Source organism: Capricornis sumatraensis, chromosome 12 (assembly GCF_032405125.1).
Source record: "Capricornis sumatraensis isolate serow.1 chromosome 12, serow.2, whole genome shotgun sequence".
Classification (NCBI taxonomy): domain Eukaryota; kingdom Metazoa; phylum Chordata; class Mammalia; order Artiodactyla; family Bovidae; genus Capricornis; species Capricornis sumatraensis.
The window spans coordinates 57,609,468-57,681,556 of record NC_091080.1 but is presented as its reverse complement, the minus strand read 5'-3'; positions in this window follow the sequence as shown (position 1 = coordinate 57,681,556).

Sequence of the window (72,089 nt, the reverse complement as noted above, 5' to 3'; positions counted from 1 at the left end):
CCCAGCATCAGAGTCTTTTCCAATGAGTCAACTCTTTGCATGAGGTGGCCAAAGTACTGGAGTTTCAGCTTTAGCATCATTCCTTCCAAAGAAATCCCAGGGTTGATCTCCTTCAGAATGGACTGGCTGGATCTCCTTGCAGTCCACAGATTAGAAATTCTCTAATATAAACAACCTTAGCCTAACGTCTCTTAACATGTGGCTGTCCACTGAAGAATTTAAGCAAACTCCAAGTCTTAGTTTTTAATATCTTCTTACAGGTAAATCAAACAAGAACTTCTTTTCACTACAACTTTCTATGCTTTTAAAGAAGAATTTTTCAATGCCATTTAGATGAGTAAGATAAAACTGGTAAACATTTTTGCTAAAAACTCTATTTTCTCAAAACATATAGTACAATGAAAAAAACATCATTATAGTTAGACCCCATAATATTTTTATTAGCATAATTTCCTAAAACCTAGCTGTAATGAGAAAGAAATAATTATCAAGTTTGGTTCTCTTTGGCCATTTTACCAAAATCCTTGTTTCCTTTTCGTCATTTGAAAATGTCATGGGAGGAAGGTGAGGGAGCAGGGAGGCAGGGGAGCAATTCCTCCAGCGTTTATCTGATTCCATGCCTGCCCCTGGGTGAGGATGGATGACATTCTTTGCATTACATTTGTACATAACTGTAAAGGCTGTTCCTAATTGTTTTTATGATCTTCTATATCTGGTTTGTATTTTAAGCAGATGACCAGGAAGATTTGAGTCACCTGAAAAAAGTAATCGTTTGTATGTCTTTGATTCACCCCCAGAATTTTACACGGCAAAAATCTACTGTTATTTTTCTCTCCCAGAGTGTGTTTTAACCATGTACAGGGTTTATGCCTAATACCCAAAGAAAGGTTAGACTGTCATAAACTATATCAATTAATTTCAGGGGGCTCAGGGCTGTATTGAGTAGAAAAAGTTGTATTAGACAGGCTTGACTCATCAAAATATGTTCTTTCCCCACCCAGAAAATTCTCCCAACAATACATAAGATCTTAGTACTATATTCAGAATCAAAACATGCAATTGGGGGGTGATATTATTAAAAATAATTAGTCTAGCATGGAAGCAACCTAGTGTCCATTGACAGATGAATAGATAAAGGAAATGTGGAATATTACTCAGCCATACCAAAGAATTAAGTAATGCCATTTGCAGCAACACGGAGGGACCTGGAGAATATCATACTAATTCAAGTAAGCCAGACAGAGAAAGACAAATATCATGGGATATCATTTAAATGTGGAATCTAAAAATATTACAGAAGTTAACTTACAAATATCATGTGATATCGTATATATGTGGAATCTAAAAATATTATACAAATGAACGTTTTGTTTTGAGACATAGAAAGTAAACTTATGGTTACTAAAGTGGATGGAGGGGGTAAATTAGGAGTTTAGGAGTAATATATACACACAGCTGCTGCCGCTGCTAAGTCGCTTCAGTCATGTCCGACTCTGTACAACCCCAGAGATGGCAGCTCACTAGGCTCCTCTGTCTCTGAGATTCTCCAGGCAAGAATACTAGAGTGGGTTGCCATTTCCTTCTCCAATGCATGAAAGTGAAAAGCAAAAGTGAAGTCACTCAGTCGTGCCCGACTCTTAGCGACCCCATGGACTGCAGCCTACCAGGCTCCTCTATGGGATTTTCCAGGCAAGAGTACTGGAGTGGGGTGCCATTGCCTTCTCCGATATGTACACTACTAAGTATAAAATAGATAACCAATAAGGACCTACTGTATAGCACAGGGAATTATACTCAGCATTTTGCAATAACTTAAAAGGGAAAAGAATCTGAAAAAGAATAGATATGTTGGGTTGACCAAAAACTTCATTTGGATTTTCCTTAAGATATTAAGATATTACGGAAAACTCAAATGAACTTTTTGTCCCACCCAACATCACTTCAGTTCAGTCACTCAGTCGTCTCCAACTTTTTGCATCCCCATGGATTGCAGCATGCCATGCTTCATTGTCCATCACCAACTCCCAGAGCTTACTCAAACTCAGGTCCATCGAGCTGATGATGCCATCTAACCATATCATCCTCTGCTGTCCTGTTCTCCTCCTGCCTTCAATCTTTCCCAGCATCAGGGTCTTTTCAAATGAGTCAGTTCATATCAGGTGGCCAAGGTATGGGCGTTTCAGCTTCAGCATCACGCCTTCCAATAAATATTCAGGACTGATTTCCTTTAGGATTGACTGTTTTGATCTCCTTGCAGTCCATGGGATTCTCAAGGGTCTTCTCCAACACCAAAGTTCAAAAGCATCAGTTCTTCAGTGCTCAACTTTCATTATAGTCCAACTCCCACATCCATACATAACTACTGGAAAAATCATAGCTTTGACTAGCAGACCTTTGTTGGCAAAGTAATGTCTCTGCTTTTTAATATGCTGTTTAGGTTGGTCATAGCTATCTTCCAAGGAGCAGGCATCTTTTAATTTCATGGCTGCAGTCATCATCTTCAGTGATTTTGGAGCCCCCAAAAATAGTTTTTCACTGTTTCCATTGTTTCCCCATTTATTTGCCATGAAGTGATGGAACTGGATGCCGTGATCTTAGTTTTCTGAATGTTGAGTTTTAAGTCAACTCTTTCACTCTCTTCTTTCACTTTCATCAAGATGCTCTTTAGTTCTTTGTTTTCTGTCATAAGGGTGGTGTCATCTGCATATCTGAGGTTACTGACATTTCTCCCGGCAATCTTGATTCCAGCTTGTGCTTCTTCCAGTCCACCATTTCACATGATGTACTGTCCATATAAGTTAAATAAGCAAGGTGACAATATACAGGCTTGATGTGTACTCCTTTCCTGATTTGGAGCCAGTCTGTTGTTCCATGTCCAGTTCTAACTGTTGCTTCTTGACCTGCTCACAGATTTCTCAGGATACAAATAAGGCGGTCTAGTAAACCCATCTCTTTAAGAATTTACGGTAAAGCGTCTGTCTATGGTGTGGGAGACTCGGGTTCGATCCCTGGGTCAGGAAGATCCCCTGGAGAAGGAAATGGCAATCCACTCCAGTACTATTGCCTGGAAAATCCCATGGACAGAGGAGCCTGGTAGGCTACAGTCCATGGGGTCGCCAAGAGTCAGACACGACTGAGCGACTTCACGACTTCACATTAAGAATTTACCACAGTTTGTATGTATGTATCTATCTGTCTATATAGATATAGGTATAAAACTAAATCACTTTACTTTACACCTAAAACTAACACAATATTGTAAATCAACTACATTTCAATTTTTTAAAAAAGAAAAAGTTGGTTTATAAATATATGGGTATATTTTTTTAATAATTCAAGGAACATGCTATATTAAAAATTTAAAGACACATTTATTAGAATGGCTGCTGTTTTTTTGAAACCACAGAGATAACAAATGTTGGCAAGGATATGGAGAAATTCGACCCTTTGTCCACTGTTGGTGGAAATTTAAATGGTGCAGCAGCTGTGGAAACATTTTGGTGGCTTCTCAGAAAGTTAAAGGTGGAATTATCACACGCTCCAACAATTTCACTCCTGGGTATATACCCCAAAATATTGAAAGCAAGGACTCGAATAAATACTTGTAAACCAATGTTCATAACAACACTATTCATTATAGCCCCAAAGTGGAAATAACCCAAATATCTGTCAATAGATTAATGATGAATAAATAAATAAAATGTTGTATCTACATGTAATGATATATTATTCAACTTTATAAAGTAATGGAATTCCGATACATGCCATAACCAGGATGAATCTTGAAAACATATACTAAGAGAAACAAGCCATACACAAAAAGACAAATATTATATGACTGCACTTATCTGAGGTACTTAGAATAGTCTAATTCATAAAGACAGAAAGCAGACTAGAGGTTACGAGATATTGCTGGGGAGGGAACATGGGCAGTTATTGTTTAACAGATATGGAGTTTCTGTTCTGCATGATGAAAAGTTTTGGAACTAGATGGCAGTAATGATTACACAACATTGTGAATGTACTTGATGCCACTGGGTTGCACACTTAAAAATGGTTAATGTGGTAAATTTTATTTTATGTATATTTTACCACAATAAAGGAAATTAAATGGTTTTTTAAAAATTTGAAGAAATGCAATGCAATATATTCAAAATTAAATAAGATGCCATATACAGAGCTATTCTTTTCACCTGTGGCAGGCAGAAAGAATGTAGGAAGGAAGGCCAAGACTTTCAGGGCTGGAGACAGGCTAGCTTATAGCAACAGACACTGTTGGGCCAAAACACCCCTTCAGATCAGTCAAAGCTACAAAAACTTTATGTAGGAAAGAAATATATTTGCATTAATTAAATGTTTCAGTTTCCAGGTAACTGTTACATTGTCTTGAATATGCAGCCTAGGAATTAAGAAATTTATGTTCTTACTCTAAGGCAGCAAATTATTTCACCATGAGTTTTCCCTCAGAGTCATTTAGTAAATGAACATTGTAATTAATTTATTAAACCATTTTATTCCCATCAGATAAATGCACAAATACAGCCACCTCAATTGATAAACAAATACATTTTGTAGAAAATGATCAGATCATAGAATCATACTTACTAGCTAAGTAATCCTTGGATAAGTCCACATGTTTAGAGCCTTGGTTTTCTAAACTGAAAATGGGAATAAATACATAGCTACCACAGAATAAACATAAGAATGAAATGAGATAATGTGAAAGTACCACCTCTGGCACATGATGAGGATTCAAATAGTTTTAGATTATGTAAATAAGTGAATAGAAATGAAACAACTGGAAGAAAATAAGGAAAGAGGAAAATTAGAATTTGCTTTAAGTAACCATACACATGCAAGCTGTCAACACATGATTTCATCTGATCTGTGGAAGCTTTTATGCAAAATGGGTGTGGAGATTTACAAGATTGGACCTGAAATTGATGCATTCAGGCCTACTATATGTTGTACTAATTCTAAAATAATCAAAGCAAAAATAAACAAAATGACACCCATAAAATACACAGACAAGATGATACAGGAGAAACCACATATAATTGGATAATAACCACCATCACTATGAATAGCATGCAACTGTGAATCACAAAACATTTGTTTGCTATGGTTTCTTTCTTTCTTTTCTTTCTTTTTTTCCTGTCCCTTTCAAGAAAAAAAAAGAAAAAGTTTGTTTTTCTTCAAAATAAAAACACTGGTTTGTGGGTTTGGATTGATTTTTTTCTTTCTTTTTTTCGTTCTTTGTGTAAAAAGGTCAGTAACTATCAACTCGAGTATGAAAGGGTAATAGTTTCCGGCTCTGCAAATTTGATTATTGAACAAAAGAAAAAAAGAGACCACCTTGTATCACTGAAGACAAAAAAGAAAGAAAACATTACATGTTTCCAACTTGCATGTCATAAGGAATTTTGATCACTTTGGCATTAGCGTTGGAGAAAACATTATGTTAATGTTTGTTTTCCTGATACTTCAAAAGTTATTTCTTATATCCAAATAAGAAAAGAACATATCTCCCCTGACAAGAATGTTTAATACCAAAGTAAACAACCTGTTGGATTGTTTTACTGTAACTTGACTAAACTCCGATGGTTCTCTGGTTTAAACTATATGAAAATGAAGGTTGCATAATGGTAATGACAACATGAGCTGTGCCGAAGAAACAATATTTTGCTCGGATCCATGGCAATGTCACAGTCGTCACACGTATGGAGCAAACCTCTAGAACATTAGGTCATATTTACCTCATCAGGTAAAAGTCAGAAAGGATAACTGTGGATTATTACAGTATTGGAGTTAACGAATTGATTTGTAACTCACTTCTCACTCATCTAAATAATTAATCAAGTCCTGACCACTAAATTGCATTTTCTTAATAATCTGCATATGGGGGTTTTAAAAAATATATTTGCCGTGATACATCATGTCAGTTCATTCTGAAGTGATGAAACAGCTTCATTTTCTTTGTGTAAATGCCATCTACCTTAGATTAGACTCTGTGGAGGAAATAAATAATTCTTACTTGATGGCCGCAAGATTTTTCACAGAACCAATTCACCCATATCTACTCAAGATAAATATTAAAAGATAATATCTAGTTTGATCAGAAAGTACACATGCCATCAGATTCAACAATATTATTTTGATGACTAAAACTATAATCCTGTTTACCTATATAAAAATCAATACGAAAATGTATTTTTTGATGTCAGCTTTTAAGAGAAAATACTTAAAGAAAGTTAATTTCTCTTCTAAGACACTTCGTTTTGAAACATGGAAGAAATAGTCAAGATTTATATACATATAAGACTTTGCCATTAAATAAATGAAGATTAGATGTGAAAAGGAAAATACTTATATTGTTAAGGCAATACTTAAAAATAAAATCAGCTAATTGAAAAGAAACAGATTCACGATCTCAGACAGTGGTAATCTGATTGGAATACTTGCTATAAATCTTTCTTATTCACTAAATTTCTTAGTGGAGAAAGCTTCATACATTGGCCTCAAGCTAAGTCATAGCAGAAACGAATAACGAAACCAGTAACAGTGATAATAGCTTACATTTACACAACTTCTACTTTTTCTATGGTAGAAAATCAAATTGTTACACTTATTTGGGCTTGAAGTGATGGTAGCACTTGATAATAATAAGGAGGGAAGGGGTGATTTCTTAACAAGTAAAAGTTTTTTGAAGATATTTTTAGGCGAGAGATAGAGATCAGTAGTATTCTGCTTCTCTGAAAAACTGAGAAAGAGAAGCTCTTAACAATAAAACAGCAGAAGAGATCCTCTGCTTGAAAAAGAAAAAGAATGTTCTAGTGGAGAGTTTCCTAATGGGAGAGAACCTTCAGTCAAGGAATAGGTTTCGGAATCCTTTTCCCTCTTGGAGAAGGAAGTGGCAACCCACTCCAGTATTCTTGCCTGGAGAATCCCATGGACGGAGGAGCCTGGCAGGCTACAGTCCATGGGGTTGCAAGAGTCGACACAACTTAGCAACTAAACCATCACCTCTCCCCTCTAAGCAAGAAGAAAGAATCCATCTACTTAGAATACTGGTTCTCAACCAGGACCCTGAATATCTTTTTGACCATCACCACTGTGGGAGGCTGGAGTAGGAAATGGCAGTCCACTCTAGTATTCTTGCTTGGAAAATCCCGTGAACAGAGGAGCCTGGTGGGCTACAGTTCATAAGGTTGCAAAGAGTCAGACTCAACTGAGCCACTCACACACACACTATGGGAGGCAGGAAAGGTCTCTTGACATCTAGTGGGTAAGGGAGGACAGAGCATGCGTGAGGGCAAAGTTGCTTCAGTCATGTCTGACTCTTTGCAATCCTATGGACTCTAGCCCACCAGGTTTCTCTGTCCATGGGATTCTCCAGGCAAGAATACTGAAGTGAGTGTGTTGCCATGCCCTCATCCAGGGAATCTTTCTGACCCAGGGATCAAACCCGCATCTCTTATGTCTCTTGCATTGGCAGGTGGGTTCTTTACCACTAGCACCTCATGGGAAGCCCCAGAGGAGGACTCTGGGAAGCTGCTAAACACTCTACAATGCAAAAGACAGTCCCCCACAAGAAAGAGTATCCAGTCTGAAATGTCAATAGCACTGAGGCTGAGACAAGTTTAATTAGAATGATACAGGGCAGAAGTAGGTAAATTTTTCCTCAAAGGGTCTGATGACAAATATTTTAGACTTTGCCATTTCTGTAGTCTCTACAGAAATTCAGGAATTCTGCTCCTGTAACACAGCAGCCATTGGCAATAACAAATTTTATTTCTAAAAACAGGTAGCAAGACCCATTTGGTCCCCTTGCTTTATTTTGCTGACTCTGGATCTAGGTCATTTCTCCCCTTAAAAATTGCTCTAGTTATTTCTGGAATTGGAAGGAATTCCAATTATTATGATGACTCTTTGGTAGTAGGGGTCTACATTTAGGAATCACATCCAATATCATGTGTTTTTTTAAAGATGAGTTAAAAAAAAAATCTAACAGGAAAATTAAACCTGTTCAATGGCAGTCACAAATTTTTTTAATTTATTCTCTATTTTGAAAGGAAATCATTTTTCCACTAAGATTTCATAAAACATATATCTAAATTAGACAACTTGGCACCTCCATCCTCCCCCCACAAAACAATTTGGCAAATGAATCAACCAGAGTAGGTTCACAAACTGCTTCTCTAAACCAGAGATTCTTATTCTGTCTTGGTGCCGTGAGAAGTCCTCAGACAGATCCAGGGGGTTATAAGCTTGTTGAAATTATATGTAGAATACAGCGGGTATGCATGTATGCGCATTTTCATGATGTCTTAGACTTCCTGAAAATTTAAGGTCCACTGAGAGTCTGTTTTCAAGAATGGACTACTTCTCGGAGGCTGCCAGAATAATTGAAAAGCACGACACAATGGCAGATTTGATTCTGTGTCTCTGATAGACTAAACTCGTTGTTATAGATTACTCCATAGTTTCTGATCAGCTTCATCAAACTTGGCCTCCAATTTGTGTTATCCTCAATATTGAGAAGGAAATGGCAACCCACTCCAGTATTCTTGCCTGGAGAATCCCGGGGACAGAGGAGCCTGGTGGGCTGCCGTCTATGGGGTCACACAGAGTCGAACACGACTGAAGTGACTTAGCAGCAGCAGCAATATGGTTTAGACAGCAAAGGTACATTTCTGAATCTAAAGCCTTGGTATCAATTTTTTTTTACTGCCTTGTTACAAAAGTCAACTAAAAAGATTTTCAAAGATAAATATATATAGTGACATAATGTACATTTTTAAAAGATGAGAAAGATAGAGGTGAAAGGAAAACATGCAAAGATAAAAACAGAGCCAATAATAGAAATGTTTCTACTACAAACTCACTACACACATCAAGTATGTCATTTGATTGCTTGCTGCTTCTGTTTCCTAATCTTTAGAACTGAAATAGGTGATTTCTACATGACATTTTCCTTATACTCAGGATTTATCAGTGGCATAGTAATCAGACAACAAACATTTACTAAATCTCTACTGTGAATATATCGCTGCATTAGGCGGTACGGTGAGTCAGATGTAAGTTTCGCCTACTGAATCATTAACCTCACTTCCTGTATTAAGTGTGCTCTTTTGGAAGTTTCTTCTGTCATCTGGTCCCACAATAATCGACTTATGAAATCAAACTTAAATTATACTTTGACTAAAGAAAATTTGTGTGAGTCTCCTCAGAATGAGAAAGCAAATAATGGAGGAAAGAATGATAAATGAGAGAAAGAATGGGAGAAATGGTGGAAATTAGATTTTTAAAAAAAAAGCGCTATAACTTGCATCACTGTTTCTTTTAGCTGTTACAAAACATCAGATTTGGAAAATAATATGAGAAATAGATCTAAAATGGGAATGAAATTCTGTACATATTCAGCACTGGTTATTGGAATCATCAACATGAGGGTAAATAAACATGATCCTTTCCTATGGGAATGAGTATAAAGGATATCAGGCAAAAATAAAAAGTAAAGAGTTTCTCCTTTAAGACTTAAATTGTCGAGATGAAACAGAGCTGATGGTGGCAAAACATGTTCTTCCAATATTATACAGATATTTATTAAGGTGACATTGACTTTAAAGCATCAGTTTGCTTGGTTGGGGAGTCCATCCATTCACATCATACTAAGTCAGAAGCTAGAAACTCTACTTTTCTTCTTTTTGCTTTCGTTGCATAAGGGTATATTGCTGACTCATTCTGATGCTCGTGGGCGATGTATGCATTCTTTAAGTTACGGAACATAGCCGCATCTTACTGCTGTACAACAGGAAAGTAGAACTGCTCCAAGCAATGAATACTGAGTCTCTATTTTCATGGTTGTTACCATGTAGTCACAAACAAAAATTGATGATGAAAGAATTAAGTTAATCTATCTCATGCAATATCATTAGTCACTTCCTGGTTCTGGAGCTCCCTAAAGCAAAGAGAGAATAAAATTTCAAAATATTACATTGCTAGTCAGTTTTATAGATATCAAGTTTGTACAGGCACATAAATCAAAATCTATTCAAAGTAAGGAGCAGATGTTTGAATTATTTCAACAAAATAAAATCATCTCTCTCTCTTACACGCTACAAATCCACAGTCTTTTCATAAGTATGAAAGCTGTAAAAAAAGATTTGGATTCATCATTTAGGTGATTTACATTCCCTTTGAATTTTTCACACCAAGTGGTGGGACCTCAGGACATCTTGTTATTTCCATTACCATGGCCATTTGTGGTGAACAGTCCCATTGTATACTGAGGCAGAAGTAGGCACAAACCAACTGCTGAACTTTTAAAAATAATAATAATCTTTCTTGTTGGCATTTTAGTCTAAATTATCCTTCCAACCAACATTAAAAATGTGGCATAAAGAAAAAGAATAATAATGGGAAAGAATTCACAGAAGCCTCATAAGAATACATTTAGATTATTTTTCAGCAGACCGCTGCTGCTGCTGCTGCTAAGTCGCTTCAGTCGTGTCCGACTCTGTGCGACCTCATAGACGGTAGCCCACCAGACTCCCCCATCCCTGGGATTCTCCAGGCAAGAACACTGGAGTGGGTTGCCATCTCCTTCTCCAATGCATGAAAGTGAGAAGTGAAAGTGAAGTCACTCAGTCATGTCCGACTCTTAGAGACCCCATGGACTGCAGCCCACCAGGCTCCTCCGCCCATGGGATTTTCCAGGCAAGAGTACTGGAGTGGGGTGCAGACTACATATTTAAAAATATATATGAATATGGGAGGGAGTCTGGGGGAGAATGAATACATGTGTATGTATGACTGAATCCCTTTGCTGTTCACCTGAAACTGACAACATTGCTAATCAGCTATACTCCAATCCAAAATAAAAAGTTTAGTTAATGTATACATGAATATGTATATAATGTATATGCATATATATACATATAAAATATATATATATATGTATATGTTTTACACTCTGCTTTCCTACAAAAGTTGACTTATAAGACTAACACCTAGATAGAGCACATTAAGACAAATGATTGTAAGATTAAACTGAGTCTGTCTGAAAGATACAGAATTAACAAAAGTGACACTACTGCTGAAGAGGTAGTTCCCAATCCTTCTTAGAACATAAATATTTATCTATTTTATATATCTCCTATAATGAGATATCAGAGAGAACAGAGCTTGTTTGTTGTTTCTGCATGGACACAACCCCCAATACATTTTATATATAGCAGAGCTTTAGCAATTATTAAACTTAGGCTTTCCTACCATGCAGTCTGCAGGTACATGTCACAGAAACACTACATCAATGAGAATCACTTATTTGGATTTACTTTCATACTTAAGGAAATTATCACCCTTGTATAGAATTCTAGATGAATCTTTACACTGAATCACTATGGAAAAAATCTTGTTAAAAAAAATCTCTAACATCAAAAAACAATAATAACATAAATTGTTCTAACTTTTGTGTTCTAATAAAATGTTTTAATTAGGCTCCAGTTGAATCTCAAATGTAAATAAAATACATAATAATGCAGAATTTAAAATCTAATAAGGATAGTTTGGAAACTAACTCACATATTTATCTTAGGATAAAATATTACCAAAATAATAAATCACATATCTTGAACAGTAGAACAGATTTTCTGTCCTTTGTTAAGTCATTGTTTCAGTAACACTATTAAAAGTATGAGTGGGAAAAATTGCATTATTTTATCTGTAACACCAAGAAAAAAATATGACTCTGAAAATATTGTTTAGGCATATAAGGAAATTACAAAATGTCAAAGTCCTTATCACCTGGAATAGCTTCATAGATAAACATTAACTCTCCCACTAACTATATATGCATCACGAGAATTTGAATTACCTTTTTAAAGTCTTTGTATCCCAGCTCAATACTAGCTCTTCAGAATTATTTAATGAACAAAAAAATAAATGAATGAATGATTTGGGGGTAAGCTAACATAATATCCTTCACTGCAGTAGCCATAGAATGTACACTTCGACTTTCTCTTTCAACCTCTGTTATAATAGGTAATTTAGTTAGATTATCCAGCCATATTCTTCTACCACGGTTGTCCTTGTTAAATTAATCAGATAAGCCTGGGATGTAATGTTACCCAAGCTAATGAGACCAGCTCCCCTGGAGCTTCATTTAGGGGTATGGATTGGCTTTGTTAGGACAGACCTAGAGTTGGTCTTATTCTAGGTGGTGTCTTTTCTGGGTTCTAAAAGAAATGTTGTGATCTCCTTCTCTGGCAGGGCTGAAAACACCAATATCTTTCTACATACCCTCGCCTCAACATGCTTAGCCCTGATCTATTCTGCTTTCAATTGTGTAGTAGCTGTTCTCTAATAATTTTCAGGTGGTCTTACCCGGCACTGATGAATAGCCCAGCCTTCAGCCATAGACTCATCAGTGACCCCAACATGCTCTCCTGGGTCCCCTTCACTCCCTCATTTCTGTTGTCCTGGTTCCAGCCATTTCAGTATTCCGACTCTGATCTCATCTCCTCAGCTCAGTGGAATCACCATGTTCAACTCATACTCTTAACTCTCTGTAACACAGTAAGGAAATTATCTCCAAGCAGAAAGGGTGTTTGTAAGGTTCATCTCAAAAAAGTTTTCTTCCCTGAGTTAACTGCCTAAAAACGAATGTAATGGACCGAAATGAATAGAGTAGGATAAAATAGATGGCAGCATATCTCTAATAAAGCTAAATACTGTGTGAAACTTTGATTTAAGTTAAATATATCTATATGTACACTGGATATCAAAGAAAAAAATATTGCTTACTGTGATTCACATTCCAAAGAAATTTTTGAAGTCATTGAATCATATCAACCCCCATGAACTTGATTTGTTTAAATACAGAATTGAAAAAATCTCGGATTGCCATTTCCTTCTCCAATGCATGAAAGTGAAAAGTGAAAGTGACGTCCCTCAGTCGTGTCCAACTCTTGGCGACCCCATGGACTGCAGCCTACCAGGCTCCTCCATCCATGGGATTTTCCAGGCAAGAGTACTGGAGTGGGGTGCCATTGCCTTCTCCAGAAAAAATCTCAGACACTGTCAATTCAGAATATTTTTTGAAGATTAATATTTTAAAAATCAAATATTTATCCATCCTTTCAACAAAAATATTACAAAGTACTTAAATAATTTGACTTATTGTATTCTAAGGGTAAAAGAAAGGATTATTGTGTAAGAAAATAAACCTTCCACTTTCTTCCTTTAACATCTTTCAGTGATTCTCTAGCATTTACCCTTGTGCCTCTTCAATTTTAATTTGTGTCTGAATCACCTGGGGATCTTATTAAAACACAGATTCCGATTCTGTGAATCTAGAGTTAGAGTTTGAGGTTCCACCTTTCTCATAAGCTCCTGGTTGGTGCCAATACATCACTCAGAACCTAGAGCGGAGGCCAGGACACTTTTTTGGTGAAGAGCGAAATAGTAAATACTTGAGATTTTAAGTCACATGCAGCTCTTGTCTCTCTTCCTCCTCTTTCCACAGCAATTTTTTGAAAATGTAAGACCTTTCTTAGCTCATTGACCATACAGAGTATGGTGCTGGCCTACAGACACTGATCTAGAGCAGCCTGGCTGATAGAAATTAAATGCAAGCCACCTATGTCATTTTAAAGTTTCAAGTAGCCATGTTTTTTTTAAGTAAAAAGAAATAGGTGAAGCTAATTTTAATCTTTCTTCTTTAATTCAAAATGTCCAAAATAATAGGTTTTAACATATAATCATATAATAATAACATACAATACTATAAAAATTATTGATTAGAGGTTTTTTCAGACTGAAAATTAATGAGGATTTTATACTTAGGGCATTTTCATTTGGCCTCATCACATTTCCACTTCTCAGTATAACCACCTGTGGCTACTGGCTACTGTATTGGACAGTGAGGTTCTAGAAGAAAAAGTTCAAAATTCTTCTTCCTTTGGTACATGATGCCCTTTTCTAAAATTGAAGTACAGTTGATTTCTAGTATCAGGTTAGTTTCAGGTATACAGTGCAGCAATTCAGTTATACATGTACATAAAATGATACCCTTTTTGAGCCTCCGCGGTTTACCTTTCTAGCTTCATGTGCTGCCTCTCAGCCACATATACTGGACATTCTAGTCACACTGTACTAGTTCCTTCCCTTGAATATATTGCTCCCTCTATTTGGAATGCCTTCATCTCACCTGTCTCCTACCTGAAAACTTTGCTCACCCTTCCCCTGCTGCTGCTGCTGCTGCTGCTAAGTCGCGTCAGTCGTGTCCGACTCTGTGCAACCCCATAGACGGCAGCCCACCAGGCTCCCCTGTCCCTGGGATTCTCCAGGCAAGAACACTGGAGTGGATTGCCGTTTCCTTCTCCAATGCTTGAAAGTGAAAAGTGAAAGGGAAGTTGCTCTGTTGTGTTTGACTCTTCGGGACCCCACGGACTGCAGCCCACCAGGCTAAACTGATGCAATTACAGTAGGATTACATGCTTGAAGAAGGCAGTAGAAACTTATGAAAAACAATTGTATAATGCTACATCAATGAATACTGATGTTATTATTTCATAGATCATTTTTAAATAAAATTTAAATAAAATTGAAAATTTGGTAGGCCAAATATTACATATCTTACTACTAACATTAAGGTATTACTATAATATTAATATTGAGGTTCTATATGGAGGCAAAAAGATGGATTTTCTTCCTTTAATAAAATAGAATCTTTTTTCAAAAAGCATGTAAAATGTATTAATTTATCACCTTGGCATCTTTAGATATGCTTGATGAGACTTTCAGAAGGTTAAATGACTTTGTGATGGGCTCAAATATATATATATATTGAAGATTTAATAAGAAAGTCTTTGAAAACAGATAATTCTTAACTCTCTGAGGGGGAAGATCCCCTGGAAAAGGAAATGGCACCCCACTCCAACGTTCCTGCCTGGAAAATCCTATGGACAGAGGAGCCCAGCAGGCTACAGTTCATGTGGTCACAAAAGAGTTGGACCCAACTTAGCAACTAAACAACAAAACTCTGAGATAGTCAAACTGTGCTTACTCAGTAGATGAAGACAAGTCAACTAACTTGTAAGGTATGAAGTATGGTATATTTCAAACAAATTTCAAACAAGTCTTCTCCAAAGACTCTACTATTCTGAGTTTAATAATATTTTTTTGTCCCTGAGTGGGTAAGAAAGTTACAAACAGCACAGACTCCAGTTTCTTCATCTATAAAGAGGATCATAACAATAGCAGTGACATCCCATGATCATGGTAATAACCAAATAATGTTATCTTACTCAAAATTTCCCCCTAAGATTTTGTTTCTATGATCTGAGTACATTTTTAACAAAGATCTTCATGAACAGTCTTACCTCAGAGGTTCAGGCCTGAACAGAGAATTGTGTCCAGAATAGATCAAAGGGCTTTCCAGGAGGCGCTAGTGGTAAAGAATCCTCCTGCCAATGCAGGAGACATAGGTGACATAAATTCAATCTCTGGATTGGGAGGATCCCCTACAGTAAATAATGGCAGCCGTTCTAGTATTCTTGACTGGAGAATTCCAAGGACAGAGAAGGCCGGTGAGCTACAGTCCACAGGGACACAGAAAGTCAGACACAACTGAGCACACACATCCATAGATCAAAGGAGGCGCATTGTGAGTGATGGTTTGGAAATCCTTTTAATCCTGTAGCTTTGGCTAATATCAGTGATGCTGACCCCTGGCTGGACATTAGTATCTCCAGGGCACTTATAAAAGGTATCAATGCCCAGCCAATGATATCAAAATCACTGGGGGTGTAAACTAGACATAGGTAGTTTTTCAAAGATCCTGCCTCCCCCAACCTCAAGTGATTCTAATGTGCAGTTGGGTTGAAAATTACTGGGTCCATCAGCGTCGGGTTTTTCATTTGCAAAATAGCACTATCTTTGCTCACAAATATAAGAATTAAAAGAGACAATGTATATAAAGCACTGGGCACATTTTAGATATTTGATAAAAATTCTTTCTTATCCTCATGCTCCTTCAGTTAATTCCCTTGCATTCCACTAATTTCTTGGGCATTAAAACTGTTTTCTTCTCTAATAGTATCTTTTCAGTGGGTTTATTTATTTGTTGCTTATAGTTGAAATGGACCCACAGCTTTTAGCAGTGATTCAGCCTCGACTCATGTGAGGAATACTTTATATTTCTCCACCAGCAACATCAGAACTTTCCTAAGCAGAGACAGGCTGTTAAGAGTTCCCTCCCTCTCCTGTAGCTGGTCAACCTACCCTCAAACTCCCAGAAAGATTCCCCTTAAAAATACTGTGATTTGTAGTGATTCCAGCACCAGTATCTCTCTCTCTCTCTCTCTCTCTTTTTTTTTTTAGTATCTCTTTAAAAGTGCAGATCCCTGGGTCCTGCCCTTAACCTACTGAAATAATCTCAGGAGTTACAGCTGCCTTTTTAACAGCCTATCAGGTGGTTCTTACGTGTACTAATGTTTGGGAAACGTTGGCAAGGAGAAAAGCGACAACTGTAAACACAGCCATCAGATAATTCAGGTTAATCTCCTACATACTACAGTTTACTCCAAGACCAGGGAGGAATGTAACGCCATGCTTTTTTTTTTTTTTTTAACATCCAACTTCTCTCTACTTTCTAAAAGATTTTTTTGAACTTTAAATTGTTTTTTGCTCCCATAATGTCTCTTAAAGTGAAAGTAAAAGCTGCTCAGTCGTGTCCAACTCTTTGTGACCCCTATACAGTCCATGGAATTCTCCAGGCCAGAATACTGGAGTGGATGGATAGCCGTTCCCTTCTCCAGTAGATCTTCCCAACCCAGGAATCGAACCAGGGTCTCCTGCATTTCAAGCAGATTCTTTACTGAGCTATCAGGGAATCCCACAATGTATCTTAAATATCATCCAATTCAGTAGTTTGTTTTATAAGAAAAGTTGTGACTTTCCCAAAGTTACCAACCTGGTCGCACCATATGCCATAAAGGGAATAGCTGCCAACAAGTCTTTCAAAAGACAAAGACCTTTGTGTTGGTGGCTCCGTGAAGGTACAGCTCTACATTGGCCAGAATTTGTGCACACACAGTTCTGCCACCTCTCCCAGCCCTGCCCCTTTAGCAGTTTCTCCTCCTTTTCTCTAAAGTCTGGAAGCATATCCCATTGCACAAAGTCAAGGCATGGTCAGTAGTCAAGGACAGCATCACATGAACAGCAGATTTTAAGTACATAATTGAGCAAAAAAGATTTCTACCTGGGCTGTAACAGATTTAGAAATGATTTACTTAGAGAGACCTGAGATTGTTAGGGCAAAAGCACCTTGCACACAGGTAAATGATTGTCAGAGGCTTGGGGACTGCTAAATCCCAGTCCTACCTTAGTGACACATCGTCCCAGCTACTGACTTCGAAATGCATGAGAAAAGTCAGCACAGAACCTTATTGTGCACAAATTCAGAAGAACCAACTCAACAAGTGATGGAAACCAAGAGCAGAGCTATCATTAGAATAATCCCCTTCGCACTCATGGCTTTGGTATTTGTAAATGTACAGATGCAAGGAGCATTACCCATATTTACTTGACTTGGCTTCCTACTATTATTGCTTTCGTTTTTATTATGAAGTGTTTTTACATTTCTGAAGCTTGATTCATTAAGTAATTGCCATCTTTCTATCTGGGTCATTGGTCATATTTATTGCAAAAGAAAAATACAAATCATTATTCAAGAACAAATTCCACATATTTTCCACGTCCTAAACTTTTCAACCTCTCTTATTTTGTGCAGGGTTGATTCGTTCCAAGGAATAGCACATTCCCCAGAGGTAATCAGACTGAAGCAGGAGAGGAAAGGGTTGGTCTTTAATAGAGAGGAACACAGAGTTTTTGCCTGTCCTTAATATTAGGCTTTGTTTCTGAACATTATTAAGAGGTTTTCAAAAGAAGCCTGTGGTTAGATTGGTTAAAATTACTCTAACTCCCAAATTCTGGGGAGCATTCACACACACACACACACACACACACACACACACACACACACACACACACACTCTTCTCTTTCCTCTTCTTATTCACAGAATAAGGGCATTGTTTTCCTCAATTCATTTCACTGTTGAAGAAAATATAAATGAAACATTGCAGGATGAATGGATCACATCATTAACTTAAACTGCCCCATACATGAGAAGAATACACAGTTTGCAAAATAATGGGATGTTTGGAGCATGTGTGTAGAAAGTGTTCTTGTTTACAATGTATATAGCACTATCCCAGTTTCTTCAGCCTTCTCATTGTTTTTTCATTCCATTCTTTTTCCACTACAGTCATTGTAGAGTCTAGATAACCCTTTTTTAGTTGAGTTCCCTTGATTGCCCTCTAAGCTATTTTTAAAAGCCCATACAACATAAACAATTTAATATTTTTAAAAGCCAAAAGCTACAGGAGGCCCCTAAATGAATGCACGGGAAAGGCCCTTTCACCTTCTTAACAACCTTTTCCTAGGAAAGCCAGTGCATCTGGGGAGGAAGAGCAGAAGCAGGCAGCGTTTACCAAGGGTTTGCTGCCATGCACTGTGTTAGGTGCTTTACTAGAGACCTTGATTTCCCCCATGACAACCTTGTAAAATCAAAATTATTATCCCCACTTAACAGATAAAGAGCAGAGAATCAGAGAGGTGAAATGACTTGTTTGAGATTATAAAACAATAAATGGAAAGGCTCAATCCAAAGCTAGGCTGGTTTAACTGACTTTAAAGACTATGTTTGTTCTTCCTGTACTGTTCAAAGATGAATATCTGTTTCTTTGCAAAGATACCATAGATTGTTTCCATGGAATACAGGATTTTTGTTTCTTTGCTTGTTTGGATTTGAGGCAGGGGCGGGTGGGGGGATTAAATCCTGTGGGTTATCTGAGTTGCTGTCAGGAGAGAGAGTTAGAACCTATGAGACTATGGTGTCCTCAAGCCCAGAATGATCTCCATCTAAAAGTTATTTGTGATTATCAGTTAACTATCGAGTCCCTGATACTGGGAAAGATTGAGGGCAGGAGGAGAAGGGGGCAACAGAGGATGAGATAGTTGGATGGCATCACCGACTCAATGGATATGAGTTTGCGCCAACTCCGGGTGATAGTGAAGAGCAGGAAAGCCTGGGGTGCTGCAGCTTGCAAAGACTTGGACATGACTTAATGACTGTATCCTTATCAAGTCCAACTGCTCCCATCTGTTAAGCAGAAAACAAGGCAAACCCAACTAAGACATGTAGAGTCGATGAGACGTTTGGACGTATATGATTGGCAAAGAGGGTGTGGCTTGAGCCCCTGAGAGACAGTACAGAGTGTGCTGCCTGAACTCTTCTCTGAAGGTACTGTGGTCTCTTTGTTTTCCTCAGGGACCCACTAACATGCAGACTTTTCACTGCAAAATTGGATGTTTCCTCACCTTGTTAAGTGCTTCCCTGGTGGCTCAGATGCTAAAGCTCTGCCTGCAGTGCAAGAGACCCGGGTTCGATCCCTGGGTCAGGAAGATCCCCTAGAGAAAGAAATGGCAATCCACTCCAGTACTCTTGCCTGGAAAATTCCATGGACGGAGGAGCCTGGTGGGCTATAGTCCATGGGGTCGCAAAGAGTTGGACACGACTGACTGACTTCACTTTCACTTTCACCTTGTTGCCTTTCAGAAAGCCAGTGGCACCAGATAGTAGAATATCATCATCCTGACAAACAGGAGCCTCATTGGATCGTGGGGCCAAAAGAGGAAGCATGGGAGCCACTTCTGAGTGAGAAGCAAGGACATCCTTAGTCACAGGCTGTTCTTGCTTTTCGCTTTAACCATGTGATAAACCCGTGTCATAAAAGAGAACAACAAAATAAGGGAACACTATGGACTTTCACACCACGGTGGTTTCCCAGAATCCTTACAACACCCAAGGCAAGTACAATGGAAAGAGCATGAACTCTGGAATTGGAGTGATCTGGTTTTGCATTTCAGATAAACAATTAGCTAGTTAAATTAACCTCTCTGAGTCCCTGTGTCCTCACCTATAGAACAGGGATAATAGTACCAATCTTAACACATTGTTTTGAGGAGTAGAGACAATAGTAGCGAAATGTCTAGATGAAACTCAGGAAAGGGTCCTGCCATTATAGGGTGGTTATTTTAGCCTAAAAATGGCCGAGGCATAAAATGGCAGAGTTTGAAGGAGTCTTGGAGGTCTATTCCAACAACTTTCCAGCATAGAAATATCTTCTCTCTCACATCTTTGAGAGATAACAATTTGAATACTTTCTGCCCTGGTAGGTAATCTGGGCCCACTGTTGGGTCTATAGAGCAAAAATGGTGGATTACTGATCACATATTTGTAGAACTGGAAAACTATGAAATGAGGTTATTCAAGTGGATTTTTTTTTCATTCAAGAAGCATAGATGAGTTTTGAACAAGGTAGAATATATGAATTAGTAAAGTTCAGGGATGATCACTTAGGGCATGAAATGCATTAACTAACTCAGAAGGAAAATGCTTTTACATTCACAAAGTAGCACATTAATACCACAATTAAACTCTTGTGTTTAACTGTCCTGATGAAGCTTTTGTTTATGGTTTGGGGTAATAAACTTATAATTTCCCTCTTATAGTTATTGAAGAAATGAGTTCTAAATATGGAAAGATTTGATTAAAGATTGTCTTTGCTATTTAATTTATAATTATGTTGTACCATTCTTGTTCTCAAATTCTACTCAGCATACCCATTCAAAACTAGAAAATGTGTGTGGAAAAAAGGGAAACTTCCTACATTGTTGGTAGGATTGTAAATTGGTATAGTCATTATGGAAAACAGTATGGAAGATACTTTAAGAACTAAAAATAGAGGCACCATGCTGTGCTGTGCTTAGTTGCTCAGTCATGTCCTATTCTTTGGAACTCCATGGACTGTAGCTTTCCAAGCTCTTCTGTCCTTGGGGATTCTCCAGGCAAGAATACTGGAGTGGGTTGCCATGCCCCTCCTCTAGGTGATTTTCCCAACCCAGGGATCGAATCCAGGTCTCCCGCATTACAGGTGGATACTGTATTGACCAAGTCACCAGCCCACGTGACCCTGCAACCCTACTCCGGGGCTTATATTTAGAGGAAATAATAATTTGAAAGGATACATGCACCCTAATGTTCATTGCAGCACTATTTACAACAGCCAGGACATGGAAGCAACTTATATGTCCACTGATGGATAAATCAATAAAGAAGGTATGACGCACATTTACAATAGAATATTACTCAGCCATAAAAAAGAACAAAATAATGCCATTTGCTACAACATGGATGGACCTAGAGATTGTCATACTGAGTGAAGTAAGTAAGACACAGAAAGACAAATATCATACTGCCTACATGTTGAATCTAAAAAAAAAAGTTCAAATAAGCTTATTTACAAAACAAATTAGGGTCACAGATATGGAAAACAAACATGGCTATGAGGGGCTGGGGAGAAGGGATAAATTGGGAAATTGGAACTGCAAGTATATATTACTATATATAAAGAAGACAATAAAAATCTGCTGTACAGAACAGGTACTTCCCTCATAGCTCAGTTTGTAAAGAATCTACCTGCAATGCAGGAGACCCCGGTTCAATTCCTGGGTCAGGAAGATCTGCTGGAGAAGGGATAGGCTACCCACTCCAGTACTCTTGGGCTTCCCTGTGGCTCAGCTGGTAAAGAATCTGCCTGGAATGTAGGAGACCTGGGTTCGATCCCTGGGTTGGGAAGATCCCCTGGAGAATGGAAAGGCTACCCACCCCAGGATTCTGGCCTGGAGAATTCCATAGACTACATAGTCCATGGAGTCACAAAGAACAGGGAACTCTACTCATTACTCTGCAATGGCCTATATGGGAAAAGAATCTTGAAAAAAAGAGTGGATATATGCATAGATATAACAGATTCACTTTGCCATATACCTGAAACTAACACAACATAGTAAATCAACTATGTGATTGCTATTTAGTTGCTAAGTTTTGTCCAACTCTCTTGCAACCCCGTGGACTGTCCCCTACCAGTTTTCTCTGTCCATGGGATTTTCCAGGCAAGAATACTGGAATGGGTTGCCTTTTCCTTTTCTAAGGGATCTTCCTGACCTGAGGATTGAACCTGCATCTCCTATATTGGCAGGCAGATTCTTTACCATTCAGCCACCAGGGAATCAACCATACTCCAAAAACAAATTTTTTTTAGAAAATTACCTTTCAGCACCACCTGGCCTATAGTCAAAAACAAACCTCAGTAGACATTCAGGGCTAGTACAACTCAATCAGATTCCTGTGTTCAAATGAAAACACCATGCCAGAGAGCTGAGTGAAGAGTAGACAGTCACACGCATCCCACAACCAAAATGGGTCAGTTTCCAAACTTAATAAATGTGATCTCTGAAACCCAACTTACCATAGGAAAAATGTTTTTGAATTTACATGAAAGCCACCAAATGATAAAATGTTAGTCCTTCAGTTGTGCCTGACTCTTTACAACTCCATGGACTGTAGCCCACCAGGCTCATCTGTCCATGGATTCTCCAGGCAAGAATACTGGAGTGGGTTGCCATGCCCTTCTCCAACCAAATGATAACTGGACTACATATGTCAGAAACAGGTGGAAACTGGACCACCTGTAGATAAACTGTGGATCAATTACAATTTGGGGGAAATAATGAATTTAACTTTAGGTGTGTCCAACTAAGTTTAGCTGAGATCCTTTGCTGAGATCTTCTCTATTCACCTGAAACTACCACAACATTGTTAATCACCCGTACTAAGATACAAAATAAAAAGATTATAGTTTGGGGGAGGAAAAAAGAAACTTAGGGACTTCCCTGGTGGTCTAGTGGTTAAGAATCTGCCTTGCAATGCAGGGAACATTGTTTCAATACCTGGTTGGGGAACTAAGATCTGACACAACAAAACAACTAACCCCAAGGGCCACAACTACTGAGCCTACAGGCCACAGCTAGAGTCCATGCTCTACAACGAAAGATCTCACCTGCGGGAACTAAGACCCATGCAGCCAGAAAAATAAATATTTTAGAAACTGAAAGTCGCTCAGTCATGTCCAACTCTTTTGTGACCAGGTGGACTGTAGCCAACCAGGCTCCTCTGTCCATGGGATTTCCCAGGCAAGAATACTGGAATAGGTTGCCATTTTCTTCTCCTATTTTAGAAAAGAAACTTAAAAAAGTTTAGGTGTATCCATACTTGAGAAAGAGACTGAAGTAGCCATCCTTAGAGGGAAAAAAGAATGATCACTCCTCAAGTCACTGCAACAACCTTAATTTGTGCTTTGCTTGCAAATATGACCGAGAAGTGTCTAGGAAGTTAACTAGATAAATTTTCTATTCTCAATTGGTCCAGGGAATAACTTATCAGTTGACAAAGTGAACATAGCTTTGAAAATTTACCCTTTACTTACTATCAAAACTCTGGTAACAGTTATGTACTCTTTGGCAACAGACAATATGCTAACAAATTTCACACAGGATATGTGTCTATTCTCCACCAAAACTAAATCAAATATGTCTCTCCATACATCTCATGGAAACTTACATTACCATATGTAAAATAGATAGGCAACGGGAATTTGCTATATGGCTCAGGAAACTCAAACAGGGGTGCTGTATCAACCTAAAGGGGTGGGGTGGGGAGGGAGATGGGAGGGAATTTCAAAAGGGAGGGGATATATGTATACCTATGGCTGATTCATGTTGCGGTTTGACAGGAAACAGCAAAATTCTGTAAAGCAATTATCCTTCAATAAAAAAATAAATTAATTTAAAAATTTAAATCTCTTTGCTTAATAAGAGAAAAAAAACATGGTACAGAATTTGGTCAAAAGTTCCAAATACTCAGCTTTTTCTCAAACGTTCAGCTTTACTCATTAGTTTGATTTTAATTTTGGTTTGGGGGTATAATTTATACACAGTAAAGTATATAAACCTTTAGTGGGCAGTTTAAGAAATTTTTACTTATATATATACACATTCAGTAACCATCAGCCAGATCAAGATATGAAAACTTTCATCACCTCAGAAAGATCATTCATGTCCCTCCCCAGTTAAAGAAGTTCTGCCCAGTTCTATAATGTAACTTGGTTTTTCTCCTCTCTTTTCATATATTATTTTGTTTGAAAAATAAATCAATAAATATATGCTGATGAGAACTTCATTCAATAATTCATTATCAGCTCAAATTCAGTGCTGATCACTAGGAATATAAACATGAAAACTGATATACTCTTGCCTTCAAGTTTTTTCAGTCTTTTTGACTTTAGAAGTCCCATGCAGGGTATTTTCAATATTTAAAGCACATCTTTTCAAGGTGTTCAAAATCATTAATCATCATGAAATGCAAATCAAAGCCACCATGAGATATCACCTCATATTTGCTAGAATAACTATTATCAAAAAGACCAAAGATAACAAATATTAGTGAGAACGTAGAGAGAAGAGAACACTTACACACTGTTGATGGGCATATGGAATGGTGCAGTCACTATGGAAAACAAGGCACAGGTTCCTCAAAAACTTAAAAATAAAACGTTTATATAATATAGCAAGTTCATTTCTTGGTATGCAGCCAAAGGAAACAAAATCAGTATCTTGAAGAGTTATCCACACTCGAGTTCATTGCAGCATCATTCAAAATAGCCAAGACATGGAAACAATCTAGATGTCCATTGGCAAATGAATGGGTAAAGAAAATGTGTTAGGGACTTCCCTGGTGGCGCAGTGGATAAGAATCTACCTGCCAGTTCAGGGGACACAGGTTCGATCCCTGATCCGGGAGGATCCCATATGCCTTGGAGCAACTAGACAGGTGCTCCAAAGTAAGACAAGCCACCAAAACTAGAGAGCAGCCCTTGATCACTGCAACTAGAGAAAGCCTGCACAAAGCAACAAACACCCAGCACAGCCAAAAAAAAAATTAATTAATTAAAAAAAAGAGGAAAATGTGTTAGATATATATTACAAAGTAATATTATTCAGCCATAACAAAAGAAAGATACACTGCCATTTGTAATAACATGGATGAAACTGGAGGGCATTATGCTAAGTGAAATAAGCCAGGCTGAGAAAGACAAGTGACAAATGGTGTATAGTATCACTTCTATATGAAATGTTTTAAAAAAAATTGTTGAACTCATAAAAACAAAGTAGAATGGTGGCTGCCAAGAACTGGAGTTTGGGAGAAACAGGGAAACGTTGGTTAAGAGATAAAAATTTTTTTATTGTAGGATGAATAAGTTCTGAGGATCCAAGGTACAGTATAGTGACTATAGTTAATAATACTATACTGGGTATTTTAAAGTTGCTAGTCTACTATTCAGTATAATAATCACAGTTAACAATATTGTATTATATACTTGAAATTTGCTAACAGTAAAGCTTCAGTATTATCCCTACACACAAAAATGGTAAATAACAATGTGAGGTGATGGATGTGATAGTTAACTTGATTGTAGTGTTTCTCAATGTATGCGTATGTCAAATCATCATGGTGTTGACTTCAAATATATACAAGTTTATTTGTCAGTTATATCTCAGTAAAGCTGGGGGTAGGGTAAGGTAATATTTTTCAGTAATGCAAAAAAAGTCCTGGATCAGGTACCCCATTGTAGATAACTAACTAGATTAACCACTGGAAATGTTGCTATCTACCCCACAAACCACTGTATCTACCCAAAACAGTAGCTAACTTTCTAAAAAAAAAATTTAGACATTTTTATTGAGGTAACACTGGTGTATAAAGTTTCATGTGTACAACATGTTCATTTCTGTACACCCTATAGCATGCTCAGCACCAAAAATTTTGTCTCCATCCATCAACATGGGGTTGATCGCCTTAACCCATTTCACCAGCCCTAGCACACCTTACCCCTCTCCCTCTGGTAACCACTACTCTCTCCTCTGTATCTATATGTTTGTTTTTGTTTAGTTTGCTTTGCTCACTTTGTTGTCTTTTGTTTGCTTTTATATTCCACATAGGAATGATATCATATGGCATTTGTCTTTCTCCATCTAACTTATTTCCCTTAGCATAAAACCCTCAAGGTCCATCCATATTGTCTCAAATGGCAAGAATTCTCTTTTGTAGATGAGTAATATTCCATTCAGTTCAGTTCAGTCGCTCAGTCGTGTCCGACTCTGCGAACCCATGAACTGCAGCATACCAGGCCTCCCTGTTTATCACCAACTCCCGGAATTCACTCAAACTCACATCCATCAAGTTGGTGATGCCATCCAGCCATCTCATCCTCAGTCGTCCCCTTCTGCTCCTGCCCCCAATCCCTCCCAGCATCAGAGTCTTTTCCAATGAATCAACTCTTCTCATGAGGTGGCCAACGTACTGGAGCTTCAGCTTTAGCATCATTCCTTCCAAAGAACACCCAGGACTGATCTCCTTCAGAATGGACTGGATGGATCTCCTTGCAGTCCAAGGGACTCTCAAGAGTCTTCTCCAACACCACAGTTCAAAAGCATCAATTCTTTGGCGCTCAGCTTTCTTCACGGTCCAACTCTCACATCCACACATGACCACTGGAAAAACCATAGCCTTAACTAGATGGACCTTTGTTGGCAAAGTAATGTCTCTGCTTTTGAATATGCTATCTAGGTTGGTCATAACTTTCCTTCCAAGGAGTAAGCGTCTTTTAATTTCATGGCTGCAATCACCATCTGCAATGATTTTGGAGCCCAAAAAGTTAAAGTCTGACACTGTTTCCACTGTTTCCCCATCTATTTGCCATGAAGTGATGGGACCAGATGCCATAATCTTTATTTTCTGAATGTTGAGCTTTAAGCCAACTTTTTCACTCTCCTCTTTCACTTTCCTCAAGAGGCTTTTTAGTTCCTCTTCACTTTCTGCCATAAGGGTGGTGTCAATGCATATCTGAGGTTATTGATATTTCTCCCGGCAATCTTGATTCCAGCTTGTGCTTCTTCCAGCCCAGCATTTCTCATGATGTACCCTGCATAGAAGTTAAATAAGCAGGGTCACAATATACAGCCTTGACGTACTCCTTTTCCTATTAGTATTCCATTACATATACATATATATATATATACACACACACACACACACACACACACACACACCAGCTTCCCCAGGTGGCCCAGTGGTAAAGAATCTGCCTGCCAATGCAGGAGACGCAAGAAATGTGGGTTCAACCCCTGGGTCGGGAAGGTCCCCTGGAGTAAGAAATGGCAGTCCACTCCAGTATTCTTGCCTGAAAAATTCCATGGGCAGAGGAGCCTAGTGGGCTACAGTTCATGGGGTCACAAAGAATCAAACATGATTGAGCACACACATACTTGCACTCATATATATATGTATATATATATATACACCATACCCGCTTTATCTGTTTATTCATTAATGAGCCCTTCCTTTGGTTGTCTCCATATCTTGGCTTAGGTAAATAATGTCACAACAAACTCAGATGAGCATATATCTTTTGAATTAGTGTTTTCACATACTTTGGATAAATATACAGAATTAGGATAGCTGGGACATATGGTAACCCTATTCTTAATTTTTGGAGAAATCTCCATACTGTTTTCTGTAGTGACTGCACTGATTTATATTCCCACCAACAGTCTGTGAATGTTCTCTATTCTCTATATCCTTGCCAAAACTTGTTATCTCTTGCCCTTTTTGACAATAGTCATTCTAATAGGTGTGACATGATATCTCACTGTGCTCTGACTTGAGTTTCCCTAATAACTAGTATTCTTGAACATCTGTCATGTGTCTGTAAGCCATCTATATGTCTTCTTCAGAAAAATGTCTCTTCAACTCTTCTGCTCATTGTTTAATGAAGCTAAAATGAGTTATTGAGTTTGTTGCTGTTGTTGTTGAGTTGTATGAGTTCTTTATATAGTTTTTATATTAACCTTTTATCAGATATAATACATTTTAATATGTTTTGAGTTAATCTTTGTGTATGGTGACAATATACAGCCTTGACATACTCCTTTTCCTATTTGGAACCAGTCTGTTGTTCCATGTCCAGTTCTAACTGTTGCTTTGTGACTTGCATATAGGTTTCTTAAGAGGCAGGTCACGTGGTCTGGTATTCCCATCTTTTTCAGAATTTTCCACAGTTTATTGTGATCCATACAGTCAAAGGCTTTGGCATAGTCAAGAAAGCAGAAATAGATGCTTTTTGGAACTCTCTTGCTTTTTCGATGATCCAGCGGATGTTGGCAATTTGATCTCTGGTTCCTCTGCCTTTTCTCAAACCAGCTTGAACATCTGGAAGTTCATGGTTCACATATTGCTGAAGCCTGGCTTGGAGAATTTTGAGCATTACTTTACTAGCGTGTGAGATGACTGAAATTGTGCAGTAGTTTGAGCATTCTTTGGCATTGCCTTTCTTTGGGATTGGAATGAAAATGGCCCTTTTCTAGTCCTGTGGCCACTGCTGAGTTTTCCAAATTTGCTGGCATATTGAGTACAGGACTTTCACAGCATCATCTTTCAGGATTTGAAATAGCTCAAGTGGAATTCCATCACCTCCACTCTTATATGCAGAGTACATTATGAGAAACGCTGGGCTGGAAGAAGCACAAGCTAGAATCAAGATTACTGTGAGAAATATCAATAACCTCAAATATGCAGATGACACCACCCTTATGACAGAAACTGAAGAGGAACTAAAAAGCCTCTTGAGGAAAGTGAAAGAGGAGAGTGAAAAAGTTGGCTTAAAGCTCAACATTCAGAAAACGAAGATCATGGCATCTGGTCCCATCACTTCATGGGAAATAGATGGGGAACCAGAGGAAACAGTGTCAGACTTTAATTTGGGGGGCTCCAAAATAACTACAGATGGTGATTGCAGCCTTAAAATTAAAAGCCGCTTACTCCTTGGAAGGAAAGTTATGACCAACCTGCTGCTGCTGCTGCTAAGTCTCTTCAGTCGTGTCTGACTCTCTGCGAGCCCATAGATGGCAGCCCATTAGGCTCCTCTATCCCTGAGATTCTCCAAGCAAGAATACTGGAGTGGGTTGCCATTTCCTTCTCCAATGCATGAAAGTGAAAAGCGAAATTGAAGTCGCTCAGTCGAGCCCGACTCTTAGCGACCCCATGGACTGCAGCCTACCAGGCTCCTCCATCCATGGGATTTTCCAGGCAAGAGTACTGGAGCGGGGATGACCAACCTAGATAGCATATTAAAAAGCAGAGACATTACTTTGTCAACAAAGATCCGTCTAGTCAAGGCTATGGTTTTTCCAGTGGTCATGTATGGATGTGAGAGTTGGACTGTGAAGAAAGCTGAGTACCAAAGAATTGATGCTTTTGAACTGTGGTATTGGAGAAGACTCTTGAGAGTCCCTTGGACTTCAAGAAGATCCAACCATTCCATTCTAAAGGAGATCAGTACTGGGTCTTCATTGGAAGGACTGATGCTGAAGCTGAAGCTCCAATACTTTGGCCACCTCATACGAAGAGTTGACTCAATGGAAAAGACCCTGATGCTGGGAGGGTTGGGGGCAGGAGGAACAGGGGACGACAGAGGATGAGATGGCTGGATGGCATCACTGACTCGATGGACTTGAGTCTGAGTAAACTTTGGAAGTTGTTGATGGACAGGGAGACCTGGTGTGCTGTGATTCATGGGGTCGCAAAGAGTTGGACACGACTGAGCGACTGAACTGAACTGAACTTGTGTGTGGTATACACATTCCATACAGTAGGTATGAGATAGTGACTGATTTTCTTGCATGTGGCCATCTATTTTTCCTACCACTGCTGTTTGAAGATAGTATCCTACCTCCATTGTATGTTTTCTGCTCTTTTGTTGCAAATTAATTGTCCATATATGTGTGGGTTTATTTCTAGCTTTCAATTGTGTTCCATTGATCTATGCATCTGTTTTTCTTTCAATACTATGCTTTTTTTATTGTTATGGCTTTATAATACAATTTGAAATTGAGGTGTGTTACCTCCAGGTTTCTTCTTTTTTCTCAGGATTGCTTTGTCTTTTCAGAGTCTTTTGTGGAGCTCTAAGAATTCAAGAATTTGGTGTTTTATTTCTGTGAAAAGTGTCCTTGAGATTTTCATAGGGATTGCATTGAATCTGTAGGTTTCTTTAGGTAATATAGATATTTTAATAATGAAAATTCTCTTAATAAATTGGAAAATTGGGATTGACATATACACACTACTATACATAAAATAGGGGCTTCTCTGGTGGTTCAGATGGTTAAAAAAATCTGCCAGTGATACAGCAGACCTGGGTACAATCCCTGGGTTGGGAAGACCCCCTGGAAAAGGGAATAGCTACCCACTCCAGTACTCTATAGTCTGGATAATTCTATGGACAGGGAAGCCTGGCCTCCTGTAGTCCATGGGGTCACAAAGAGTCAGACATGATATAGCAACTGAACAACAAATAGTACCATTTTTGCTGCATCCCACACATCTCCATATTTGGTATTTTCATTTTTATTTGTCTTCAGGTAATTTTTGAGTCCTCCTTAGATTTCCTCACTGACATGAAAATTGTTGAGTACCATGTTGCTAGTCTCTACATATTTGTGATTTTTTTAAATTTTATTTTTGTTTTTTTTAGCTTTCTTCTTGTAATTCGTTTCTAGTTTCATGCCACTGCAATTGGGAAAGATGCTTGATATGATTTCAAACTTCTTAAATTTACTGAGACTTGTTTTCTGAGCAAACACATAGTCTATCCTTGAGAAAGTTGCATGTGCCCTTGAGAAGAATGTGTATTCTGCTGCATTAAGATGGAATGCTCTCTACAAATTTATAAATCCATCTGGTCTAATGTTTCATTTAAGGCCTTTGTTTCCTTGTTGACATTCTGTCTGGATGATCTAGCCACCGAAGTGGAGTGTTAACATTCTCCACTCTGATTGTGTTGCTGTCTATTTCTCCCTTTAGGTCTGTTAATAATTGTCTTATATATTTTTGTTCTCTTATGTTAACCTTTTCGCTTTCTTTTTTCACCCATATGTAGAGTTTGGCATCTATAAGGCCTAAACTGGTGGCTTCCCTGGTGGCTCAGCAGTAAAGAATCTGCTTGCAATGCAGGAGACACACAGGAGACAGGATTTGATCCCTGAGTCAGGAACATCCTCTGGAATGGGGAAGTGGCAATCTGCTCCACTATTCTTGCTTGGGAAACCCCATGGACAGAGAAACCTGGTGGGCTACAGTCCATAGTGTGACAAAGAGTCAGACAAGACTGAACATGCACAAGGCCTAAACTATTACCCAGAATTTGCACTGGCCTTCCCGTATTTATCTTTTTACTGACTTCTTCTTTTGCCCTTTCTTAAATTAGTCATTGTTCTTTCGATTACTCAGGAATTTATTTTCTGACTAGGTGAATATACCTTCTTAATTCAAACAGAATCTTGTAAATTAGTAGCAAATAAAGAGCAGTAGTTAATAAAATGGCTTGTCAATCCAACTGTCTCAGGCTCATATATAGTAACTAGATATGTTTGCCTAGAATTATTTTCATGATTCTATCACTTTCAGTGTTAGAACAATCTTCTTCAGAATGGCTTGATTTTATTTGTCACTTTAGATTTTGTTCGTAGTTCTTTCTCTCCTACATTTAGCTGAATGTTTAATTAATTGACTTCCTTCCATTCTGCATGTAGGACTATAGATTTCCTTCAAAGTAGGAATTGGCACCACACATTTTTCTAAATAGATTAGTATTCATTATTTTTAACTCAGACTATAATAATTCAAGTAAGCAGTGATTTGAGAAGTATTTTTAATTTTAAAATATTTTTAAAGGGTTTAGTTTTGTTTTAAATAGTAGTATTTATTCCTGGTTTACTATGTGGTTCAGTTTTCAGGCTTTTTATATATTCATATGAAAACAAATAGATGACCAACTTTTGGAAATATTCCATAGACACCTGAGAAGAATTATAGTTCATTTTATTATTGAATTATTATCAATCCATCCCCATTACTTACATTATCTAGATTCTGTACACCTTTATTTTGGAGTAGGGAGCAGGAAGGAAACTCTGGGAAGACTGACAGATTGAATTATTGCTTCTGTCAATTTTTCCTCTCATTTGTAAGGTTTCTTTCCATATATGTTCTCTATTGTCATTCAGTAGTATAAATTTAATCTTGTTAATGATTTTGTTGTATAAAATATTATTATCCCTATTTTCTTTTCAGTTATTCTTATTGATAAACCTTGGCTCCAATTGTTTTGCAGGTTAATCAACTGAATATCTAGGACACCTAATGGAATCTTTAAATGATATATATTTACTGATAAAACAAATATGTTTAATCTTTTAAAGTCTTGTTTGTGAATGCTTTTTATGCTCCTTTATTGTGTCCTGGATATTTTGTTATTCTATAACCTACAATACCCCCAAGGAGTAAGAGTTCTTCTCTGCTCCCCATGCCAAAAGTTTTAGTTGATGTGAAGAATCCCATCTCAGAAGAGAGTGCCATGACCAGACAAGTAAATCTGTCCAAATTTGAGTTTCAGTAGCTTGTCCATTTGGCTCTCTTAAGTTCTTAATATGGGTCAAACTACATTCCAAAATGATATTTGAAGTCCTAACCCTCAGTACCTCTCAGTGTGACCTCATTTATACATAGAGTCTTTGCAGACCTCAAGTTGAGGTCATTAGGGTGGTCTCAAAGCCAGTACAGAATCTTTCCCAGTGGCTCAGTGGTTAAGAATATGCCTACAATGCAGGAGACTGCCTGCAATGCAGGAGCTGCAAGTTTAATCCCTAGGTCAGGAAGATCCCTTGGAGAAGGAAACAGCAACCTACTTCAGTAATTTTGCCTGGGAAATCCCATGGCCAGAAGAGGGCTACAGTCTATGGGATTACAAGAGTCAGATATGGCTTAGTGACTAAACCACCACCACCACCACCAAAGCCAGTGCAACTGGTTATCTGTATAAGAAGAGTAGAGACACAGGAACAGGACAGCCATGTGATAATGGAGGCAGAAATGGGAGCAACGTATCTACAAGCCAAGGAATGCCCCAAGTTGCTGGCAAACACCAGAAACTAAAGGAGGCAAGGAAGGATTCTCCGATATGGGTTTCAGAAGTAGCGTGGCATGGCTGACAGCTTGATTTCAGACCTTCAACCCTAGGAACTGTGGGACAATACATTGCTTGTAAGCTACTCAGTTTATGATTCTTTGTTTCTACAGCCTTATGAAACTAGTACAGCTATGTTCACCAGTTTAGACTTTTTCAGTAATAAAGGTAATTTTGGTGTCCCTCCCCCTCCTATCCCAGTTGTCTTACTTCTTATTTGGTTCAGAACTTAGGCAAGAAAATCTCTCAACATTTTAGTGCAGTGGCTGGAAATTTTGAAGAACAAAACAAAAAACCAGGAAAGGTGTTGAGTAGACTGATCTTCAAATTCGACAAAATCTTTCTGGATGGAACCAAAGAGAGCATAAGGAAAAAAAAAAAAAAAACAGAGGCTTAGCGTACATTGCAGGAAACGACACAAAAGAAAGGTATGCCACATGTGGCCTGCGATATTCAAACTCAGAAAAAAAGAGAGTATTTTGCAGCAGAAGTACTTTTCCTCCACAGATCCAAGGACAGAAGTTTCTGAAACAGTGGCAGCAGCTGCAGTTCAAGAATCTGGGAAGGGGAGACTGTCAGATGGAAACAAACATGGGAACTGAGGAGGTAAACTGACCTTTTATGAGAAGAGTGTCCCAGATATCTCTCACTGACAGAGGAGGGGCTAGGCAGAATAGCCTTTCCCTGAGATCCGCCAAAGTCAGCTTCTTTCTGGGAAATCTCTCTCAACTGATTGTAACTTTTAGGTTATCATTCCAGATAATTAACATAAATTAACTGACCTGCTTATTTAACTTATATGCAGAGTACATCATGAGAAACGCTGGGCTGGAGGAAGCACAAGCCGGAATCAAGATTGCCAAGAGAAATATCAGTAACCTCAGATATGCAGATGACACCACCCTTATGGCAGAAAGTGAAGAGGAACTAAAGAGCCTCTTGAGGAAAGTGAAAGAGGAGAGTGAAAAAATTGGCTTAAACCTCAACACTCAGAAAACGAAGATCAGGGCATCTGGTCCCATCACTTCATGGGAAAAAGAATTGATGCTTTTGAACTGTGGTGTTGGAGAAGACTCTTGAGAGTCCCTTGGACTGCAAGGAGATCCAACTAGTCCATTCTGAAGGAGATCAGTCCTGAGTGTTCTTTGAAAGGAATGATGCTAAAGCTGAAACTCCAGTACTTTGGCTACCTCATGCGAAGAGTTGATTCATTGGAAAAGACTCTGATGCTGGGAGGGATTGGGGGCAGGAGGAGAACGGGACAACAGAGGATGAGATGGCTGGATGGCATCACCAACTCGATGGACGTGAGTTTGGATGAACTCCGGGAGTTGGTGATGAACAGCGAGGCCCGGTGTGCTGCAATTCATGGGGTCGCAAAGAGTCGGACACGACTGAGCGACTGAACTGAACTGAACACTTCTTAATATTACATACATAATTTATTGTTAATACAATTAGGTTTAAATCATTTTCATTTCCATTACTTGGACTAGGTGTATATATATGTGAAAGGAAAGAGATAGAAAAAAAGGAGAGTGTGTGAACAAAAACTGAAATACTGAAACAGTATATAAATGTAATTAAATAGAAAATGGTTTTTGGAGAAAAGAGCAGTTAAATCTAGTAAATTAGCATTAGAAATGATTAAAAAGGGACACTTTTTCCTGAATATAATTTCTAGTCATGAAATAAAACACTAGTACTCAAAAACAAACAGACCTATAGTCACAGTCGTCTTTTTATGCAAGATGGTTCTCTGTTCAAACTTCCCTTTATAACTGTACCACCTTTCAAAAAGCATTTATAAAAATGTGACTAAACAATATAGATAATACATATAGTAATTTAAAAGAGTTTACACTTTACCCAAGTTAGAAATTCTTGCCACACTTAGAGATGTGGAAAGATGTGCCTTTAAAAAAACTTGAATATGTGCCCTGTGAATGAATGAAACAAAAACCAGCAATCAAAATCAACAGATGATATTTAACTTTCAGGGCCCAAACATATGCAAACCTAAACAAGGAAAGACTCTTCACTTAGAGAATTTGACTAGCCCTAGGAAATCTTATAGACTATCTCATCATTGTTAATTGCAGGGTCTGCTATTATATAGTTCAATGTAAGTGCCTTTAGCTTCTTATAAATCTTATAGTTGCCTATTGCAATGATCTCTAGGATGGGTTGGGTGTACAGTAGTTTTATAGCAATAAAGAATTGTCTTGTTGAAATTTTCTGGTTCTGTATTTGCTTTTTTACTTCTGGCCAACACTGACTCAAATTTACAAGCATTCACTTAGAACTCTCTTAAACCTGTTTGGGAAAAGATTAACTTTAAACACAGACATTATACTATATGTGTAATATACAAGTTCACTGGTAGTCATTTTGTGTATTTCTTACAGAGTCAGAGGCATCACATTTATATCATGAAGAAGGAAATGTATTTTAATGTGCTAAAAATTCCTCAGGTATTTATAAAATAAACTTGGAAAAAAAGACTGTTTAATATGACTGCTGAATAGTACTAGGCTATGTGCTGAAAGTATGATTATATGTTTTCCAAAAATAGTATTTGCCCTTTGTGAAGGAAAAAATATAAATAAAATGTGTCACATAATTTTAATAATTAATTTGCTATGATCATTATATAGAAAAGCAAAATATATATATATATATCCTTCTAACTCCAGAAAAGATCACGTTTAAACTATTCAAAATATAATAAATTCTCTTCTGGGAACACTATTTGAGCATCTAGTATACAATAACACTAAGCTAGATGAGTGAACTCCGGGAATTGGTGATGGACAGGGAGACCTGGTGTGCTGCGACTCATGGGGTCAAAAAGAGTCGGACACGACTGAGTGACTGAACTGAACTGAACTGAACTGAGATGCCATAAAGCAGTACTTCTCAAGTTGCACCTGAATTCTTAACAGCAGAATAGAGAGAATTATCTCACGAAGCTGGAGAGCATAGATCCATTGTCTGAGACAGAATAGGCTAGATTATGCTGCTGTAACTAACATCCCCAATATTTGCTTGAAACAGAGAAGGTTTTCTTCTCACTCCCACTTCAGATTCATCACAAGCTGACTGGGAAACTCTTAGGGTAATTTTCCTTTCAAGATCCAAGCCGTTGAAGAAGTCACTATCTGAAATATTGCAAATCACTTTATCAAAAGAAAAGAAAGCTCTGGAAGGCCTCACACCAGCAATTAAATGGTCTGTTCACAAATCATTAGCCAGAACCAGGCATTCAACTTTAGGGTTCAAGAAGGATAATCCATCCATGTTCCCAGAAAGAAATAAGAGTCAGATCTCACTGAGTGCCACACATATACCCTAATTATTTTCTCTTAAAATTATTCAAACTTTGCATTCTGCTTCATGCTAAATCCATTACTATAAAAATAAAGTTTTTAATTTACCACTAGTAGCTGAAATAGTAAAGAATCTGCCTGCAGTGCAGATGACATGGGTTTGATCCCTGGGTCAGGAAGATCCCTTGGAGAAGGGAATGACTGCCCACTCCAGTATTCTTGCCTGGGGAATCCCATGGATAGAGGACCCTGGTGGGCTACCAACCATGGGGTCGCAAAGAGTCGGGCACAACTGAGTGACTAACACTAAGTAACTAACTAAGCAAAACTGACAACCAAACTAAGTTTTTATTCTATGGCACTGGAATATACAATGGTCAGACCAGGAAGGACCTTTTCAGTCATGCAGAGTTTTGCACTTTATTCTGAGGGTAATGAAATCTGTTGAAGTAATTTAAACGGGCTATAAAATGATCAGAATTTTTGTTTGAAAAGGTTACTTTGTTTTCCAAAGAGGAACATGTTTAGATTACAGATCACTGCTTCAGACTAAAGACAGGGAGACTCATTTAGGAGGCTAATAGAAATCCAGAGATAATGGTGAACCTGAACAAAGATTATATCTTCTTTTTTTATTATTATTATTTATTTATTTTTAATTTTTATTTTTACTTTATTTTGCTTTACAATACTGTATTGATTTTGTCATACATTGACATGAATCCACCATGGGTATATCTTCAGATTGAACAGAAGCAGACAGATTTGAGAAATATCAAAGTCCAGCTGAAAAAACCCTGGTGATTAGTTATGGAGGTTAAAGAAGAGGGAGAGTCCAGGGTGTTTCCAAGTTTGACCAACTAGGCAAGAGCTAACACAACCACTCTCTGAGGAGAAAACAGAAATGGAAGAGCTGATTTAAGTTGGAGAAATGAAGAGTTCTGTTTTGGCTGAGTTAGACATATGTAGTAAATATATATGTGCTCAGATACCAAACAATTCTTGGGAAACAACCCTGTACCTTCTAAAATCCATACAGTTCAAGTGGGATTGATCACATCCCTTAGTGTCAGAGACTGGCCAGAGTAATCCATCACTCTGGTTCAAAAGAGGACATGTGACCCCAACTGGCTCTGAGTTGCCTTTTTTCCTCACATTCTTTTAAGAAGGAAGCTTGGACTTTTCACTACAAACCCTGGCTGAAAGGATGATATAAGCCTATCACTGCCATAACATGAGAAGAGAATGCTTGATACTGAACCCACACAAGGAAAGAGGAGACAAGATAATTAATGCAAGTCTATAAATTCCTGAGTTTAGCTATGTCTATTGACTTACACAGAGCTATAGATTCCAATTTTTATTTAAGCTACACTGACTCAGCTTTCTGTCAGTTGCAACTGAGAACACCTGACTAATCCTTGATAAGAGCTGGACACCCACAAGGAGTCACCTGGAAATCATCTGAGGCACCGGAAACCTTCCTGAGCACCTAACAGGGAATGGAAAGAGGGCATTTCCTATTGGAAGGATCTTCAACTCAATCTCTAAGCTTCCTCCTAAGTCTAAGAAAATATATTTAATGTCCCCTTAAAAAAATTCTTCCCTTTTCCCTTATCCTTCATGGTGAAAATATTTTAACACCACTCTTTCATTATTTCTTCCTCTGATTCAAGATAATTTTTCTTAAGGAGTTACTTAGTAGCTTTATGACTAAGGCAGGGGCTAACAGAAAAGAGGAGCTAGGAAGATATTGTTCAGAATAGAAAGTACATTGAGTTAGTACTAATCCTAAAAAACAAAATAGCTTTAAGTTGTTATAGACATTGTTTCCTCCTCTTCTTCATATTTTCCATAAGTTCCAGTTAATTTGGATAATATCAATCCAGCGTGGGCAGATTAATGAAGTATGATGTTTGCATGAATGTTTGGAATCAAAAGATTTGAAAAGATATTGCTAGGACTAGAGGAACTAGCAGCCACAATTCCAACCTTATGGTCTCAGTATGAAAATGAGATTTCCTATCATATTTAGCCCACATGAGGGACCAAGCACTTTCCACCCTTGAAACGTGTGTATGTAATGTTTCCTCCTCCAGTCCTTTGAGGGCTGAACCTCTGTTATAATCATTTTGCTATCTCTTTCCTCTTTTCTTCTAATAACCTCCTTCCTCACTATCTAGTACAGAGCTTTGCACACAATCAAGACTGAATAAATATCTACCAAGGGTATTAAAATGTAAAAAGCAGAATCTTCTGGAATACCCACAATCAAATGTACTTATCAGAAAAAGAAATCTCACAGATGTTTTCGTAACAAGCAGAACCCAAATTAGTCATTCATGATTTCTGCTGATCATATTAGAATCACCTCGACTTAAAAAATAATGCATACACACTCAAAATATCACTGGCTTTTTTCCATATAAGCAATATTTAAACATGAAACAAGCTGGGAAGGGGAATAAAAGCCTTTGGCTACAGATGACTCTTTATCACAAACCATTTCCTTTGAGTGAGTAGTCCTGCTTGTATTCCCTGGAAATTAACCTTTGCTTGTGCTTGTTACCTGCTGCATTGCATGAATAAAGAGTATACGTGACAGAGCCTCATGTAGTCACTCAGGCAAAGGAAACGTGAGCATACAGCATACTCTGACTTAGCAAAGACAGGTCACTCATCTACCACAGAGGGACGCAATAGCTGATTCAGAAAACTCAGGCTCACCACAGGAAAAAGAAGCAAGTCAGCACCAAGTGAGCCAGGCCTCTCCGAAATTAATCATCCTCTTTTTAAATTTAAATTTGTGTGTATTTGAGTCACAGCCTTATGATAATAATATGAGTTTCAGAGCCTTTGAGATCTTTAGAAGAAAGGTACATTGTAAATATGAATGATGATAAAGTAAAGTGTGGGAATCTTAGGGCAGTTGAAGTATATCTGGGTTCACTAGTTATTCCTTTCCATATGATCACATCAAATTCTGCAATAGGGCAATATTCCTCCACTCTTTCATGGAAAGGTTAAAGAAGAAGATGAAGATAGATGAAGATGAAGATGAAGACAAAGAAGCAGAATTGGAAGAGGAAGGAGAGGAGAAGAATGAAAAGGAGAAATTTACATTCTTTGCAGTCACCAAAATAGAGGATTCTTTGGAAAGCTCTTTGTGTTGTTAATGCATATTTGTATTCCATACATAGACATATACTTGTGCCCATTTATAACAATTTTATTGCATAAAATAGAACTCTAAGAAAAGGCAGTCTCTTCAACAAGTGGTGCTGGGAAAACTGGTCAACTGTGTGTAAAAGAAGGAAAACATCATACACAGAAATAAACTCAAAATGGATTAAAGACCTAAATGTAAGACCAGAAACTATAAAACTCTTAGAGGAAAACATAGGCAGAACATTCTTTTATATAAATCACAGCAAGATCCTCTATGACTCATCTCCCAGAGTACTGGAAATAAAAAAATAATAAACAAACAAATGGAACCTAATTAAACTTAAAAGCTTTTTCATAATAAAGGAAACTGTAAGCAAGGTGAAAAGACAGCCCTCAGAATGGGAGAAAATAATAGCCAGTGAAACAATTGACAAAGAATTAATCTCCAAAACACACAAGCAGCTCAAGCAGTTCAGTACCAGAAAAGCGAACAACCCAATCAAAAAGTGAGCAGAAAACATTTCTCCAAAGACATACAGATAGCTAATAAACACCTGAAAAGATGCTCAAGATTGCTCATTATAAGAGAAATGCAAATCAAATACACAATTAGGTATTATCTCACACTGGTCAGAATAGTCATTATCAAAAGTCTACAAAGTATGTTGGAAGGGTGTGGAGAAAAGGGAACCTTCTTACCCTGCTGGGGGGAATGCAAGCTGACACAATCACTATGGAGAATAGTACGGAGATTCCTTAAAAAACTAGGAATAAAACTACCATACACGCCAGCAGTCCCACCACTGGGTATATACCCTGAGGAAACCATAACTGAAAAAAGACACATGTACCCCAGTGCTCATTGCAGCACGGCTCCCAATAGCTAGGACACGAAAGCAACATAAACCTCCATCAACAGATGAATGGATCATGAAGTTGTGGTGCATATACACAATGGAATATTACTCAGCCATAGGAAGGAATGCATTCGAGTCAGTTCTAATAAGGTGGATGAACCTAGAGCCTATTATACAGAGTGAAGCAAGTCAGAAAGAGTAAGACAAATACTATACACTAATTCATACACATGGAATTTAGAAAGATGGTACCAATGATCCTAGATGCAGGGCAGCAAAGGAAACACAGATATAATGAACAGGCTTCTGTACTCATTGGCAGAAGGCAAGGGTGGGATGATTTGAGAGAACAGTATTGAAACAAATGCATTACCACATGTAAAAGAGATATTCAGAGTGAGTTTGATGTGTGACGCCAGGCACCCAAAGCCAGTGCTCTGTGAAAACCTGGGAGAATACGGTGGGGAGGGAGGTGGGAGAGGGGTTCAGGATTGAGGGGACACGTATACCTGTGGCCAATTCATACTGATGTACGGCAAAAAACATCACAGTATTGTAAAATAATTATCCTCCAATTAAAAATAAATTTTTAAAAATATATATGTAACTCCAAGTGTAGCCCATCAGCAATAAACTAAAGAAGCTGTCTAAATGCAATAAGAATCCTAAGACCAAGGGAGCTTGTTCAGTGAGGTGGTTAAGAAGTCTTTAGTACAGATATTCTAGGTGTATTCAAATAGAACCCGCACCACTTTCTAGACATTTGAATTTTTGAAGCAAACCTTAAAATGCTCAGTTTCCTCCTTTGTTTATCAGAAATAATCATGCCTATCTTACTGAGTTTCATTAAAGGTCAAGTGAGATGAAGTCTATAAAAAGATCAGCAGGGATCCTAACACTTGGTAAGTAATTAATAAACAATCAGTTCAGTTCACTCAGTCGTGTCTGACTCTGCAACCCCACAGACTGCAGCATGCCAGGCTTCCCTGTCCATCACCAACTCCTGGAGCTTGCTCAAACTCATGTCCATCTCATCCTCTGTTGTCCCCTTCTCCTCCTGCCTTCAATCTTTCCCAGCATCAAGGTCTTTCCCAATGAGTCAGTTCTTCGCATCAGATGGCCAAAGTATTGGAGTTTCAGCTTCAGCATCAGTCCTTCTAATGAATATTCAGGACTGATTTCCTTTAGGATTGGCTGGTTGGATCTCCTTGCAGTCCAAGGGACACTCAAGAGTCTTCTCCAACACCACAGTTCAAAAGCATCAGTTCTTCAGCACTCAGCTTTCTTTATAGTCCAACTCTCATGTCCGCACATGACTACTGGAAAAACCATAGCTTTAACAAGACAGACCTTTCTTGGCAAAGTAATGTCTCTGCCTTTTAATATGCTGTCTAGGTTGGTCATAGCTTTTCTTCCAAAGAGCGTCTTTTAATTTCATTATCTTCAGTGATTTTGGAGCCCCCCATATAAAGTCTCACTCTTTCTATTGTTTCCCCATTTATTTGCCATGAAGTGATGGGACCAGATGCCATGATCTTAGTTTTTTGAATGTTGAGTTTTAAGCCAAGTTTTTCACTCTCCTCTTTTACTTTCATCAAGAGGCTCTTTTAGCTCTTAATAGTCATTGTTATTAACTGTATTGACCCTGACTTCAGGTAATCAAGATTAGTGAAATTCTGTAAACTTGGAAATAGATTATTCTCTTTTGTTTTGTTTTACTAACTCATGAGAGCCAAGTTCTGGAAACCCAAATGGCCTGTAAGTCCTAGTTAGTGGGTAAAATTTTCTTCTTTATTGTAATTATTCAGAGTACTGGTAGCTTCACATTTGCATTGCTAATAAACATTTCAAATTGTACTGACCCTTAGGTTGGTTTAAAATGTTCAAGATCTTATGTCCATAATGAACTCCAAATATTCAGAAATGATGAATTACTTTTTAAAAATATTATAGAAACATACACACTGATATTCTGAAAAAAACTAATTCTCAGTCACAACACTAACATTAATTCAGAAATACTCCCCTAGGTAGGGACTGCTGAGTCACTTCAGTCGTGTCCGACTCTGTGTGACCCCACAGATGGCAGCCCACCAGGCTCTGCCGTCCCTGGGACTCTCCAGGCAAGAACACTGGAGCAGGTTGCCATTTCCTTCTCCAATGCATGAAAGTGAAAAGTGAAAGTGAAGTCGCTCAGTCATGTCCGACTCTTAGCAACCGCATGGACTGCAGCCTACCAGGCTCCTCCATCCATGGGATTTTCCAGGCAAGAGTACTGGAGTGGGGTGCCATTAGGTAGGGAAACCAGCTGATAATTAGTGTTTAGAGAGAATCATTGTAGGGTATGGCCAAACCACCCCCTGCCCAACATCCCTATGGAAACCTTGGAATAATAATACTTAATTGAGCCCTTCCTATTCACTCATCCCTAGTCTAAAAGCTTTACATGTGTTATCTCATTTTTTTCTCATAACCATCCTATGAGGTACTATTTTTATTCCCATTTCATGGATAAGAAAATGGGGGAACTGAGAGATTGCTATGCTTGTTCAGGGTCAGGGCTAGCAAGTGGAGCAGTCAACTTTCAAATATAGACAGTGTTAAATACAGTGTCTCTGGGATGTGTTTTCCTCTATAACCACTGGTGGAAGTGATAAATGTTAAGCATAACTTGAATTTACTGTAGTGTATTGTTTAAAATGTACGGACTTTTGGACTCAAAGGGAGAGGGAGAGGGTGGGATGATTTGGGAGAATGGCATTGAAACATGTATACTATCATATAAGAGTCGAATCGCCAGTCTATATCCGATGCAGGATACAGCATGCTTGGGGCTGGTGCACGGTGATGACCCAGAGAGATGTTATGGGGAGGGAGGTGGGAGGGGGGTTCATGTTTGGGAACCCATGTACACCCGTGGTGGATTCATGTCAATGTATGGCAAAACCAATACAGTATTGTAAAGTAAAATAAAGTAAAAATAAAAAATAAAATGTACTGTTGATATGAATTGCTTGACAAATACATGCTAATTTTGGGAGAAAAATTTATCTCTACTAACTTTGGTCTAGTGTTTGGGGGGACCCACAGATTAACTGATTAACAGGAGAGAAGACAAGATTTATTTACATATACCTCTGCGAGTTGCTTAGTAATGAATAAGGTTTATATACATCCGCTTAACAAAGGTGAGGGAAGTGAGGGTTTCAGTGAGAAAGTATGGAAGATGCTATTGGACTTTTCAATGCTTGTAGAATGGGCAGTCTGTCTCCATGGCAGCTGAATTTTCTGGAAACTCCTTCTGAGGGGTTACTGTTAGATGTACTTTTAGAAGGCTCTACTTTAATCTGCTAAAGGGAAATTTAGACAAGATTCCTGCAGCAGCTTCTGTAGCTCAAGTGTTTTCATTTTAAAATCTTCTCTGTATCAACACTGAGGGTTCAGGTAGATCCCCACACTAATATCTTCACCTCTCAAGTAAGGAACAAGGATAACAGAAATAGGTTGCTTTCTAAACTAATTCAGATTAGTACTGGTAGCTTCACATTTGCATTGCTAATAAACCTTTCAAATTGTACTGACCCTTAGATCTATAACCAATGTATAGTAACATAGTGTTCATGAGTGCTTGATCCAAAGGAGGTGTCAAATAAATATTTATTGAATCATTGTAGGACTTCCTTGGTGGTCCAGAGGTTGAGAATCTGCCTGCCAATGCAGGGGACACGATCCCAGGTCTTGGAAGATTCCACATGCCATGGGTCAGCTAAGCTTAAGCTCTACAACTACTGAGCCCATGCACTCTAGAGCCTGTGCTCCACAACAAGAGAAGGAACCACCTAGAAAAGCCTGTGCAGTACAATCAGAGAGTAGCTCCCACCTGCTGCAACTAGAAAAAGCCCATGTGTAGCCAAATATAAATAAATAAAATAAAATAATCATTATAAATATTTATTGTCTTACACTCATCTGAGTACATAGTAGCTTTCCATACACTTGTTGCTATCACTTACTTGAAATATTGCTTCATTTATAAATGAACATAACAAATATGGTGAGAATTATCACTTGAATATGCAAAAACTCCATTTTCTCTTACATTGAGTAGATCAGTATTGGTCAATCGTTTTTCAGACACCCAGAGTTTAAAGCTCACTGGTGTGTTGTCTAACTCAATGAAACTAAGCAATGCCTGCCAGGCAACCCAAGACGGGTGGGTCATGGTGGAGAGGTCTGACACAATGTGGTTCACTGGAGAAGGTAATGACAAACCACTTCAGTATTCTTGCCTTGAGAATCCCATAAACAGTATGAAAAGGCAAAATGATAGGATACTGAAAGAGGAACTCCCCAGGTCAGTAGGTGCCCAATATGCTACGGGAGGTCAGTGGAGAAAAAACTCCAGAAAGAATGAAGGGATGGAGCCAAAGCAAAAACAATACCCAGCTGTGGATGTGACTGGTGATAGAAGCAAGGTCCAATGCCATAAAGAGCAATATTGCATAGGAACCTGGAATGTCAAGTCCATGAATCAAGGCAAATTGGAAGTGGTCAAACAGGAGATGGCAAGAGTAAACGTCGACATTCTAGGAATCAGCGAACTAAAATGGACTGGAATGGGTGAATTTAACTCAGATGACCATTATATCTACTACTGCAGGCAGGAATCCCTCAGAAGAAATGGAGTAGCCATCATGGTCAACAAAAGAGTCCGAAATGCAGTACTTTGATGCAATCTCAAAAATGACAGAATGATCTCTGTTCGTTTCCAAGGCAATCCATTCAGTATCACAGTAATCCAAGTCTATGCCCCAACCAGTAACGCTGAAGAAGCTGAAGTTGAACGGTTCTATAAAGACCTACAAGACCTTTTAGAACTAACGCCCAAAAAAGATGACTTTTCATTATAGGGGACTGGAATACAAAAAGTAGGAAGTCAAGAAACACCTGAAGTAACAGGAAAATTTGGCCTTGGAATGCAGAATAAAGCAGGGCAAAGACTAATAGAGTTTTGCCAAGAAAATGCACTGGTCATAGCAAACACCCTCTTCCAACAACCAAAGAGAAGACTCTACACTTGGACATCACCAGATGGTCAACACCGAAATCAGATTGATTATATTCTCTGTAGCCAGAGATGGAGAAGCTCTATACAGTCAACAAAAATAAGACCAGGAGCTGACTGTGGCTCAGATCATGAACTCCTTATTACCAAATTCAGACTGAAACTGAAGAAAGCAAGGAAAACCACTAGACCATTCAGGTATGACCTAAATCAAATCCCTTATGATTATACAGTGGAAATGAGAAATAGATTTAAGGGCCTAGATCTGATAGATAGAGTGCCTGATGAATTATGGAATGAGGTTCGTGACATTGTACAGGAGACAAGGATCAAGACCATCCCCATGGAAAAGAAATGCAAAAAAAGCAAAATGGCTGTCTGGGGAGACCTTACAAATAGCTGTGAAAAGAAGAGAAGCGAAAAACCAATGAGAAAAGGAACGATATAAGCATCTGAATGCAGAGTTCCAAAGAATAGCAAGAAGAGATAAGAAAGCCTTCTTCAGTGATCAAAGCAAAGAAATAGAGGAAAAGAACAGAATGGGAAATACTAGAGATCTCTTCAAGAAAATTAGAGATACCAAGGGAACATTTCATGCAAAGATGGGCTCGATAAAGGACAGAAATTGTACGGACCTAACAGAAGCAGAATATGTTAAGAAGGATTGCAAGAATACACAAAAGAACTGTACAAAAAAGATCTCCACGACCTGGATAATCATGATGGTGTGATCACTCATCTAGAGCCAGACATCCTGGAATGTGAAGCCAAGTGGGCCTTAGAAAGCATCACTATGAACAAAGCTAGTGGAGGTGATGGAATTCCAGTTGAGCTATTTCAAATCCTGAAAGATGATGCTGTGAAAGTGCTGCCCTCAATATGCCAGCAAATTTGGAAAACTGAGCAGTGGCCACAGGACTGGAAAAGGTCAGTTTTCATTCCAATCCCAAAGAAAGGCAATGTCAGAGAATGTTCAAACTACCACACAATTGCACTTATCTCACACGCTAGCAAAGTAATGCTCAAAATTCCCAAGCCAGGCTTTAGCAATACATGAACCGTGAACTTCCTGATGTTCAAGCTGGTTTTAGAAAAGGCAGAGGAACCAGAGATCAAATTGTCAACATCTGCTAGATCATGGAAAAAGCAAGAGAGTTCCAGAAAACATCTATATCTGTTCTATTGACTATGCCAAAGCCTTTGATTGTGTGGATCACAATAAACTGTGGACAATTCTGAAAGAGATGGGAATACCAGACCACCTGACCTGCCTCTTGAGAAATCTGTATGCAGGCCAGGAAGCAATAGTTAGAACTGGACATGGAACAATAGACTGGTTCCTAATAGGAAAAGGAGTCTGTCAAGGCTGTATATTGTCACCCTGCTTATTTAACATATATGCAGAGTACATCATGAGAAATGCTGGACTGGAAGAAACACAAGTTGGAATCAAGATTGCTGGGAGAAATATCAATAACCTCAGATATGCAGATGACACCACCCTTATGGCAGAAACTGAAGAGAAACTAAAACGCCTCTTGAGGAAAGTAAAAGAGGAGAGTAGAAAAGTTGGCTTAAAGCTCAACATTCAGAAAACAAAAATCATGATCTGGTCCCATCACTTCATGGGAAGCAGATGGGGAAACAGTGGAAACAGTGTCAGACTTTATTTTGGGGGGCTGCAAAATCACTGCAGATGGTGACCACAGACATGAAATTAAAAGACACTTTGCCCTTGGAAGAAAAGTTATGACCAACCTAGATAGCATATTCCAAAGCAGAGACATTACTTTGCCAACTAAGGTCCGTCTAGTCAAGGCTATGGTTTTCCCAGTAGTCATGTATGGATGTGAGAGTTGGACTGTGAAGAAGGCTGAGTGCCGAAGAATTGATGGTTTTGAACTGTGGTGTTGGAGAAGACTCTTGAGAGTCCCTTGGACTGCAAGGAGATCCAACCAGTCCATTCTGAAGGAGATCAACCTGGGATTTCTTTGGAAGGAATGATGCTAAAGCTGAAACTTCAGTACTTTGGCCACCTCATGCGAAGAGTTGACTCCTTGGAGGGGACCCTGATGCTGGGAGGGATTGGGGGCAGGACAAGAAGGGGACGACAGAGGATGAGATTGCTGGATGGCATCACTGACTTGATGAACGTGAGTCTGAGTGAACTCCGGGAGTTGGTGATGGACAGGGAGGCCTAGCGTGCTGTGATTCATGGGGTCGCAAAGAGTCGGACACGACTGAGCGACTGAACTGAGCTGAACTGGTGTGGTTAGTGATGAACCCACGCAAAGATGTTCCCTTTGTGGCAGGCCTCAGCCAAATGGCAGAGAAGATAAACTCAACTAAACCATGCTCATTCATGGTCCCATTTTCCTGAGGCCCTCCACTCAAATCTTTCTTTGCCACCTACCTTGATATCCTTCATTTATTCAGTGAATAGCAAGAGTTGGAACTGGTACCTCCCCTAGAAGTATGCTTTAGCAAACCTCAAAGACATAACCTAGAAGGAAGAAGCACCCCCAGAAGTATTTTATTTATACGTTCACCAATTCAACAAATATCTGTTAAGCACATACCATGCCCCAGACACCATTCTAGCTGCTGGGAATATATTATAGGGAAAAAACTGACCCCCCTCAAAAAAAAAAAAATTCTGCCTGCTCTCATGGAGTTTACAACCATTCAGGCAATTGTCAGTCTTCCAAAAAATACTTCAAAACAGTCAAAAGAAAAATAAAAAAGTCTAGAGACAATTGAAAATGATGAATCCTCAGAGCACCTATGAGACACAGTAAACATAGTCTTTGGAAGCTGACTGAGCTGGGTTCAAATCCTGCCTCTACCAGTCCTGTGATTGTTGCAGACAAGCTGTTGTTTTTCTCGAGTGACACTGCAGTACAACATCTTCAGCACATAGTTCTTGAAACTACTAGACAAAAAGACAAAATAACCTAGGTATATTCTGTGAGTGTATGTCTGACTCTTTGCATCCCCATGGAGTGTAGTCCACCAGGTTGCTATGCCCATGGGATTCTCTAGACAAGAATACTGGAGTGGGTAGCCATGCCCTCCTCCAGGGGATCTTCTCCCACTCAGGGATCGAATGAATCCATGTCTCTAATGCCTCCTGCACTGACAGGCAGGTTCTTCACCATTAGCACCACTTGAGAAGTCTCAGGTATATTGTGGGGGACTCAATTTCAGCCGCCAAGTTTGAATTACAGTCTGTGCTCTTACTCTGAATAAAGATAACCACTTAAAGTTGTACTGTGATTTACTTTTTATGTTTATTATAATTTTTGTTGCAATGTCTAATCCAATATTTTGAACTCTCCTCAGTTTAGTTCAGTTCAGTCACTTAGTCATGTCTGACTCTTTGCAACCCCATGAACAGCAGCATGCCAGGCCTCCCTGTCCATCACCAACTCCCAGAGTTTACCCAAACCCATGTCCATTGACTCGGTGATGCCATCCAACCATCTCATCCTCTGTCGTCCCCTTCTCCTCCTGCCCTCAATATTTCCCAGCATCAGGGTCTTTTCCAGTGAGTCAGCTCTTCACATCAGGTGGCCAAAATACTGGAGTTTCAGCTTCAACATCAGTCCTTCCAATGAACACCCAGGGCTGATCTCCTTTAGGATGGACTTGTTGGATCTCCTTGCAGTCCAAGGGCCTCTCAAGTCTTCTCCAACACGACAGTTCAAAAGTATCAATTCTTCAGTGCGCAGCTTTCTTTATAGTCCAACTCTCACATCCATACATGACCACTGGAAAAACCATAGCCTTGACTAGATGGACCTTTGTTGGCAAAGTAATGTCTCTGCTTTTTAATATGCTGTCTAGGTTGGTCATAACTTTCCTTCCAAGGAGTAAGTATCTTTTAATTTCATGGCTGCAGTCGCCATCTGCAGTGGTTTTGGAGCCCCCCAAAATAAAGTCAGCCACTGTTTCCACTGTTTCCCCATCTATTTGCTATGAAGTGATGGGACCAGATGCCATGATCTTGGTTTTCTGAATGTTGAGCTTTAAGCCAACTTTTTCACTCTCCTCTTTCACTTTCCTCAAGAGGCTTTTTAGTTCTTCTTCACTTTCTACCATAATGGTGGTGTCATCTGCATATCTGAGGTTATTGATATTTCTCTCGGCAATCTTGATTCCAGCTTGTGCTTCTTCCAGCCCAGTATTTCTCATGATGTACTCTGCATAGAAGTTCAATAAGCAGGGTGACAATATACAGCCTTGATGTACTCCTTTTCCTATTTGGAACCACTCTATTGTTCCATGTCCAGTTCTAACTGTTGCTTCCTGACCTGCATAACAGGTTTCTCAAGAGGCAGGTCAGGTGGTCTGGTATTCCCATCTCTTTCGGAATTGTCCACAATTTATTGTGATCCACACAGTCAAAGGCTTTGGCATAGTCAATAAAGCAGAAATAGATATTTTTCTGGAACTCTCTTGCTTTTTTGATGATCCAGCGGATGTTGGCAATTTGATCTCTGGTTCCTCTGCCTTTTCTAAAACCAGCTTGAACATCTGGAAGTTCATGGTTCACATATTGCTGAAGCCTGGCTTGGAGAATTTTGAACATCACTTTATTAGCATGTGAGATGAGTGCAACTGTTTGGTAGTTTGAGCATTCTCTGACATTGCCTTTCTTTGGGGAATGAAAACTGCCCTTTTCCAGTCCTGTGGTCACTGCTGAGTTTTCCAAATTTGCTGGCATATTTTGGAAGGACTGATGCTAAAGCTGAAACTCCAATACTTTGGCCACCTCATGCAAAGAGTTGACTCATTGGAAAAGACTCTGATGCTGGGAGAGATTGGGGCCAGGAGGAGAAGGCGATGACAGAGGATGAGATGGCTGGATGGCAACACCAACTCAATGGACATGATTTTGAGTGAACTCCAGGAGTTGGTGATGGATAGGGAGGCCTAGCGTGCTGCAATTTATGGGGTCGCAAAGAGTCAGACTCGACTGAGCGACTGAACTGAACTGAACTGAACTGAGTGCAGCACTTTCACAGCATCATCTTTCAGGATTTGAAATAGCTCAACTGGAATTCCATCACCTCCACTAGCTTTGTTCGTAGTGATGCTTCTTAAGATCCACTTGACTTCACATTCCAGGATGTCTGGCTCTAGGTGAGTGATCACAGCATCGAGATTATCTGGGTCGTGAAAATCTTTTTTGTACAGTTCTTCTGTGTATTCTTGCCACCTCTTCTTAATATCTTCTGCTTCTGTTAGGTCCCTACTAGGTACACAGGATTAAATAAAGCAGAAATAGTACCTGCCTTCAAGGACTGACTCACTGGTGACAAGGACAATAAATAAGTAAACAAAGCTCTAACTGCAAAATGTAATGTCATCCAGTTCAAGGAGAAGCTGTTTGCCCCTCCTCATCTGTCATCCCTTCTTCTGGTCTTTTTTTGGGGAGAGGACTTCCTTTAGGACTTCCCCAATCGCTCAGCTGGTAGTCTGCCTGCCAGTGAAGGAGATGCAAGAGACATGGTTTCGATCCCTGAGTAGATTCCCTGGATAAGGAAATGACAACCCACTCCAGTATTCTTGTCTGGAGAATCCCATGGTTAGAGGAGCCTGGCGGGCTACAGTCCACACGGTCGCAAAAAGTTGGACACGACTGAGCACACACACCTTCCTTTAACATCTCCTCTGATTCTTGATGGAGAAGGCAATGGCCACCCACTCCTTGGCTACAGTCCATGGAGTCTCGAAGAGTTGGACACGACTGAGTGACTTCACTTTCACTTTTCACTTTCATGCATTGGAGAAGGAAATGGCAACCCACTCCAGGGTTCTTGCCTGGAGAATCCCAGGGACAGGGGAGCCTGGTGGGCTGCCGTCTATGGGGTTGCCCAGAGTCGGACACAACTGATGCGACTTAGCAGCAGCAGCAGCAATTTCTTGAACCTATTTCTATGCAATCTTTTCCTTCAACTTAAAAGCAGATACAAGTTTCTCTCATTCTTTTAAACAAAGCCAATGACATCACCCCAGGATCATGTGCCCCTTTCTGATGAATATTTTATTTTCTCCTTATCTTTTGCAGCCAAGTTCTGCAGTCTGTTCCTCCATCTGTGTATCGTAAGCCATCTTCTACTCTTGGAGGATAAGGATGTCCCCAGCCACACAAAGACATCCACCACCAGTGCTTCCACCACGTCCCATGGCCTCCAAGCCCTCAGGCTCTCCCTGACCGAATCTACCATTCCTGGCCTTCTGTTGCAGTTGACTCTGTGGGCCACTCTCTCATATTCAAATGCTTTTTTTTTTTCCTGGCTTTGATCTTTCTAACCTTGACTTTCTCATGTTGTCTAGGTGATTCTTTTTTTCTCCCCATTTCATTTCTCAGGAGTCTATCATTGATCCATCTCTCTGCTTCTCCGCATACATCCTTCCTAGAAGTCTGCATCTGTTCTTAGAGTTTCACTTCCTTTAACACATCTTCATTGTGTTGGTCCTTCCACTGTGATGACACATACTCAGACCTTCCTCAAATAACTACTATGCTAGCCAAAACTGGTTCAGTGATGGTCTCTCCCAGAAGAGTTGTAAGTCTGGCATCTGATGTCTTTTATCCCAAATGCTGTAACATTCCAGGCATTCCCTAGTCTCTTTCACCTTAAAAACCAGCAACACACTCTTTTGACCTTATACCTCCTTCTACCTATAGTCCCACGACTTTGCTTAAGTGACCGTATATGCACCAGTTTCCCTGGTTTATGTTCGTTGTCCTGGTATTTTTATACAAAGTAACTGAATTGCTAAATAATTGAATATAAAAACCATGCCAGCGTAGCAGTAAATTCTTTCTCTCTTTATTGTCTGTCAAGTTCTCTGAAAGATGAAAACTGTATCTCTTTTATTCACTACTTTACCCTACCCACTGCAGGCAATTAATAAAGGTCCTTAGTGTATATGCCCTGAATGTGTTTGGAACACCTACTCTATGTACAACTCCCTAAGCTAAGGCTGAAACTCCAGTACTTTGGCCATCTCATGCGAAGACTTGACTCATTGGAAAAGACTCTGATGCTGGGAGGGATTGGGGGCAGGAGGAGAAGGGGACGACCAAGGATGAGATGGCTGGATTGCATCACCGACTCGATGGACATGAGTTTGAGTAAACTCTGGGAGTTGGTGATGGACAGGGAGGCCTGGTGTGCTGCGATTCATGGGGTCACAAAGAGTTGGACGTGACTGAGCAACTGAATTGAACTGAAGCACGTTATGTTATTTACTTCTCAGAATAATACCTCAATTTATATACTACTATCTCCATTATGGGCTTCCCAGGTGGCGCAGTGGTAAAGAAATCTCCTGGCAATGAAAGAGATTCAGGAGACACAGGTTCAGTCCCTGGGTTGGGAAGATCCCCTGGAGAAGGGAATGGCTGCCACTCCAGTATTCTTGCCTGGGAAATCCCATGGACAGAGGAGCCTGGTGGGCTATAGTCCATGGGGTTGCAGAGTCGGACATGAATAAGCATGCACTGGAGGAGGATGAGGAGGTCTCCATTATAAACGTTAGCAAAGTGAAGCTAAGAACAGTTATGAGATCACCAAATTAATAAGGAATGGAGTCAGGATTTAAACTCAAGACTGTTTTCACATGCCAAGCCTGTTCCACTGACCTAGCCTTCTTAGCAATGAAAGTTTCTGAGCAAAATAGAAGTTAAAAGCTAAATTAATATGTTAAAGATACAGTATTTTAAAAATTACCTCTGTTACTCAATTCCAAATGCTCAATATCCCACAAAGAGACTATTCTTCCTCCATCTTAAAACACAGAGAAGCTTTCTCAATATCACTGATGAACATTCCTACTAAACCACATCTGTCATGCACACATCAGAAGACTGGGTGTGTCAGGCAGAAGAAGAATGTAACTTTTGGGAGACTGGAGTGATTGTTAGCTCAGTGGTTTCCAAAGCTAAGTGTGTAGAGTATCATGGGGTGTGATGGGGGAGGCATCTACAAGTGCAGACTCCTGGGCTGTGCCCAGAGATACTTTGATTCAGTCGGAACAGCTTGGCACCAAGAAATCTGTTTACTTAACAATCAATGGCATGTGCCCTACTGCAGTTCAGTTCAGTTTAGTCGCTCAGTCGTGTCTGACTTTTTGTGACCCCAAGAACTGCATCATGCCAGGCCTCCCTGTCCATCACCAACTCCCGGAGTTCATTCAAGCTCATGTCCATCGAGTCAGTGATGCCATCTAGCCATCTCATCCTCTGTCATCCCCTTCTCCTCCTGCCCCCAATCCCTCCCAGCATCAGAGTCTTATCCAATGAGTCAACTCTTCGCATGAGATGGCCAAAGTACTGGAGTTTCAGCTTTAGCATCATTCCTTCCAAAGAACACCCAGGACTGATCTCCTTTAGAATGGACTGGTTGGATTTCCTTGCAGTCCAAGGGACTCTCAGGAGTCTTCTCCAACACCACAGTTTAAAAGCATTCTACTGCAGGGGGTCCTCAAATCACCTTTGGGGAAACATGAGAGCAATTGAAATATTTATTACCGAGATAAAGTTATTGTTCTAACTCCTTTCATGAGAAAACAATTTCAATTGTATACAATGTTGGTTTTTTTTTTTTTAAAAGACAATCCTCTAATACAGTATAAAATTAAACATCACAAAAAGAAATATAGGTAAAAGTACGTCTCCTCCCCCTTTTCCCGAATCAGCACATGACCTTTCCAGGGCAACCCCAACCACTGTTGCCCTCAAATAAAATTTTTTTTCTTTGATTAAATCTATCAATAAGGTTGGAGACTATCACAATTCTGAAGTTAGGAGGGTCACGTAGCTTAGGATGGAGTGATGCTAGTGGATATAGTGATAAATGATAGGTTTAAGGATACAGATATTGTGAAGCTAGAGTTTTAACAAAAAAGAAAAGGGGCACAGCCAGAGAAGGCCAGAGATGCCAAAGTCAACCTCCAGCAGCTTCCCAGCTGTGCCAAAAGTTGGCCTTTGGTGGGGAGGCATAATTAGTGTGGTTAAAGGGATTTCATATCTTTGGGTGGAAATTCATCTAAGCATGCCAAATATCAATATTGTGTTTCATCTGAGCCTCTCTGTTTAATTTCTCCTGCCACACCTTTCAAACTGTGGTGATGGGAACAATAATAAGCCTGTGTTATTTGGTTCCATCAGACCTGTTTTTTCTATATCTCTTAAAAAATCATATTTCATTATCATACAAATTCAAATTTACTACCTGATGTGAGTGGAAGAAGTAGTGGTAGAGATTCAGTTTTCTGGTTTTCTTTTCATGATTTTCCTTTTCTTTTTAACCTCAAAAATACACCTAAAATGACAAATTTCTGCTAAGTAGCTTGCAGTGCCTCACATTTTGATCTAACTCTCCACATTAAATTCCATGAGTTGCATGTGGAAATTGGAAATATTTTCATTAGAAGGGCCATCTTCATTTTATAAAGCAACCGAGGTGAATTAGAAAAGGAAGAGGTTATGTTTGTCTCTGTATCTGGGGTAATCCTATTATTTATCAAAGACAAGTGATGAATCAAGATAGAAGGGGAGTGAGGCAAAGGATTAAGTCCTGATTGCGCCTCTGGCTGGCTGCTTGCCTCATAAACCACTTGTACTCTGGGCCTTTCTCTTGTGTGAAACAGCAGCTGGATCAGATGAATACTAACAGACTAACATGGATACGTCTGTGTGATCGAATCATCCTCTTAAAAAAAATATTCAACACTAAACAGAAAAATAGAAATGCTGCCAATTCTTTTTTTCTATGAAAGTATCATTGATTAGCAATGTTATTTGTATTAATTTCTGCCATACAGCAAGATGATTCAGTTATACACATATATGCATTCTTTTTTTGTTGTTCTTTTCCATTATGGTTTATCCCGATATTGAATATAGTTCCATGTTAAATAGTAAGACTTTGTTGTTTTATTCATTCTATATGTAATAGTTTGCATTAACTACTCCCAAATTCCCAGCTGTGCCAAGAAGAGCTTCCCTCTTCTTGATTATCTCTTCTAAGAGAGGGAAGTATTTTCGTTTTCTAAACCATCCAAAAGCTATGTCTATCTGCCTTCCAGTTTAATGAGTGTTAACGAAACTACAGTTGACAGATCCAGTACAGAAAGGTCTGAAAACTTGCTTAATCTTTCCTTAATTCAAAACATTAGGCTGGGCTCTGCTGTTTACTTTTTACAGTTCATACCTAATCAAGAGGAAAGGGGGTAGCGAAATAAGCAACTCTTTTGCTTTGGGAATTCTTTCTTGATAGCTGAATTGAGAGCAGAGAGCCTCAAGCCTCTTTTTAATTTTCTACTGGATTAGATCGAGCTAACAGATTATCAAGCAAGAAATGGACAAGTACAGTATTTATGGAACAGCTGCAAAGGGACCAGAAATTGAAATAAGGCCCATGTGTAGTGGTTAGTCACTAAGTTGTGTCTGACTCTTGCAACAGCGTGGACTGTAGCCCAACAGGCTCTTCTGTCCATGGGATTTCCCAGGCAAGAATACTGGAGTGGTAGCCATTTCCTTCTCCAGGGAATCTTCCCAACCCAGGATTCGAACCCCAGTCTCCCACATTGCAGCCAGATTCTCCACCAACTGAACCACCAGAGAAGCTCCAAGACTCACAGGGAATTTCAAAGAATAAGATACAGACTACTCCAGCCTCATAGAATTTACACTTTATTTGCTAAGGGGACACACTGACACATGCAAGCTCTGCAAAGAAAAATTGTTATTTATACAATCTATGACAAATAAAAACATTTAGATGGAGGAAAGGAAATGATTGTCATAAAGAGAATCTACATTGCAAGCTATATGGTGAACTGAGATAAAAGATGCAAAAATTAGTAAAATCTCCAAATTGAATACACTGACCAGCTCTCACCTCCAAGATCACACTGCTTGAAAGCTGGGTCAAGCACCCTTTGATAAGAAGACAACAAAATGCTATTCAAGATTAAATTTCAGGGACAACTTAGAAAAACGTTTTAAAAATCTGATTTCCAAGTCCCGTGGAGAGTCATCTTTTTAAAGAAGAATCCTCTAACATGTTTTGGAAATCTTTTGTAACTTCTAAAGAAATATTTTTTAATTGGACTGGATAAGGCATAGCAATTCTTAATGGCATTTTTACATCATGCTTGAAAATTAGTTAGGAAAATGGACAGTTCCTTTGGGGTTTGTCTTAGGGATTTCTTTTTTTTCATAAACAAAAGAGAAGTTCCTTATAATGGAAAACTAGTTCCAAGATATACAACTTAACAGAAATATGGGAAAGGAATTATTTTTCTCCAAAATGCTTTCCTTCTTTCTTCTTGTTCTAAATGGTCACTTCAGTGGGTTTTTTTTTTCTGATAGAACAATAGACACTTATTTCCACAAAAGAAATGGTGTAAGCAATCAAAAAAACATTTTCCTAATGGAAGACAGATAAAAGAGAAAGAGAGAGAGAGAAAGAGAGAACACACTTTAACAAAAAACAAAGGAAATCTCCAGCACTGTGGTTCATATTCAAATGGAAAAAAATAAAATGAGCTTCTAACATAATGAGTTTACTGTTTAGTGTACCATCCCCATTTTCACATTTCAAAACATGTGCCATACAGCTCAGAGGTACGGGAGGATGCGTGAGGAAGCTCAGAGAACAAGTACTTTTTGGCATCCCAGCAAAGTGAGCCACAGGCATAGAAAATTACAAAATGAAAAGTTGTCCCTCAGGTGGAAAGGTGTGTCTGTCTGTCCCTTGAATACCAAGACTTCTGTTGGAGTTTCCTTTTCAACTGGATGGTGAGAACATTTAATTGCAGATGTTGCTGTGGGTAAAAATGGCAGAGTAATAGGTCTTAGTTCTATGTAGTGAGCACCTGCTGCATACCAGGCGCTTTGCATACTGTGCACTCACTTTTCAGCCCTGCAGCTCTGCACAGGAAGATACTACAACCTTGCTCTTGTGGTTCAGTCACTACGTCATGTCTGACTATTTGTGACCACATGAACTGAAGGACACCAGGCTTCTCTGTCCTTCACCATCTCCAGGAATTTGCTCAAACTCGTGTCCATTGAGTCGGTGATGCCACCCAACCATCTCATCTGTCATCCCCTACTCCTTTGTCCTTCAATCTTTCCCAGCATCAGGGTCTTTTCTACTGAGTTGGCTCTTTGCATCACGTGGCCAAAGTATAAGTTGACTGTTTTGATCATCTTTCTGTCCAAAAGACTCTCAATAGTCAATTAACCAGTGATCACACACTTTATGGATGGATCCGAGATTTGAATTCAGTTATTTTGGGCTCAAAGCCTTCATTCAACTCCTCCTTCCTCACCACCACCTCCTCTCTACCACCTCAAAATGTGCCACTTTGGAATTTCTATTATTTTGAGCTAAATACACTTGAGAAACAGCAGATGAGGAAAGATTCTCTGATCTCCCTTTTTCTACCTAAAAGCAGGTGATAAGATTTCCTATGAGAATGGCGTCTTTGTTGTGCCAGGAAGAATATTCTTATCATGCAGACTGGGAGTCAAAATGGCCTTGTATAAACCAACCTACTAAAATAACCCTTATTGGGAATTCTCCTGTAGTTCTTGTGGTTCATGCTTTTACTTCCAGGGCTCCGGGTTCAATCCCTAGTCAGGGAACTAAAATCTCATAAGCCAAGCAGCGTGGCTTTAAAAAAAAAAAAACTTTTAAGAAAATGAAATAATCTTATCTTCTGTTAGTTTTCCTTACATATTTCTTAGTTACTGTCCCACAATTTATGGCCCATAGCCCAAGCCCCTTTGTCTTGTCCCACCACACAATTTATCAATCTTTGTTTAAAAAAGTATGTAAGCTTTGGGGCCTCGTGATTTCTTTGGGTCTTCATTTTCCTTTTGAAGATTCCTGTGTGGGTCTTCAAAATATTAAATAAAATATTAAATATAAATAAAAATGTTAGAAATGTAAAATAAAATATTTTATAAATATTTATGATATTTATTATTAAAATATTATAAAATATGTAAATAAAATATTTTTAATATTTAAATTAAGCAACATTTGTATTTTTTTTCCTGTTAGTCAGTCTTATGTTAGCTTAACTCTCAAGCTGGGTCAGAGAACACAAAAGGGTAGAAGCAAGTGCTTCTTTCCCTATGCATCTATCCAGCACTCTCAGACGTCTCTAAGGTTTTCTTGCCATGGAGGAAATAAAAGCAATTCACATAATTTTGTTAATGATTTTATGTGTTATCTGTCCAAGACTCACACTGGAGAGAATAATATTTAAGCATGGGTCTCCCGTGGCAACATTTCAAAGTATCTGGAAAGGAAGGATGTTTTAAGGCTGAGGTGAAACTTGGTTACACCTTTCAAGTCTCCCTACATGGGGCCACCGTGTTGCACAACTCCAGGGTCAGGTTCACGGGAATCTGAGAGGACAGTGGGCTGCAGACTTACACAGGGCACTGCTGACATGGCTGTATGGCTATGGGAGATCAGACTCCGCCTAATCAACAGTTGTCAGCAACTAAGAAGGCCTTATTGATTAGCTCCAGCCAGCATCTGTTTATTTTACAGAACAGAAAATTGAACCCTAAGAGGCTAAGTTACTGCCCTATCAGAGCTAGAACCAGGGAGAGGGCAGAAGTGGTGGAGGGTGGGGAGATGGGGATTAAGCACGGGGGGAGGGAGAGGAAGCCAAGGCATGAAAAAGAAGCTTGCTGGACTCCAACTGGGTCCCACAGTTGAAGCTTAAAAAATATCAACCCCATCAACTCTCCCCACACCCACTTTGCAATTAATTTGGCAACTCAGAAGGATAAGAATTGACCCAGTAAATCAAACGAAGTCTATCTCAAAGACATGGAACAGAATCACAATGCAAGTACAAGTTTGCCTTCTCAGGAAAGGTCATGGATACTTAAATCCCAAACTCTTCACCTCTAAAATCCAAGCTTCATAGGTTCAATGTTTCATCTAGATTAGGAGAGATTTGTATCTTTTAGAAGAAAAGTGAACAGTTTTTGGAAATCACTTTCTCTTAATTACATAGTTCTGGTTAGCTTTGCTGTAGTGGCTTTCAAACTGTGATTCCCTGGATTTCCAAGGAATAGCTCCAAGAGTTCTAGAAAACACATGATTTGGTGATTACAGATTACCCACCTCAAGACAGAAAAGATCAATCACCAGAGATGCTAACATGATGGAAAAGGACCTGGGAACTGGTTGCCTTGCCTACTTATCATCAATTTCTTGATCTCCTCCACCCAAACCATGACTCAACTCAAAGATTTTCCTTTGAAGTAGGGTTCCACCACTCTAGAGAAAAGTCTGTTGAATATCAAGTTATACAGAGAGTTTTGTAACCTCTCCTAAAGTTACAGAAATCCCCCTGAGAGAAGTTTCAGTGTTGGGGATGTTTCTGTTCAATGGACTTATCAGAACAGCAATCACAGTCATCATGGCTGTGAATACCCGAAACTGCTGTGCATACTCACAATGGCTAAGGCATTGAAGTTGCCTAAGTGTCTATCAACAGATGAGTGAATAAAGAGGATGTGCTGATATACACAATAAAATATTACTGAGCTGTGAAAAATAATGAACCAATGTCATTTGCAGCAACATGGACAGACCTAGAGATTATCATACTGAGTGAAATAAGCCAGCTAGAGAAAAATATATCATCTGATATCACTTATATGTGGTATCTAAAAATGAATACAAACAGATTTATTTACAAACCAAAACAGACCTACAGACATAGAAAACAATCATATTGTTACCAAAGGGGAGGGAGGAGAGGGATAAATTAGGAGTTGGGGATTAAAATATAGATAATATTGTATGCAAATTTGGACTTCCTAGGTGGTGCTAGTGACAAAGAACCTGCCTGTCAATACACAAGACTTTTGAAACACATAATCTTAATCTTCCTGTGTCTGGAAGATTCTCTAGTGTGTGTGTGCATGTGTGTGTGTGCACGTGCACGTGTGTGTGTGTGTGTACATGCTCAGTTGTGTCCAACTCCTTGCAACCCCTTGGACTGCGGCCCTCCAGGCTCCTCTGTCCATGGAATTTTCCAGGCAAGAATACTACTCCCTGGAAGAAATGACAACCCACTCCAGTGTTCTTGCCTGGAAAATCCCATGGACTGAGGAACCTGGCAGACGGCAGTCCATGAGCCCGCAAAGAGTGGGACACAACAGCTGAGCACATGCTACATATAGAAAATAGATGACCGACAAGGACCTACCGTATAGCACAAGGAACTGTACTCAATCTTGCCATACCCTATAATGGAGGAGAAAGTTTAAAGAAAAAAAAGAACAAATATATATTTATATAACTGAATCACTTTGCTGTACACCTGAAACTAACTCAGCATTATAAATCAACTATATTTCAATTTAAAAATTTTCATTGGTATGCAAAACATGGACAATTGAGGCACCGGCATTTTATCAAAACAATGTCATTTTGTTAAAGAATGAAACTGATGCTGGTATAAGCACTACCAAGTGCAAAGTTCATGAGCTGAAGCTGAGGGAACTAGATTTAGATAAAAGATCTGCATTTCATTTTTAAAGCATTATCATTTTCCTGAGGGGTCACTGGCTGAGTTTCTTGCCTCCACAGAATAACGCAATGGTAGGTCCATATTATTACTGACTGGACTCCAGAACCACTTGTAATCCTCTCGGTTCTGCTTCTTCTATAGGACGTCAGCACCAACTTTCTCACTGAAAGAGAAAAGGCAAGAATGAACAAGCCGTTTGAAAGATAAAAACGTGTCTTATCTCTCTATCTTAAAAATCAGCATATAGGAGCCTACATGTTCTACTCAGGCATTTCTCAACAGTGGGTTCCAGTTATTCGGGAGTTGGAGAAAGGTTTTAAGGGTTTATTCAGATTCAATTCCAGGAATCAACACTGCCTGGAGGAGCACTAAGCATGGGAAGAAACGGTGTCCACGGACATTGCGTGTGTTCAACCAGAAAGGCAAGCGACCAGATAGGAGAAATGTCCACCTTTCCACTCAGCTCCACACCTTGTTGCCACAAAATTATTGAGATGAGAAAATCCCTGCACTTGATTTCCCCCAAAACCTTACTTCTGCCTGGTCTTTTAAGTCTATGCTTATGAATTGGACATAGAGAGTTGACAGAATCTAAAAAGTCAGAAATGTTTGCTTGGACTGGAAAGAAATTTGAGGTTAACTTCATAGAGTCTTCGCCCAGCACACTTGACCAAGGATAACAGAGGTACAGTTGCACCAATGACCATTCCACCCTGGACACTCCCATGAAGGAAGACACCATCTTAGAATGTAGAAAGTGCCAGTGTCATCTGTGACATCTCTTCCAGAGGCTGTACAGTTTGTTGCTGAGACATTCAGTTCAGTTCAGTTCAGTTCAGTTCAGTCCAGTCGCTCAGTTGCGTCCGACTCTTTGTGACCCCATGAATCGCAGCACACCAGGCCTCCCTGTCCATCACCAACTCCCAGAGTTCACTCAGACTCACATCCATCGAGTCAGTGATGCCATCCAGCCATCTCATCCACTGTCATCCCCTTCTCCTCCTGCCCCCAATCCCTCCCAGCATCAGAGTCTTTTCCAATGAGTCAAGTCTTCGCATGAGGTGGCCAAAGTACTGGAGTTTCAGCTTTAGCATCATTCCTTCCAAATAAAAGATGTCAAATTCTTCATACAAGGCTCGCTGAGAATACCTGCCATTCCATTTGAATATAGGGCCCTAGAATTAGACAATCACTTCTTATAGTTCTGAAATTGAAGCCATCTTCCTTTCAATTTTTTTATGAAAGATTTCTCTAGGTAATATTTTTCAATTCAACAGCCCCGACGATGTGACAGCACCCAACACTTTCCCTTGCTCCAGAAGGGAAAGTAAAGTTGTTAACAAATACACTTAAACGAGTGAGAAGTGTTATGAGAAAAGTAAAACTAAGATGTTAGAGGTGAGGCGGGGACAGAACTGCTGAGTAATTTTTTAAACCAGTTTTCTAAGTAAAATTCCGTCCCTAAAAAAATTCTCTTTTACCCATTGATATCAGTTACTAATAGAATTCCTGACTAAGATTCTAATTTCCTACATAAGCTCACTCCTTTAAACTTTCAGATTGTAAATCAGTACATCATTCAGTCTTTCAATAATTACTCAACACCTACATGTGTGCAGTAATTCATCTTTTGATTTCTAAATCATGAATCAATGGTTTATTGAGCCTCAAGCTATCCAGCAAATTTCAATCCTTGAACAGAAATTTCAGAGTCTTTTGCTTGTTATTCTTTGCTTCACTCTCCGGAAAGAATTTGACAAGAGTCCGGGTGAGATATCTAAAAGAAATAAAAACCACCTCACTGATCCAGAGAAATTTTTACATCAGCATATCAAATTATATCCAAATAGCCAATATGATAATTGCTTTCCAGATTTCATAGCATAATCAAACAATAACAAGAAAAAAAGTTCTTCCAAATATGATCTAGGTAAGATAACCCACAATGTTTATCTTCCCCTGAGCTATTGTGATGATTAATAAGATAATGTTCACAAAGCCCTTTGAAGGAGTAATGTAATGTACTTTGAAGCATTATCATTTTTTTATTAATGAGTTTTGATCCTGACAGTTGCCAGTTGCACTACAGCCATGGTAAACTCTTGGTTGTCTCCACAAGGGAAGAACACATGATCCAATAGAGAAAACAGTGTTCGGTGGCAGATAATATTTGCTCCAGGAGAAAGCCAAGTCCTGCTATGGACAACAGTTACCAGGCAAAGGAACTCGAAAACAATCAGAAGGGACAGGTCAGGATGCTAGAATGGGACCAAAGCTATTATAGAACGAAACACTCCAAATATACATGGAGAAAATTTAAAGAGGTAAATTAGAATTTCCACACCAATGCAAAGTTAATTGTATTGCATTCATTCATTCACTTGTACTCATACCAAATATTAATTACCTCTATGCATCAGGCAATGTTCTAAGTGCTCAGAATGTAAAAACAAATAAAACAGCCTCTGTTTTCAAGGGGCTTACTGGAGAAGGAGATGGCAATCCACTCCAGTACTGTTGCCTGGAAAATCCCATGGACAGAGGAGCCTGGTGGACTACAGTCCATGGGGTTGCAAAGAGTCGGACACGACTGAGCGACTTTACTCGCTCTTTGCTAGGGGACAGAGGCTCGGGCAGTAGAGAAGTTATGTACAAAAATAGGAATTACTGAATTGTTGTAGACAATATGAAAGAAGGGCTTCCCTGGTGGCCCAGATGGTAAAGAATTTGCCTGCAATGTGGGAGACCTGGGTTCGATCCCTGGATTGGGAAGATCCTTGGAGGAGGGCATGGTAACCCACTCCAATATTCTTGCCTGGAGAATCCCCATGCACAGAGGAGCCTGGTAGGCTATAGTCCATAGCGTCACAAAGAGTAGGACACGACTGATCGACTAAGTACATATGAAAGAAATCCATACAGGGTAGAGGTGACACAGGAAGAACTCTGTTTTCAGGGAAGGGAAGTACTTAGAGAAACTCAAGAAAGAGCATGTATTAAAGGAAGGGAAAGCCCAAGGAAAGGCATTTCAGGCAGAAGGAGCATCATGCACAAAGATAACCTGTGGACAGCGCCTCCTAGAGTTGTACCCGTGACTACTCCAAACTCAGTGATGTAAATAGAGGTTTAACAGGAGTTTAAGGACCAGCTCTAGGAACTAAAGATTTATCTAAAGGAAGTGAGAATCCTCCAAATTTTTTTAAGCAGATATAGGCAATGGAGAAGGAAATGGTAACCCACTCCAGTATTCTTGCCTGGAGAATCCCATGGATGGAGGAACCTGGTGGGCTACAGTCCATGAGGTCGCAAAGAGTCAGACATGACTGAGCGACTTCACTCACACTAAGCAGTGCCAAAGGATGCTCAAACTACCGCACAACTGCACTCATCTCACACACTAGCAAAGTAATGCTCAAAATTCTCCAAGCCAGGCTTCAGCAATATGTGAACCATGAACTTCCAGATGTTCAAGCTGGTTTGAGAAAAGGCAAAGGAACCAGAGATCAAAATGCTAACATCCGCTGGATCATCGAAAAAGCAAAACAGTTCCAGAAAAACATCTATTTCTGCTTTATTGACTATGACAAAGCCTTTGACTGTGTGGATCACAAGAAACTGTGGAAAATTCTGAAAGAGATGGGAATACCAGACCACTTAGCAGGTCAGGAAGCAACAGTTAGAACTGGACATGGAACAACACACTGGTTCCAAATAGGAAAGGAGTATCAAAGCTGTATATTGTCACCCTGCTTATTTAACTTATATGCAGAGTACATCATGAGAAACGCTGGACTGGAAGAAGCACAAGCTGGAATCAAGATTGCCAGGAGAAATCTCAATAACCTTAGATATGCAGATGACACCACCCTTATGGCAGAAACTGAAGAGGAACTAAAAAGCCTCTTGAGAAAAGTGAAAGAGGAGAGTGAAAAAGTTGGCTTAAAGCTCAACATTCAGAAAACGAAGATCATGGCATCTGGTCCCATCACTTCATGGGAAATAGATGGGGAAACAGTGGAAACAGTGTCAGACTTTATTTTGGGGGGCTGCAAAATCACTGCAGATGGTGACCACAGCCATGAAATTAAAAGACACTTACTCCCTGGAAGAAAAGTTATGACCAACCTTGATAGCATATTCAAAAGCAGAGTCATTACTTTGCCAACAAAGGTCCGTCTTATGGATGTGAGAGTTGGACTGTGAAGAAAGCTGAGTGCCGAAGAATTGATGCTTTTGAACTGTGGTGTTGGAGAAGACTCTTGAGAGTCCTTTGGACTGCAAGGATATCCAACCAGTCCATTCTGAAGGAGATCAGCCCTGGGTGTTCTTTGGAAGGAATGATGCTAAAGCTGAAACTCCAATACTTTGGCCACCTCATGCAAAGAGTTGACTCATTGGAAAAGACTCTGATGCTGGGAGGGATTGGGGGCAGGAGGAGAAGGGCATGACAGAAGATAAGATGGCTGGATGGCATCACTGACTCAATGGAAGTGAGTCTGAGTGAACTCCAGGAGTTGGTGATGAACAGGGAGGCCTGGCGTGCTGCGATTCATGGAGTCACAAAGAGTCGGACACGACTGAGTGACTGAACTGAACTGAACTGAACATAGTCTTATTTGTGGTTTAGAGTGATTTCTCTAATAATGGCATGAAATGTAGATTGGAGTCAAGGCCTGGATGGAGAGCATGTTGTCATCTTTTTTGTGAACAATTCCAAGGGACAGAGAGGAAGGGACAAATTTCCCTGCAAATGAGGTAAATCAGACTTGGATACTTATAACAGGATATGGATAACTGGGGAGAAGGGGATGTCATAAAAATTATGCCGAGCATCATGAGTTGGTGACAGAGTCAGTAACCAAGAGACGAAAAGAGATGAAAAGAAAAGCCAGGGACACAAAACTCTCTTGTGTCTCTCTTCATTACCAGTCTCACCATCCATCCTGTTCCCAAGATACCTGTTGTTGTCATCGTTCCCATCTCTTTTTCAACCCCATGGACTGTGGCCCACCAGGCTTCTCTGTCCATGGGATCTTCCAGGCAAAAATACTGAAGTGGGTTGCCATTTCCTCCTTCAAGGGAATCTTCCCGACCCAGAGATCAAACTCCTGTCTCCTGCATTGCAAATGTGTTCTTTACAACTGAGCCAATGAAAATGGGCCCTCTCTCATGAGGCAGGAAAAGAAGAAATGCCAGAGGGGCAGGGGTTCTAGACATAATTATCTTTCCTAACTCTCTCTTGGCTACCTGATGTGAAGAACTGACTCATTGAAAAAGACCCTGACGCTGGGAAAGATTGAAGGCGGGAGGAGAAGGGGATGACAGAGGATGAGATGGCTGGATGGCATCACCGACTGGATGGACATGAGTCTGAGTGAGCTCCAGGAGTTGGTGATGGACAGGGAGGCCTGGCATGCTGCAGCCCATGAGGTCACAAAGAGTCGGAAAAGACTGAGCCACTGAACTGAATTGAACTCTCTCTTGAGTTTATAGTTTCCTAGCTCTGTCTGGGGCATCCATTCAAAGGGTTAAAGTGGTTGAGTTGTTTTAGAGGCATATTTCAAACAATGTTTCTTGCACTCCCCTTTCAGATTCTTCAATGGCACCTAAATGAAAATAAAGGTTCAAATTAAGTTCAGAAAACTTTAAAGCACTTTTTAATGGTGAAACTTCAGCATTAAGGGTTTCTTTATTTCTTACTTTGTTTCATGTGTTAAATATTAACTTGAATTTTGTAAGAATTCAGTTTTAACAAATAGTTTTATGCTTTCCAATTAAAAATGTGTCTACAGTAATAAATATCTCAAACATCCTCCAAATGACAAATATATTTCCATGGCATAGACTTTAGAATATGAAGAAATATCCTAATATAATTAGTGTGCCATAATTATATAAGTATTCCACTTTTAAACAAGTCGAATGTCCACATTAAAAAAATTTTTAAGCCAACAATCTGCAGTGTCATTATATAAGAATTCATCAAATCATTCCTATTTTTAAAAAATACCGATTGTCAGAGAACTCACTCACAATGTGATTTGCTAAAATTTGATTTAGTATTTTTTGAAGTAAAAAAAAAAAAGTGAGTAAACCATAGTAAACTCAAAACTGATAAATTCTATTGTGTTAAAAAATGATCTAAAATGTTTAGGAAAAATTATAAACTTGTGTAAGAAGTGGGAGGCAAGTTACAAAATAACTGAAAGAGGTAAGCCAGGAAACTTCAAATAAAATAAAATATGTAGCACAGATACTCTGTGAAAACCTTGAATCCTCTGTAAGCTTTAGCTTCTTACCTACCTTCCCTACTCATCCAGATACACAAGTATGGTGACTTGTTAATGAGCTAGGAGAATAGATGATGACCACGCCCACAACAGCCAACCGTTTTATTAATAGAGTAAGAACACCATGGGCAACTGAGCCGCCTTAACTTTTCCTCATGTACAATTTTGCAATAAGAGTAAAAAGATCAATGGTTTCAAGCCTGTGAAAAGAAAATTTTCTGCTTCTTGAAAAAAGAGAGAGGAATAGACAAGAGACCGAGTTAAAGATATCCTCACTCAGGTAGTGTTAAGAAAGTTCAAGAAGCAGTGAATGCCTTTTCTCTAATAAACTCTGTGTTCCTAATTAAAAATGCTAAACAACCGAAAACAAAAACACCATATAATCTCTAAGCCAGAATAGCCTAATAAGTTTCTGTCTTAGAAAAAAATTCAAGGCAATTGAAGGATATTTTCTATTTAGCCCCAAGTAAGGAGGAAGACATTAAATAGTCAGTGACAATATTAGCTAGATTGGATAACTTTTATATTTTCACATGTATACATAGACTCTCTTCAGCCTTGTCAATATGCATTACTGAACTTCATGAACTGGCTTTGAAATGTTATTACAACATTTTGTTGCACCAATTTCATAAACTTTCACAGTGCAATACATGTTTTATTTTTTTTTTCAGAGACAAACTGAAGTTGCATTTCTCAAGATTTATACTGCTTGCTTTAGTAACATTCAGTGGAGGCTCTTTTATACACATTTTTAACAGGTGAAAAATAAATAAGATTGCAAATCCCTTTTCTTTCTTTTTTAAAGCAAACCATGTACCAAGTTTTTTGGTCCAAATTGTGTGGTTAAATTAAGTTGAATTCTATTAACCAGTATGAATATATTTATGCAAGCACAGTTCAGTTCAGGTCAGTCACTCAGTAATGTTCAACTCTTTGCAAACCCATGGAATGCAGCATGCCAGGCTTCCCTGTCTATCACCAACTCCCAGAGCTTGTTCAAACTCATGTCCATCAAGTCAGTGATGCCATCCAGCCATCTCATCCTTTGTTTTCCCCTTCTCCTCCCACCTTCGATCTTTACCAGCATCAGGGTCTTTTCCAATGAGTCAGTTCTTCGCATCAGGTGGCCAAAATATTTTAGTTTCAGCTTCAGCATCAGGCCTTACAATGAATATTCAGGACTGATTTCCTTTTGGATTGACAGGTTTGATCTCCTTGCAATCCAGGGGACACACAAGAGTCTTCTCCAACACCACAGTTCAAAAGCATGAATTCTTCTGTGCTCAGCTTTCTTTATAGTCCAACTCTCGCATTCATACATGACTGCTGGAAAAACCATAGCTTTGACTGGATGGACCTTTGTTGGCAAAGCAATGTCTCTGTTTTTTAATGTTCTGCCTTAGGTTGTTCATAGCTTTTCTTCCAAGGAGCAAGTATCTTTTAACTCATGGCTGCAGTCACCATTTGCAATGATTTTGGAGCCCAAAAAAATAGTCTGTCACTGTTTCTATTGTTTCTCCATCTATTTCAAATGAAATGATGGGACCAGATGAAATGATTTTAGTTTTTTGAATGTTGAGTTTTAGGCCAACTTTTTCACTCTCCTCTTTCACTTTCATCAAAGACTCTTTAGTTCTTAGCTTTCTGCCATAAGGGTGGTGTCATCTGTGTATCTGAGGTTATTGATATTTCTCCCAGCAATATTGATTCCAATTTGTGCTTCATCCAGCCTAGTATTTCACATGATGTAATCTGCATGTAACTTAAATAAGCAGGGTGACAATATACAGCCTTGACGTACTCCTTTTCCTATTTGGAACCAGTCTGTTGTTCTATGTCCAGTTCTAGCTATTGCTTCCTGACTTGCATACAGATTTCTCAGGAGGCAGGTCAGGTGGTCTGGTATTCCCATCTCTTTAAGAAATTTCCACAGTTTTGTTGTGATCCACACAATCAAAGGCTTTGGCATAGTCAATAAAGCAGAAATAGATGTTTTTCTGGAACTCTCTTGCTTTTCCCATGATCTAGCAGATGTTGACAATTTGATCTCTGGTTCCTCTGCCTTTTCTAAAACCAGCTTGAACATCAGGAAGTTCATGGTTCACGTATTGCTAGCCTGGCTTGGAGAATTTTGAGCATTACTTTACTAGCATGTGAAATGAGTCCAATTGTGCAGTACTTTGAGCATTCTTTGGCATTGCCTTTCTTTGGGATTGGAATGAAAACTGACCTTTTCCTGTCCTGTGGCCACTGCTGAGTTTTCCAAATTTGCTGGCATATTGAGGGCAGCACTTTCACAGCATCATCTTTCACGATTTGAAATAGTTCAACTGGAATGCCATCACTTCCACTAGCTTTGTTCATAGTGATGCTTTCTAAAGCCCACTTGACTTCACATTCCAGGATGTCTGGCTCTAGGTGAGTGATCACACCATTGTGGTTATCTGGTTCATGGAGATCTTTATTGTATAGTTCTTCTGTGTATTCTTGCCATCTCTTCTTAATATCTTTTGCTTCTGTTAAGTCCATACACTTTCTGTCCTTAATTATGCCCATCTTTGCATGAAATATTCCCTTGGTATCTCTAATTTTCTTGAAGAGATCTCTAGTCTTTCCCATTCTATTGTTTTCCTCTGTTTCTTTGCATTGATCTTGAGGAAGTTACGTTGAAGCACAGTTATGTTGAAATTAAGTTTTAAAAAGAAAAAAAAGTCAGTGACAAATCAACGTTAGTATGTAAAGTATTGGTTCTATAAGCATTATCATGTCATTAGGAATGTACATGTAAACATCATTTCCCCTACTCTTTTGGCTGCTGTATTAGTTTCTTGGGGCCCCCCTGGTGGCTCAGACAGTAAAGAATCTGCCTGCAACACAGGAAACTCAAGTTTGACCCCTGGGTTGGGAAGATCCCCTGGAGGAGGGCATGGCAACCCATTCCAAGGTTCTTGCCTGGAGAATCCCATGGACACAGTGTAAGGGTTTTTCACAAAGCGCTCAACAAGCACTGGTTTTTCTCTAAAGCCAGCCACTTTCTTTCTTCCTTCCTATAATAAATCTTTCTCTGCCTGAATGCCCAGCTCACCCTTTTTTTTTTTTCTGTGCTGGCCTTACACAGAGGAGCCTGGTGGGTTCATGGGATCACAAAGAATCAGACATGACGAGTGTTTTAGGGCTTCTATCACAAAGTACTGCAAACTGAGGTGGCTTAACACCACGAAATTTGTTCTCTCATGATTTGGGAGGTTAGAAGTCCAAAATCAAGGTGTCAGCAAGGCTATGTTCCCTCTAAGACTCTGGATAGAAACCTTCCTTGTCTCTTACTTACTAGCTTGTAATGGTGACTGTCAATCCTTGACTTTTTCTTCTTACATCTGAATCATTCCAGTCTCTACCTCTGTCTTAGCATAGCATTCTCCCTGTGTGTCTCTGGGTCCAACTTCCCTCTTCTTATAAGGATTTCAACCATATTGGATCAGGGTTCAACTTAATTCAGTATGATTTTAAACTTAATTGCATCTGCAAAGACCCCATTTCCAAATAAGGTGACATTCACAGGTACTAAAGGTTAGGACAACATACATTTTATGGGGCCAAGGGGGAAACAATTCAGTTTATAACAGTTGCTATTGCTGTGATTTGTCCGATCCACCTCTTCTAGTGAGTACTGGTTCCCTTACAATATCTCAGCCTGATGCCATGATTATCAGGTATTCATATCTATCAATACAGTTTGATTTAGGTTTACAAGACTCAGTCCAGATGCAACCCAAAGCTCAATTCTCTCACCTGGTCAGTGTCTCTTCTGCAGTCTAAGGGTGAAGAGTGTACTCTGCTTTCTCTCACACCTTCTCCCTTCCCCAGAGCTTAACCCTCTGAAGTTGGATTAATATGGAGGGAAAGGAAATGACCGCTGACCTCTCATATGACTGTATATGACACCATGATGGTCTTGAATGGTCAAGCCCATGCATGGGCTTTTTCCACAGGAGCTCCACGTGGGCTCCAGATGGACATTACCTCGCCATTCCCCTAGATGGAGGATGGTCTCTCTTGAGATTAAGTTACTTCTTCTAGGTGATGCCTGGTTGGCCAGAGTATTCATACTTCCAGCTGACCTGCCTCTTTGTTCAATGTAACCTGGTAGCCCATTCTCATCAACTTGCTACAGCACCTACTTCTGGGCCAGTGAGAAAAGGAAAGATTCATTCTATGTAGATGTTGGAAACAAGGAATTTGAAGTCGATAACCTTTGTCCCCTAGGTGAGCTGTCTAACAATGTCTATTTTCCACTTCTTCCACAACGGAATCCCATTTTGTGTGAGGCAGCAAGGTCGTGAATAAAATACCTTTCTTCCTAAACTTTCTGGCAGCTCAGGGTGCCATTTGACATAATTTGGCCACTGAGAAATAAGCAGACCTGGGGGTTCTGAGATAGCTTTTGATGTCACAAAAGGAAGCTCTTTGGCTGGTGCTGCCCTTTGTATTTTCCTACCTCAGAAGCAATCATGAAGAACCACAAAGTGCCCACCCCATATCATCTATTCTTTGAAGCAGATTACCTCCAGAAGTCTTATCATGTGAGGAAACTAAACTCTTATTTGCTTAATCCACTATTGGATTCTCTGTTATTTGAAGTTGAAGTACCTCTAGACTGATTTCACCAAGGCTGGTT